Source organism: Muscardinus avellanarius (assembly GCF_963383645.1).
Source record: "Muscardinus avellanarius genome assembly, chromosome: X".
NCBI classification, from domain to species: Eukaryota; Metazoa; Chordata; class Mammalia; order Rodentia; family Gliridae; genus Muscardinus; species Muscardinus avellanarius.
Window position 1 is genome coordinate 102,705,418 of NC_137792.1, and position 72,089 is coordinate 102,777,506.

The 72,089-nt window shown below is 43.8% G+C and overlaps 1 protein-coding gene across 1 annotated transcript; it reads left to right on the forward strand.

Moving 5' to 3' along the window:
- Positions 1 to 1,047: 1,047 nt before the first annotated feature.
- TMLHE (trimethyllysine hydroxylase, epsilon) lies at positions 1,048 to 43,417 on the forward strand (the record flags this gene model as incomplete). The annotated part of the gene is made up of 7 exons (XM_080719407.1): positions 1,048 to 1,228; positions 9,365 to 9,541; positions 17,099 to 17,378; positions 19,396 to 19,515; positions 28,892 to 29,128; positions 42,207 to 42,345; positions 43,286 to 43,417. The coding sequence occupies 7 exons, from the start codon at positions 1,048 to 1,050 to the stop codon at positions 43,415 to 43,417; spliced, it is 1,266 nt and encodes a 421-aa protein (XP_080575533.1).
- Between the last annotated feature and the right edge of the window lie 28,672 nt (positions 43,418 to 72,089).

The following is a 72,089-nucleotide window of genomic DNA, read 5'->3' on the forward strand; positions in this document are numbered from 1 at the left end:
TATGATTGGTTTCATCCCTCATCAGCATGAAATTCAGTCTCTTCATCAGCATGTACACTAAAGAGCATGTATATTAGCATTTTGTGAGTTTAATTACTTAAATATGTATTTGTGGGTCATTGAGAAGGTTCACAAGCCAGGCATGCTGGTGCATGCCTGTCATAGGTTAGAAAATTAAACTAATTATGTCTTAATTATATTAATATATCCAAAGAGTGCTGATTAATATACTATAGGCAAAGGAAGACTTTCTGATGACTTGCCTTGCCTTGACCAAGTCAAAATTTTTATTACTTAGTTTGATGAAGATTTAGGGTAAAATTTGATCAGTTTTAAGGAAGCTATGAAGCTAAAAGAAGACAATTCAATTCCCACAATCATTTCTTGGGAGGCTGAGAAAGGAGGATTGTAGGTTTGAGGGCAGCCTGAACAAGCTAGCAACACCCTGTTTTCAAATAAAAAATAAAAAAGGCTGGGGTGTAGCTTGGTAGTAGAACGTACCTGGGCTCAATCCCCAGTATCACCACCAAAAAAAAAAGTTCACAAAAAACAAAATTAAATTGTAAAAATATAAAATCTACTAATAGCCACAAAAAATAAAGAAGGTTCACATCAAGAGTCAAGAACCACACAAACTTTCTCTAGTTATTCCTTTTTTTTTTTTTGCGGTACTGGGGATGGAACCCAGGGGCTTTCTACCTCTGAGCTACACCCCTGGTCCTATTTTTTAGTCTTTTTTATGTTTTGAAACAGGGTCTCACTGAGTTGTGTAGGGCCTCGCTAAGTAGCTGAGGCTGTCCGTGAACTGCGATCCTCCGGTCTCCTCCTTCCAAATGCTAGGATTATAAGCATGTGCCACCATGCCAGGCTCATATTCCTTTTAAGATATCATGCTTTTGGGGATTTCTTCTTCGTCAAATCCTCTGTAATCAGTACAATTATATACTTATGTGCATAGTTTTATATTTGCACTGTTATTCCTGTGGCCTCATAAAAGTCATTTTGCATTGTTGCTAATACTTTCTTGTTATTATCCAATCTTCTAGGATGTGGTGCCACAGGTTGTCCCACCTACAAAATAGGCTCCAGAACTTGCTGAAGGGGAAAGTCATATGTCAAACACTTCAACAGCCTAATTTCAAAAGCCCATTTCCATTATCCATCCATTGGCACCATACAATCTCCAAGTCTCTGAATTGTGCTTGGCAACAACATGAAGATCATTTTGGTAAGAGATGTGTGGGGACAGATACTTTTCTTTAAAGTATGATTTAAAAGCACATAACATAAAATTTACCATATTAACTATTTAAATGTACAATTCAGTAGCGTTAAGTATATTCATTTTGTTGTGCGACAACAAACACTTTTTGTATGGTCTGAAAAGACTTTTTTGTAGAGTTGAGAGAACCTCTAGCTACTTATTTACAAGATTATCCTGGAAGTTGCAAGAAAGACAAAAAACACACTGAAATCCCGACCCAGCTAAGGAAAGGGAACTTTGTCCTGCTCCAGCCAAACACCATCCCCCTGTATCGCTGAAGAAAAAAGCCCAAATATACTCGCAAAAGTGTTTCAAAGGTATAACCTAGGAATATCATAAGAACAAAAGATAATAGGTGGTAAGAGTAAAGGAACTTTACCCCTGTGTATGAAATGCCTAGGGCTGCTGCAGTAATTTCACAAACTGGGTAGCATAACAGAACAAAAAATTTTCTCTCACACTTCTAGACGATAGAAATGTGAAGTCAAGGTGTTGACAGGCCCACACTCTCTCTAAAGGCCCGAAGAGAGAATTTTTCTTTACCTCTTCTATTTTTTCTTAGTTGCCAGCAATTCTTGACAATACTTTGCTTATGTCAGTATCATTTCAGTCCCTGCCTCCACCTACACATTGTCTCCTCTATGTCTTCAAATCTCTTCTTATAAGGATACCAATCATTAGATTTAAAACCCATCTTAATCTACTGTGATTTATTTTTAACTTGATTACATCTGCAACAACTCCAGAGATGTACCTTAGTTTACAATAGGGTCACACCCTGATAAACCCATCATAAGCTGGATATATCATAAGTTGAAATGTGTCTAATCACTTAACCTACTGTAAACCATAGCCAATATTCGCAGCTGAAAGTGTAGTTTCCATTGAACGCATATGGCTTTTGTACCATCATAAAATCAGAAACTCAGACTGAACCATTATCAGTCATAGACCATCTGTGTTTCCAAATAAGGTCACGTTCAAAGGTCTCAGGGGTTAGGACTTCAACATATCATTTTTGGAATACGGTTTAATCATCAAAACAACCTGTAAGGAAAATGAAAATAATTGTAAAGTCTATACTGCAAAGCACAGGCTCAGTGTACACGCCAAAGACTGAAACTTAATCCAAAGATGATAGAATGCTTTTCCCCCCACAGACTACCACAAACTAATCAGACTCTAGTTGAAATAATATTGGATTACAGCTAGGAGACCAGCAAGAGACTGGCTATATCTCTCAGCTACAGCACAAAGGGAAGGGCTAAGGCAAGCAAGGTAAAGAAAACAGCACCACAACCTGAGTGAAAGGGACCACTTCCTAGAAAGATAGACTAAATTGTGTTTCCAGAAAGTTCATATATTGAAACCAAATCCCCATAATGCTGTAGTGATTAAAATGGGACCTATAAGGAAGTGAATGAGGTCATAAAGGTGGAACCCTGATCTGGCAGAACCTGGTGTCCTATAAAAGAAGAGATGTCAGAAATATTTCTCTGTCTTTGCCATGTGAGGACACAGCCTCCAAACTGTGAAAAAAATATTTTTTGTTAAGCTACTAATTCTAGTAACTTAGACTGTTTCAAAACTAAAAATAAAATAGGGCTGGAGGTATATAGCTCAAAGGTAGAACCCCCCCCCTCGTTCAATTCCCAGTACCCCCCAAAAAGCTACTCAGTCTGTATTTTGTTATGACAGCTCAAAGAGAGTAAGACACATAAAATATCAAAACTTATTCCAGGAGAACTAAATAACTTGAAAAGTTCTATATATTTTTAATTGAATTAGTTAGAATACTCTAGTGATACATGCATACCCATGTTTTTAGCGGCACAAGTCACAATGGCCAATTTATGGAACCAAACTGGATAGTCTTCCACAAATGGAAGAATATAACAGAGTTTTACTCAGCCATGAAGAATAAAGTTATGTCATTTGTAACAAAATGGATGAAACTAGAGAGAACATCATGCTAAGTGAGATCAGCAAGACTCAGAAAATCAAGGACTGTGTAACTTCTCCCATATGTGGAAGCTAGAGAGAAAATAGGAAATAGAAGGGACTCGTGACTCAGACCATTAGAGCAGTGGAAGGAGACAGAGGAAGAGAGGAGGGGAGATGGGAGAAGGAGGCTTGAGGAAGGAAACAGATCAAATAATGTTACTTTCCTATAGGAATGGGAAGGACAAAAGAGGGTGGGATTGGAAGTGTGGAGGGAAATATACCCAGAGATATTGTATGCATATATGACTGCATCACTTTGAATTTCACTGTGATATATAATTACAGTGTACCAATAAAATATTTTAAAATAAATAAAAAATAAAAATGGAATTAGTAATAAAAATACTCCCCAAAATTAAAACAACAGACTCAGATGGTTTCACTGGCAAACTTTACCAAACATATAAGGAAGAAATATCACTTTTATACATTCTCTTTCAGAAAATAAAATATTATGTCATCATTACCATGATATAAAATACAGGCAAAATACAGGCGAAAGAAAAGAAAACAAGCTAGCATTTAATGAACATAGAACAAAAAATCCTTGTCACAATATTAACAAATTTAATCCAATAACATATAAAAGGATTAATACATCAAGACTAGGTGGAGTCCATTTCAGGAATGCAAGGCTTGTTCGGCATTTCTTTTAAAAAGCAACTTGCTGGACGTAGTGGCACACACTTTGTAATCCCAGTACATAGGAGGCTGAGACAGGAGGATTGCAGGTTTGAGGACAGCCTCAATAAGTAGTGAGACTCTCATGAACCTAGGAAGACCATGTTTTAAAATAAAGATAAAATAGTGCTGGGGTACAGGTCCAAGTTAGAATGCCCCTGAGTTCAATCCCCAGTGACACACACACACACACACACACACACACACACACACAGTAGCTTATCTGTGTTGCAAAGAATGGTTCACGCCATATCCACATTTAATTCTTTATCACCCTTAGTGTTTTCTTCAGAATGTGCTGTCTTGTTTTTTGCAATTTGAATAAGCTGAGAATTTTCCAAATCTTTAAGTTCGGGTTCCTCTTTGGTTAACAATTCCTTCTTGCATTTATTTCTATCATATATTTTACTGTAAGCAATCAGAAGGCACCAAGCTGCTTTGCTTAGAAATCTCTACTACGTATCCCATATCATCATTGTGTTCAAGTTCTTCCTTCCACAACAGTTTAGTTAAGATTTCTGCCACTTTACCAAAAGGATCGCTGTGTTTCCATTGTCCAGTGTCATGTTCCTCTTTTCTGAGAACTCATTATAATGGCCTTTGCCGTCCATATTTCTGACAACATTCTGTTCAGGATTACTTATATATTCTCTGAGAAAACAGATCCTGTCCCTTCACATTTTTATTTGACCTCTCACCAGAATAACCTCAGCAATCTTAGCATTTTTTTCCCTGTATCAGAAAGTCATAGTTTTTTTTCCAATCTTGGCATTTCTAGTAAACACCTCCAAAGCCTTCCAGCCTCCAACCATTATCCAGTTTTATTGACACTTCTACATTTTAAGGTATTTGTTATAGCAGCACCCTCAGTGTCAACTTTTATATTGGTTAATATTCTACAGAGAAATAGAACAGAGGCAATTAGGAAATAAACACACCTTGACTCATATATTTATGGAAGTTAAGAAGTACCACAACCTTCCATATACAAATTGAAAAACCAGGAAGGGTAACGGTGTGATTTCAATCTGAAGGCCTGAGAATCAGAACTAATCATGTAAGTTCTAGTCTAAATCTAAAGGCCCTAGATTGGAAGACATTGTATAAGTTTTGTCCAAGATCAGGAAGGGACCAACATCTTGACTCAGACAAAAAAAACAACTATCCATCCCTTCCTTTGCCTTTTTGTGCTCTCAGACCCTGAATGCATTGGATAATGTCCATCCACTTTGGGGAAAGCTATCTGTGTTTTGCTCAGTCTATTGATTCAAATGCTAATCCTTTCCAGAAATACCCTCACAGTCCTACTTAGAATTAGCGTTTGTCCAAATAGCTGAGCACCCCATGGCCCAGTCAGCTTGAAACAAAATGTAACCATTACACACACACAAAATATTGCTTATCATTCTCACCTAGATCCTAGGTCAAGAACTTCAACTTTACAGCACCACCAAAAAATGACCCTATTCATAAGATCATCTGTAGTATCAGATAATTTCAATATCTGGATATTTAAGCATGCAGTTGGTATATAGCTAGAAGGTACAGGTGTTTTTATAAAGTGACTCAAAGGCCAGCTGTTAGCTCCTAACTGAGACATATGCCCCAATTACCTATTCTGTGTCTCATCTGTAAAGCTCAAAGCTGTGTCTATGTGTATCAACTTTTTTTATTGAAAACCTGGATATTTCAGATAATATCTTGTATCAACTGAGTTCTTTTTTTGTGGTACTGGGGTTCTTGGAAGCCCTTCTACCTCTGGGCTACACTCCCAGACCTATTATTACATTTTTATTTGGAAACAGGGTCTCCTAAGCCAGCGCGCGTGGCTGGCTTCGAACCTGCGCAATCCTCCTGTCTCCGCCTCCCAAGCGCGGGGATTACAAGCGTGCGCCACCACGCCCGGCATCAACTGAGTTCTGACCTCCAATGAGGATTGTTGCTTTGTTTTGTATAGTTGTTTATTTGTTTACTGACTTGCTTGGAATGATTCTTTAGTGTGTAAACATTGGTGTCTCTGACCCAGGTTTTATTTTTACATCTTGTTTTTATTTTTTACTGTGACTTCTTCCTAGGAATTGTTCTGAGGTCACCATAGCTCAGTGTTTCTCAACTGGGCATAATTTTCCCCCAGATCCTCCCTACCAGGAACATTTAGTAATGTCTGGAGACATTTTTGGTTGTTACAACCAAAGAGGAAAATGCTACTGACATCTAGTGGATAGAGACCAGGGATGCTGCTATGCTTCCTACGATGCACAGGATAGCACCCTGCAATAAAACACTATTATTTGACCCTGATGCCCATAGTGAAAATGTTGAAAATCCTTTCAGTAGCTTAGTGCCCAGCCAATTACTGCTTAAATGTCATGCTTAAAAACTTTAAGTCATTAATGCCTCTACATTTTGCCAATGGATCTATGTGTTCACTGAGACACAAATTCAAAATTCAGAAAGTTTACTAGTCTGTCCTGTTTTTTACTTTTTGCTCTTCCCATATCACCTTTGTATTTGCACAGAACTTTGTTTTCTTCTATGAACATGTAGATAACCAGGGTCATTTCTAGTCTCTCTTTAGTGTGCACACAGCCCTGTAGGAGTGCACAGCCTTTTAATCTCCAAGTGTACATGGGAACTGTTCAAAGCTTATCATAGGAACTTAATAACAACAAAACATGTAACCCAATTTAAAAATGTGCAAAGGATATTTCCCAAAAATGACAAACAGATGGCCAAGAGGTAAATGAAAAGACGCACAACATCACTAATTATTAGGGAAATGCAAATCAAAACTATGATGAAATACTAATACCCATTAGAATAGCTATTTTAAAAATACTAGAGATAACAAGTGCTGGAGAGGGTGTGGGGAAAGGGGAACACTTGCACACTGTTGGTGGGAATGTATAGCACAGCCATTATGGACAGCACTATGGAGGTTCTTCAAAAAAATCAACAATAGAATAAATGCTACTTAATTTATTGTATGCTTTGGACATTTTCCAAAATCCTAAAATGGTTGTTTTTGATGGTTTGTCCAGTTTTATCATTGCTTTTGGGGAAGAGAATTTGCCAAGCTCCTTTCTCTGCCTTTCCAGAAATCTCATCTCCAGATTCCTAAGGCTATACTTTGAACAACAGGGATGGGGAAGAGAGAGAGAATTAATGAAGGAGACCCTTCCATTGACATTCTGTACATATGTGAGAGTAACAGTGCCAACCTCAATAGCATGTATGGGGAAGGGGAAGGAGTGGGGAGGGACCTCGGGGGAAGCTCACAAAGAGCTGTGCGCATATGTGTCACTGTCATTGTGAACTACATTATCATGTGAGATTGTAATGCACCAATAAAAGTATTTTTTAATTAAAACACTGGTGTAGTAGGATATGAAGTTGAACCAGACTTTGGTTCATGTCCTAGCTCTACCACACAAATATTATATTATTTCACACAAAGTTACTTAACATTGCTTAGCTTTAGCTTTCTTGCCCTTAAAATGAGAATGATAATATAATGAAAGGCCATGTGAGAAGTACAGGTATAATCTATTTTAAGTTGTTGCTTAAGGTCTCATAATGTGGATAAACTTTAGTTTTGCCAGGCGTGGTGGCGCACGCTTGTAATCCCCACGCTTGGGAGGCGGAGACAGGAGGATCGCGCTGGCTCGGAGACAGCCTCGCTGGCTTAAGAGACCCTGTTTCCAAATAAAATAGTTAAAAAATAGGTCTGGGAGTGTAGCCCGTGGAAGTGTATCCCGGAGGTAGAAGGGCTTCCAGAAACCCCAGTACCACCAAAAAAAAAAAAAAAAAAAAAAAACTTTAGTTTATTGAGCTATTCCTCCACTTCCCTCAAAATGGACATTTTGTCCTATTTTTAAATTTTTTATTGTTCTGAACAATAACATTATGAATATTCTCATGTACTCCTCCATGTGTGACATTTTACATAAGAGAAATAACATGAGAGTTGAGTTTCTGGGCCAAGCAAAAAATATGCATATTTTACTTATTTTCATAGAAATTTCTAGGCTGCCACTCAGTGTGACTTTAATTTATACTTCCATAACTAATGTTTGCAAGGATGCATTTCACCACATCCTTGAAAAGACTCATTTTAGTCAAACTTAAAATTTTGTTACTGTTACAGATATAAAGTTGTCTCCTAATTGCATTTAATGCTCATTCCTTTGTTTGCTATTAAGGAAGGCTTCATGTGTTCATCAGCCACTTTTAGCGACTTTCTTATTGATAACTTTCACCCATTTTTGGGGGGGTTAAAATTTTTTGTTTTCTTTTTCTGCTGGGGATGGAATCCAGGCCTCATGAATGCTAAGCAAACACTCTACACACTCTACCTGTTGGATTTTTTGTCTTAATGATCACAGGGATTTATTCTATATGTTGGTTCCAGATATTTTTCCTGTTAGTTATTTGTTAAGTTTGTTTTTATATTATCCTACCTCCAGATTGTCATCATATAATCTTTATATTTTATATTTTAATTTATTAGAAATAGAAATTTACTTTTCTGAATAATATGAATATAGAATTTATTGTTTTGTATTCATTTTTCTAATATCCACTGAGTATTCTATCTTCTACTATTAAAAATGCTACCTTTTTCATATACCATATTTCCTTATATATGTGGATTTGATTTGGGATTCCATTCTAATCTCTTAATCCATTCATTTCTTCTGTATTGATGCCACACTTTTAAGACTCCGGTTTTATAGATGTTTATACAACTGACAATTTATCTATATCTTCTTTGTCAGAAATTGTTCCTCTATCATTTCTCAAGTACATGGGAAGTTATTTCTTAGAACTACATGGAATTTGGGCATTAGCCTGTTGGAGAATTTATCTGTCTTCTCATTACTTAAAGTACCAATCCATGAACATGTTATTTTTCCACTCAGGTTTTCTTCAAGTCCTTCCAGATACTTTTACAGATTTCTCCATTGTACCCCTCCACATTTTTGTTTATTCTCAGATACTTAATAGTTCCTGTTGCTTTTATAAATTTGATTTCATTTTTATTTTTTTTTCTAAATGAGTAATCTGGTACATAAGAAAGACTTTGACTTTTTAAACTCAATTTTGGTATAATTTCAATCTAATAGAAAAGTTGTTAGGACAGTACAAGGACCTCTTTTATAATCTGTATACATTTGGGTATATTTCTGGGCTTTTTATATTTTTCTCTTGTTTTATTTGTCCATTCATATACCAACATTAGACAATTTTTGTCCTAAAAGTTTCATAATATGTTTTAATAATAAAAAATGGGCTATTCCCCCATTGCTTTCATTTGCTTCTTCATAGAAGTCTTTTAGAATAAAATTTTCTAGCTGCTGATTTTCTTTAGTTTTCCTAAATAAATATTTCCAATAAATGTGATCTTTTCCTTAGAACTGCAATACGCTAACACTGTGATGCGCTTTGATTATGTGTGGCTTCGAGACCACTGCCGTTCAGCATCTTGCTACAACTCTAAGACTCACCAACGCAGCCTGGACACTGCCAGTGTGGATTTATGTATCAAGCCGAAGGCCATCCGTCTGGATGAAACCACACTCTTTTTCACTTGTAAGTGGACTTCGTCTTGTTTGGGGTATTCTTCTAAAGAACAATCTAAAGAAATATGAATTTATTTAGATTTGAATCTAAAGGAAATAAGGAATTATTTTGTGGATAAATGGTTTGCTCCTTTCCAAAACAGAATATTCTTTCCATTACTTTCCCCTCCTTGCTGTAAAAGCATTTTGGGGAACCTTTTATTTTTTCTTCATAGCTAACATAAAAAACTTTTTTGAAAATTTTTGAAACAGGGTCTCACCAAGTTGTTGACGACTTTACCCAGTTGCTAAGGTTGGCCTCCAACCTGTGATTTTCCTGTCTCAGCCTCCCAAGTATTGGAATTGCAAGCATGAACTACCATGCCTGGCTCATCATACTTAATATTAAAACTAAATGTTTCCCCTCTAAGGTAAGGAACATGACAATAATGTCTGCCCTTATTACTTTTTTTGGTACTAAGAATTGAACCCAGAGGAATTCTACCTCTGAGCTACATCTCCAGCCCTATTTTATTATTTATTTATTTATTTATTTATTTATTGCGGGTTTGGGGATGGAACCCAGGGGCATTTGGCCTCCGAGATACACCTCCTACCTTATTTTTTTATTATTTTGAAACAGGGTTTCACTAAGTTGCAGAGGGCCTCACTGAGTAGCTGAGGCTGTCTGCAAACCACAATCCTCCTGTCTCAGCCTCCCGAATGCTGGGATTACAAACATGCACCACCACGCCCGGCTTTTATGTTTTATTTTTGAAATAGGGTCTTGCTGAGTTGCCAAGCCTGGTTTCAAACCTGTGGTCTTCCTGTCTCATCCTCCCAAGTCCTGGAATTATAGGCGTTTGCCACCATCCCTGGCTTATTCTCACTACTTTTATTTAACATAGCTCAGAAGTTCTAGTCATTATAATAACATGAGAAAAAAATTTAAGTGTGTACATGTTGGAATGCAAAAATTAAACTATTTACAGACACATAACGGTTGATGTATACTACTTTAAGTAATATACATTAAAAATGCTAGTACCAGTGTGAGTTCATTAAAATCACAGGATACAAGATAAACACAGAAAATTGCATTCCTATATAGCTACAACAAACATCTAGGAACTGAAATAAAAAATGACCTTTTCAATTCTTTCAAAGAAATTCAAATACTTAAGAATGAATTTAATAAGAATGTATAGGATTTATTTGATAAAATTATAAAATGCTAATGAAAGACCTAAGTACTTGGAGAGGCAAACCATGTTCATGAATGGGAAGACTCCACACAATAAAAGATGTCAATTCTTAAATTTATCTATAGTTTGAATGCAACTCAAAATTTTAGCAAGTTGTTTTTATAATTTCAAACAAACTTATTCTAAAATGTTTATTTTTTATTTTTTATTTTTTTTTGTGTGTGTGTTCTTTTTTATTGGTGCAATGTATTCATACATCATAATGGTATAAAGAAAATACTTTTGTAGACATACATGCATACATCGAAATGGAAATGCCAACATGATTTGGGGTTTTGGTATCTTTGTCTCTTTTTAAGTTTTAATTTTAACTGATATATAATTGTACAAATTTTATGGGGTACAATGTGGTTTTAATGTGCAATGATCAAATCAAAGTGATTATTATATCTGTCCCCTCAAACATTTATCATTGTTTTATCTAAAAAACCACCCAAATAATTTCTTCTAGCTATTTTGAGATGTCCAACTAGTTTTGCCCAATGATCACAGCCTTCACATTCCTACTCTCCAGCCTCTGGTAACCATTATTCAACTTTTCACTTTTATGAGAGAGATTTTTAGATATGTTAGGGAATAATGTGGTATTTATCATTCTGCATCTGGTTTACTTCATTCAACATTTCGTCCTCTGGGTTCATCCCTGTTGTAATTAGCAACAGGATTTCATCCTTTTATAGATTAATAGTATTTCATTCATCTGTTGATAGACATTTCAGCTGTTTCCATTTCTTAGCTATTGTGAATAGTACTACAATAGATAGGAATGCAAATATCTCTTTGACATACTGATTTTATTTTCTTTTGATATATATGAGAGATTGCTGGATCATATAGTAGATGTATTTTTTAATTTTTTGAAGAACATCCAGACTTTTCCATAATGGCTATATTAATTTACATTCCCATCAAGAGTATACAAGAGATCCTCTTTCTCCACACTCTTACCATCATTTTTGTCTTTTTGAGCTCTTTATGTTGTTTCTTTTATTGTACAGTAGCTTTTCAGTTGGATGTAATCCCATTTGTCTATTTCTGCTTTTGTTTCCTGTGCTTTGTGGATTTTATAAAAAAAAATCCTTGCCCACTCCAGTGTCCTGAAGCATTTTTTCTATATTTTCTTCTAGAAGTTTCATGTCTTACATTTAAGTTCTTAATCCATTTTATGTGATGTTTATAATTGGTGAGAGATAGGGATCTAGTTTCATTTTTTCTGAGTTGTGGATACTCAATTTCCCTAGTACAGTTGGAATGTTAAGGTATAAACCTTGATTCTTAGTAAGTTGGAACAAATTGCTATTCATTCAAAAGTCATGGGTTATTAAAAATATTTTTGAGCCAGGTGTGATGGCACACACCTGTAATCCCAGTATTTGGGAGGCTGAGACAGAATGGTAGAAGGTTCAAGATAAGCCTCAGCAACTTAGTGAGACTCTCAGCAACCTAATGAGACCCTATTTTAAAACAAAAAAAATTTTAAACAACTATGGGTATAGTTTAGAGGTAGAGTGCCTCTGGATCCAATACCCAGTACCACCAAAACATGTAATGTTTCCTGACACTGAATGCTTAACATTGCTAGTTAGAAAAAAAAATCTTGTTTGGAATTCAAGCATGGAACCTCATCTCAGTGCACTGAATAACAAATAATCTCAGTGCACTGAATAACAAAAACCACATGCCATCTCTCATATGTGGATATTTTAAGTTGATCTGTTTGTATAATAGTGATTATTAGAGGCTACAAAGAGAAGATGGGAGGGGCATAGAAGGAAGCTGTGTAACAGGTAGGAAAGCCAGTAAGTTTTAATGTTCTAAAACAGAGTGGAGTGACTATAGTTCACAATATAGGTTACTAATATATTTTATGAAAACATGTAAGAGAGGAGCTCCAAGGACAAAGAAAGGAGATGGAAACATTAACTGACCTGATTTGATCAGTATACATTATATACATGTACTATACCTCATGTTAATAAAAAATTTTAAAAAATTAAGGCAGTGAAAATGCTAACTACCCTGCTTTTGATCATTATATATACTGTATACATGCATTTAATTATATTGTCCCCCATAAATTTGTATAATTAAAACCAACTTAAGCTGGGCGTGGTGGCGCACGCTTGGAATCCTAGTACTTGAGAGGCTGAGACAGGGGGATCATGGTTCATGAACATCCTCAGCTACTTAGTGAGGCCTTCTGCAACTTAGTGAGACCCTGTTTCAAAAATAAAGAATAAAATCAACTTAAAAAGTACAGTGTTAAAAAATGAAAGTGGTTTTGAAATTACATTGGCTTTGTTCTGTTTGCTCAAGATAGCTTTGGCTATTTGAGGTCTTTATGGTTCTATATGAATTTCAAGATCATTTTTTTCTATTTCTGTGAAAAGTATCATTGATGGAGAGATAGACACATAAATCAATGGAACAGAACAGAGAAACCAGAAACAGTTCTATACAAATACGTTTGACTTTTCTTTGACAAATGTGCAAAAGCTATTCAATGGAGGAAGGAAAATCTTTTCAACAATTGGTACAATTGGACATCCATAGATAAAAAATAACCTCAGTCTAAGTCTTTTACCTTATATAAACTTAATTGAAAATAGATGTTGGACTTAAATGTAAATCATAAAACTTCTAGAAAAGACTATAGGAGAGTACCTTCAGGTTCTAACTGGTTCTACTACTAACTCTCAAATCTTGACATTATGTCACACGCTTTTTTTAATCCTAGTACTTGGGAGGTTGAGACAGGAGGATCTGGGTTCGCAGCCAGCCTCAGCTACTTAGTGAGGCCCTCTGCAACTTAGTGAGACCCTGTTTCAAAAATAAAGAATAAAATAATGGGGCTGGGGATGTATCTCGGAGGCAGAATGCCCCTGGGTTCAATCCTCAGCACCAAAAAAAATTTAATTAATTCATTAAAAATAAAAAATTAAAAACCTTGACATAAAAAACAATCCAATTAGAAAGTCAGTAAAAGATATGCACAGACATTTTACATTTAATAGAATATACAGACAACAGATTAACACATGAAAAGATGGTTCCCATCATGAGCCACTAGGTAAGTAGAAGTTAATATCACAATGAGATTTCACTGCAAATCTATAAGAGTGACTAAAATTAAAAAAAGTGACAATACCAAATGCTAGACAACATGCAGAGAAATTTTTTATCAGTCTGATACCTCTAAAGGGAATGTAAAATGTTTCCTGATGCAGCCATTCAAGCAAACAATTTGGCAATTTTATAGAAAACTAAGTATTGTAACTGCCATACAACCCATAAATCATGTTTCTGGGCATTCTTTCCAATGATTTAAAAACTTGCGTTCACAAAAAACCTGTACATTAAATTTCATATCAGTTTCATTTATAATAGCTGAGAACTAGAAATTACCCGATGGACAAATAGTTAACAACCATTAGAATGATATACAAATCACTAATAAAAAGGAATTAACTGCTAACAAAAATAATAACTTGGAAGAATCTTAATGAAATTATGCTAAAGGAAAAAGTCCAATCTACATGCTGTATTTATGTGTCATTAATAAAATAGCATAACTATAGATATAGAAAAGATATATTTTCCAGCAGTTCTGGGTGGAGGTAGGAGGTGGTGGGTGAATTCAAATTAGCCTTATTAAAAAGCAAATTCACATATTACAAGATAGCATTTTATCAAATTAAAAAACACATGGTTTTTTTTTGTTGGTTTGTTTTGTTTTTTGCAGGTCTGGGGCTGGAACCCAGGGGCATTTGACCTTCGAGCTACAACCCCTGCCCAATTTTTTATTTTGAAACAGGGTCTCACTGAGTTGCGAAGGGCCTCACTAAGTAGCTGAGGCTGTCCGTGAACCATGATCCTCCGGTCTCAGCCTCCCGAATGCTGGGATTACAAGTGTGCGCCACCACGCCCGGCCAAAACACATGTTTTTAAAATACAAATATTTATTTTTTGTGGTACTGGAGATTGAACCCAGGAGTATTTGTTTATTTATTTATTTATTTCGGTACTGGAGATAGAACTCAGGGGCATTTTACCTCCGAGCTACACCCCTAGCCTTATTTTTTAAACATTTTAGTTTATGAAACAGGCCTCAGTAGCTGAGGCTATCTGCGAACCACGAACCATGAACCTCAGGTCTCCACCTCCTGAATGCTGGGATTACAAGCCTGCGCCAACACACCCAGCTCTATTTTATTTTTATTTTGAAAAAGGGTCTCACTAAGTTGATGAGTCTCACTATTTGCTGAGGCTGTCCTTGAACCTGCAATCCTCATGTCTTACCCACCCAAGTACTGGGATTATAGGTGTGAGCCACCATGCTCAGCTAGGAATTTGATGCCCACATATGTATTATTACAAGGAATGAAGATTGGTATACTCTTTCTGAAAGAAGGTAATTGGTTGCATCAAAATACTTAAAGTTTATATCTTTATTGTGATACATATTCCAATGATCAGAAATATAGGATAAAGATGACCACTATTAAATAATAGGATTTTTCCAAAAATCTATATATGCCAAAGAAAGATATTTTTAGGTAAATCTTAATAGACTAGTTTGTAAACTTTCAAAGTTAATTTTTATGAAGATTTAATTTCAAAATGATAAAAAGTATTGCCCAAATATGACATTGACGGTCTACAAAGTTGTGTGTGTATGTGCATATAATTTTGTATTCTCTAGTATACAAAATAAATGGATGCATAGAAAAAACTGGAAGGAATGATGCCAAGCTATTAGTCATCTTGGTGATAAATAAGTACAGGTGATTTTTAGTTTCATTTTATGATATATGCTTTTCAAAATGTTTGCAATAAGTGTAACATTTTTGTTTTGGTAATAGGGATTGAACCTATATCTGACCTACACCTGAGCCCTAATTTTTAAAAATATTTATTTATTTATTTATTTATTTATTTATTTATTGCAGTACTGGGGGTGGAACCCAGGAGTATTCTACCTCTGACCTACACCTTCAGCCCTATTTTTTATTCTTTTATATTTGAGACAGGGTCCCACTGAGTTGCAAGGGGCCTCATTAAGTAGGTGAGGCTGTCTGCGAACCCAAATCCTCCAGTCTCAGCCTCCCAAATACTGAGATTACAAGCATGCACCACAACACCAGATCATTATTTTTTGAAACAGGGTCTCACTAAGTTGTTGAGGGTCTTGCTAATTTGCTGAGGCTGTCTTTGAACCTTTGATCCTCCTGTTTCAGCCTCTGAAGGACTAGGATGTGTAATACTTTTTTTTATAAAAGAGGAAGGGAGAGAGAAAGAGAAGTTTAAAAAAAGAGGGATAAAATGTTTGCCTTTTACTCCCCCTGCTGCCTCTTTTGCTTATCCTGAAAACTTTCCAGTGCATTTGGGGGTTTGATTTCAACTTTTTTTTCTTTTTGCGCAGTAACCAGACTGTTTATGAATCCAGTTTGTCATGTTGTATGATTTCATGTTGTTAGACAGAAATTCAGCTACATTGTTTAGAAGAGGAAGGTAGCATAGAATAGTACTGAACTGTCAAGAAACAAGAAACTGGAGTTTTAGTTCGAAATGTGGTACATGTTAAATATCCTTAATCTGAAAATATAAAACTCGAAATGCTCCCAAATTTGGTAAAGTCTATACATATATTCTAAAATTCTTGTATGTCTGGTACAGGGGACTAAATCCAGGGAGACTCTACCGCTGAGCCTATGCCCTAGCCCTATTTTATTTCTTATTTGGAAACAGGGTCTCACTAGATTGATGAGTCTCACTACTTTCTGAGGCTGCCCTCAAACCTGTGATCCTCTTATCTCAGCCTCTCAAGCACTGAGATTACAGGTGTGTACCAACACTCCCAGATCCCCAAAATTGAAAACACCTCTGGTCCTAAGCATTTCTGATAAAGGATACTCAAGACTAAGAAACATTTTTGCCATCTGTAAAATAAAGATTAGTTCCTTCTAGCTCAAACATTCTGAATTTGTGTGTAGGTGAGAGGTGGGCATTGAAAGCAAGGATAGACAGTGCTGAGTAGACTAAAAACTTACTAGGATTATTTGTAATGTGTGTTCCAGTAGGCCCTTTGCTATGTAGATACAATTTCATAAGCATATTTATCTTCTGTGAAGATTTATTCACTTATTTATTCATGCATACAATTCAACCCATGAGTATTTCTATCTCAAACATTAAAGGCACTTGTTTTACTTTGGTTTTATACACAATAAAGTATTAGGTAATTAGATGCTAAGAATTGACATTTTAACCAGTACTGGCAGTATTTATAATTATTATTTAATGCCTTTTTTTTTTCTAAAAAGGGCCAGATGGTCACGTGACTAGATATGATTTGGATTGGCTGGTGAAAAATAGCTATGAAGGGCAAAAACAAAAGGTTATCCAGCCTAGAATATTATGGAATGCCGAAATCTACCAGCAAGCCCAAGTTCCTTCTGTAGATTTCCAGAGTTTCTTAGAAACCAATGAGGGATTGAAGAAGTTTCTACAAAACTTTCTGCTGTATGGAATTGCATTTGTAGAAAATGTCCCTCCCACTCAAGAACACACAGAGAAGTTGGCAGAAAGGATCAGCTTGATCAGGTAATCAGTTTTCTGAAATCTATAGTAATTAATTTCCAGGGCATGAACAACAGAAAAACTGTAAAAGGTATGGTCACCCTTGTTTTCAATCCAGAATATTCTGTGGCCTGTGTAAGAGGATTTCTACTTTCAGTGCTTTAGTTGAGGCTTAGATTTCTAATGTCTAAATATATCTGTATATTAAATATAATGAAAACTTCAAAAATCATTGATGTATTTTTCTATCTCAGAGGTTATCACAATACACTAGAAAGACCACTTACTGTGAGTAAAGAAAACTGAGTAGTTCTGAGTTCTACCAGCAAGCAGTTGTATGACCTTAGGAAAATCTATTATGTGTGCTCACACACACACACACACGTATACACACACACACACACACACACACTCAGCTCTTCACTGTTCTCTATTTTCCATCTCTTCGGAAGATAATTGAATAATATAATGTCTAATATCATCCAGTTTTGATCTTGCGTGATTCCTAGGGCTTGAGTCAAAGATTGGTGTTAATATTTCCTTAAAATACTCTATAGCATTTAACAAACACATTGACATCCCTTTTGTGTGTGTGTATGTGGGGATTACTGGGAAATGAAGCCGGGGCATTCTGCCTCTGAGGTACACCACCAGCCCTTTTTGATTTCTTGTTTTGAAACAGGGTCTTGCTAGGTTACTGAGAGTCTCACTAAGTTGCTAATGCTAGCGTCAAACGTGCAGTCCTCTTGCCTCAGCTTCCCAAGTATGAGCATTACAGCCATGTACCACCATGCCCAGCTCACATCCATTATTCTATTTTGGTCATTATAGTAATACTGATAATTGTATTTTTAATACCGTGTTTTACTGTTGAGGCATCTGATGCCAAGACATACTTATAGCTGATCCAGAATTGCTCTGATAGTAAGCAGTAGAACTGGTGTTTAAATAGCTCAGGTTTCCTGATCTCAAATAGTGTTCATTTAATTTCCATTTTGCATCTTTTAGTTGGCACAGAGATTGATCTTGATCTTATGTAGTATTAAATGTGAAATAAACCCACTTCATTATAATTAGTACTTCCCTTCTACTTAAGAAGATTCAGATGTAGTTCATTGTTCATAAGAGTATGCTGAGTCATTTGCCTTGTGCTAGTCGAGCACGATCCATAGAATTTGTGAGCCATTTGGTTTCAAACACAGTTTGAGCACTTTCAAGTAAAAGAAACTGTTCAAAAGCAATAAATTGAGAGGATATCAGAATTTTTATTTCAAAAAGTAAAACATCTCCATCTAGGACTTAGAGGATTCCGAGAATAACATTAGCTCTGAAAACTACAAAAATTAAAGTGAACCTTAATCAGATCTGAGCCTACTATCAAAATAATTATGAACTCAAAATTAATGATGCATACCTCAGGTAGAACTGCAACAACAGCAATTTAGGAAGTCTCACTAAATACCTGTAACATAAACTATCCTTTTCTCTTTTCCTTATGCCTCCATGTCCAAAAGATAAGTGAAGATCTACGTTAATCACTTCTATATCATATGAAGAATATGGAAACTCTTCAGTCACACTTGAACATGGGATTATCCAAGATATTAGAAAATTAACACTATTATTAAAAAATAAGAATATTAATAAAAGACAAGTTATAAAATTAACTTTAAAAATCACTTCTAGAAGCAGCTACATCATCTTTTTTCTATGAAAGGAAGGTAAGCACAGGGAATAACCTTGAATGTTAAGGCGATTGAAAGTAGGCATTATAAACAATGGGATGACTCCCTAAGCTTTCAGAATACACTATACATCTACAGTTTCCCCCTCAACTTCCTAGAATATTGATCAGTGACAGAATTGTCAAGACTAGTGTTGTATTTAACTTTCAGTTTCACCTATGGATGGAAGTTTGGAACCAAAAAAAAAAATCTATTGTTATTTGTGAGTTAAATAAATAACGTTTTGGAAACAGATTTGAAAGACAAAAAGAAAAATTTCAAATATCTAATGTATCTTCCTTTATTTCATTTGACAGAGAAACCATCTATGGAAGGATGTGGTACTTCACTTCAGATTTCTCCAGAGGTGACACTGCGTATACCAAACTTGCTCTGGATCGGCACACTGACACTACCTATTTTCAAGAGCCCTGTGGGTAGGTGGATTAGACTTTTATAGAGTATGGTCTTTATATGGGATGGTCTTTAGTAGTTTCTTAATCATTTTACATTATATTTGAAGCAACGTCATATTGGTTGCTATGTCTTTGTATGATTATTTCTTTGTCTTCACCTATAAACATGATCATTTTGAAATACTCTTGTCTTCTTTAAACTGACAGGAATAAAAATTTTGTGGTACCGGGAATTGAACCCAAAGGCATTCTACTCTTATACCTCCAGCTGTACCTCCAGCCTTATTTTATTTTTAAAACAGGGTCTCACTAAGTTGCTGAGAGCCTTGCTAAGTTGCTGAGGCTGGCTGTAAACAGGTGATCCTCCTGTCTCACCCTCTTAAGTACTGGGATTACAGACATGTGCCACTATGCCCGGTTAGGAATAAAATTTCAAGTGACACAAAATACAACTTATTACATAAATGGAGTCTTAATTTTGTTGAATTTACCTTTTTCTCAGAGTAATTAAAATTACAAAAAGAATAATCAGCTAGCCATTATTTGGGGATTTATATAGTTATGTTGCATTTAGTCATTATCATATTGCAAATGGATCAGTCCTGCAAACACTGTGGTTTTGAGTATGGTATTAAAAAGTTTGAACTAATATACAGGAAGTTTAGCTATTGAGACAAAAATGACATATGCCATACTAAACTTTCCTAACATTTGCTACGTATTAGAGTCATGTCTGTGGTTGTTATTTTGTAGTTGGTCTTGCTCCTGCATATAATGAACTTCAGACAGAGATAATACTAAAGTAGGTGAACATACCAATTTATAAAGATGAGAGGGTGATAATATGCAGTTAATTATGCTTACATTGATTTACTCTAATAGTTAGGAACTTTAGAATGTTTAGTTCAGGCAAGGAAGAACAAATCAGCTTTTAGAGATCCTGCTCAATGTTATCAATACATAGAGAGACCATCAGACCTGGATCCTCATTCTAAAAGATGATGAAGGAAGAGGAGATAGAATAAGAAGCAGATGGACAGGAGTTGAAATCCATATACTAACTAGCTATTCTTCCTATGGCCAACACCAGCAACTCTTGTGCATTTAATTTTGCCCTTTCTAGTCAATGGCAAAGATCAAGTAAATTAACACTACAGTAATAGTGGTTCAACCAGGCCTTGATTTGCATTCTAATCTGAATATGTATTATTAGCTTTGTGATCTTGGACAAGTAAGTAGACATTTCCAGATTCCATCCATAAAATGAGACTAGTAATAAAATCTACCCTTTAGTATTGATAAGTTGTTAAATTATATGATATTATTAAAATGTTTAGTATGTTGCCTAACATATATTAATTATTCAGTAAGTATTAGCTATTATCATTGCCATTTGAGTCACTGTCATCATCTTAATTGTTACATGCCTTGTATTTCTAAAGCTACCCTCACTCTGGATGTCATCCTTTCCATTGTGTTTGGGATTTCTTTTTCCTTCAACCTTTCCACATCTATTGATTTCTTCCTATCTCTCAGTTATTCAGATTTTTTTTTGTATTTGGAATTGAACCTGGGGGCATTTTACCTCTGATCTATACCCCAGCCCTATTTTATTTTTATTTGGAGATAAAATCTAAGTTGCTGAAGGTCTGGCTAAATTGCTGAGGGGCTGATCTCAGTCCTACTATCCTCTTATCTTAGCCTCTCAAGTACTGTGATTACAGGTGTGCATCACCACAGCCAGCGGCTTTGTTTATTTTAATTCTCTACCTTTGTGTAATTCCATAGACTATCTATAGCCATATCTTTCTCCTCCCTTTCATGGCTTAGATTTTTATTTTATTTATTTATTTATTTATTTATTTAGCGGGTCTGGGAATGGAATCCGGGAGCATTTGACCTCCGAGCTACACCCCCTGCCCTATTTTTTATTCTTTATTTTGAAACCAGGTCTCACTGAGTTGCAGAGGGCCTCACTAAGTAGCCGAGGCTGTCCGTGAACCGCAATCCTCTGGTCTCGGCCTCCTGAATGCTGGGATTACAAGCATGCACCACCACGCCCGGCATGGTTTAGATTTTTAAAGGAATTATCTACGTTCTGATATTTTTATTCTTACTCCCCATTCACTCCTCAAACCTACAGAATGATGTTTTTCTACCCCACCCCCAGTTGTAACTACTCTCCAAAATCTATGACAACTAACTTATTGTCATATACAATGTGTACCGTCATTTTATTTGTCCCGTAGTGTATACTATTAACCACTAATTCTCCTTAAATAACCCTTTTCTAGTTTTGCTCATATATATCTGACTTTTTTTGCCTCAGCTTCCTTTGCTGGCTTTTTTCCAGTGTCCATACCCTAAATATTATTGTTCTCCAAGGTTTTCTCTTGTCCCTCTTTTCTCAGTTGAAATGATCTCTTCAAATGAATTCTTTCTTGTTCTTGCCTTTAAATATCATGTCCAGACTACACAATCTACCTCACTTTTTTATTTTTTTGTGTTGGATCATTAAGAATTGAAGCCAGGGACATTCTACCTCTAAGCTACACCCCCCAGCCCTATTTTATTTTTATTTTGAAACAGGGTCTTGTTAGGTTGTTAATAGTATTACTAAGTTGCTGAGACTGGTTTTGGACCTGTGATTTTCTGTCTCAGCCTCCCAAGTATTGAGATGATAGGCATATATCACCACTCCCAACTTCTACCTTGCTTTTGAGTCAAACATGTTTAATTGGCTACTAAATAATATTCATGTAGAAATTTCACAGGGAAGCCGGACATGGTGGTGCATGCTTGTAATCCCCGTGCTTGGGAGGCTGAGACAAGAAGATCATGTGGGTTCGAAGGAAGCCTCAGCTGGCTTAAGAGACCCTGTTTCCAAATAAAATATAAAATAGGTCTGGGAGTGTAGCCCGGATGTAGAAAGCCCCTGGGTTCCATCCTCAGTACCACCAAAAAAAAAAAAAAGAAGAAGAAATTTCACAGGAAATTCAACATGTTCTAAATGGGCCTTCCTCATTTTAAATGTGTTTCTGTTATATTTTTCTTTATTATAATTTTTTTTTGCGGTACTGGGGATGGAACCCAGGGGCATTTTACTTCCGAGATACACCCCCAGTCCTATTTCTTTCGTCTTTTTTATTTTTTTTGAAACAGAGTTGCAAAGGGCCTCACTAAGTAGCTGAGGATGTCCATGAATGATGATCCTCCAGTCTCCACTTCCTGAATGCAGAGATTACAAGCATACTCCACCATGCCCAGCATAAAATTATTAAATTTTATAAATATCTTTCTTATGTTTATTTTTATTTTGTGACTTACTTTTCCTTGTTTTACATACTAGATTAAGTTACTATTGATTTTATTTCCTGTTATTAATTCAATAATTTTACTTTTGTTTATAGTCACTTAAGTATTTCCATAAAATCAGAAACAAGACATGGATGTCCCTTTTCCTGTTAAATACTTACATCTACATGATTCAACATGCGTCTAAACTGAACTTCAATCCTTCATACCTTATCATCATATTACACATTTGCCTATGTTCTCTTGGTAAATATTATCACCTTTAAAATTGCTCAAGTAACAAATCTGGAGTCATTCTAGTTTCTTGCTTGTCTTTCATCCTCCAAGTTATTTTCCAAGTTGTTTTGTCAGCTTGTTTCCCACCATCTATTTTTTACACGTACATCACCATAATTAGCTTTTTAAAATGATAATGTAAGCCTAGTGTGGTAGTGCAACTCTGTAATCCCAGTACTTGGGAGGCTGAGACTGAAGGATTGCAGGTTTCAGTACAGACTGAGCAAGTACTGAGATTCTCATTAACCTCATGGGACCTGTTTCAAAATAAATGTAAGCCGGGCATGGTGGTGCATGCTTGTAATCCCCGTGCTTGGGAGGCAGAGACAGGAGGATCGTGCAGGTTGGCAGCCAGCTGCACTGGCTTGAGAGACCCTGTTTCCAAATAAAAAAATATATAAAATAGATCTGGGAGTGTAGCCTGGAGGTAGAAAAGTTTCCAGGAACCTCAGTACCACCAAAAATAAATAAATAAATAAATAAATAAATAAATAAATAAATAAATGTAAAATAGGAAGCCGGTGTGGTGGCCCATGCTTGTAATCCCAGCATTTGGGAGGCTGAGACAGGAGGATCAGCTTGAGCTACTATTTAGTGAGGTCCTATGGAGCTCTGTGAGACCCTGCCACCAAAAAAAAAATAGGGCTGGGGGTGTAGCTCAGAGGTAGAATGTCCCTGGGTTCCAGCTTCACTACAGCAAAAAAAAAAGTAAAATAGAAATTGGGTTGGGGTTATAGCTCAGAGATAGAATGCCCTTGGGTTCAATCCCAAATACTCCCCCAAAATTATCAATATAACCATAGAATTTCACACTTTAAAATCACATTGTGATTTTATATTCTATGCCCACTGATTTTTTTAAAGGTGCAAAAACATATCAGAGAAAAGTCAAGCTATTCAACAAATGGTGCTGGGAAAATTGCATATCCATATGTAGAAGGAGAAAAGAACCCTATCACCCATCCTGCACAAAAGTTAACTCAAAATGGATCAAAAGCAGGGAACGGTGCCATACACCTATAATCTCAGTACTTAGGAGGCTGACAGGAATATTACAGTTTTTTTGGCCAGCCTCAGCAATTTAATTAGACTCCCAACAGCCTAGCAAAACTCTGTTCCAAAGTAAAATAGGGCAGGGAGTGTAGCTTAGAGGTAGAATGTGCATGGGTTCAATCCCCAGTAACAAAATAAATAAAATAAAAGACTAGGAAATATCCACTGTGTTGCTGTATACCTCTAATCTCACTACTTGAGAGGCTGAGGCAGGAAGATTATAGGTTCAAGGAAAGCTTGGGCAATGTCACAAGACTCTTAGCCACCTAGTGAGACCCTGTTTCAAATAAAAAACATAAAAAGATCTAGGGAGCTAGAATGTGCATGGTTTCAATCCCTAGTAAAACACACACACACACACACACACACACACACACACACACACACACATATACACACACACCTTGAAAAAAGCATCTCTTTCCTCTCAAAAATTTTTTATATAATACTCCACAAAAGTAGATTATTTCTTTGTATGGGTTTCATTATATCTTATATACAACTTTATTATATAATCTATCATATTTTATTGGTACAGGCTTCATCTCTTCTTGAAAGACCCTGAGCTTTTTTTTTTCTTTTTTGCTTCTGTGGGCCTATTTATATCATTGTTGCTGGAGCAGGTTGTTAGGTTGAAAATAGAGTTAGGGTTTTAGGAGGGAGGTAAAAACACCAACCAGGTGATCAGAGACCACTGATTCAGACCCAGTCCCTCTGGAGAGTCAGCTGGCCGTGGGGAAAGGGACTGATAAGTCACACATCTGGAGAGTTGCACATAGTCCTGATTGGCCGGCTGAGTCACGTGGTGGATCAGAGGCACCGATGTTTTATAGGCATGCCGATTCTCTTGCGTCATCTGTAGTATCACGATGCTTGGAGTCTCGAGGCACCTGGAGTTTCGCGATATCTCCGCTTCTGGCTTCCAGGGTTCTGCCTCCTGTTCCGCTGTGAGATCATGTGGGGGAGGGACCCAACTTATCATCCCGGCCTTTTGGTGATAATGGGTGAAGACCAAGTCTTAAGCTACTTACTGCTGTCAGGGGCGTTGTAAAGGGGTCCCCTTGGCCGGGAGAGGTTGGGTCCTCCAGAAGTGGGCAGGTGAGAGAATGGCTGCAAAAAGAGTTGGAGGTTACCCTGGACAGCTTGGTAATGTGCATTCGGGGAGACTTTAACAGACGAGGTGCTATTAAAAGAAAAGGCAAATTGTGAGAGTGGGTCCCAGGTTGGGCAGGAGCCCACCAGCTACTAACCCTTGCCTGGAAGGGAAGGAGCCTAGCAGCTGCTGGCCCTTGGAGTCCTTCAAGAAATGAGGTAGATTGTTACTGGATTTATTAATATAGAGTAGCATTTTTCCTGAGAAAGACACATGCCACTCTTTTCAGCAGTGAGTGGGTTTGGGTCAGTCTGGTCAAATGAAAACATGCTATTGGGTCAGGAGTATCAGTAACGGATTTTAAAGGGTTTAATACTTATGGTTGTGTGGCATCCGGAGAACACCGTACTATGTAAACAAGTGGACCTGCTAAAATAAAAACATCAAAGTGAATTATGCCAAGAAAAACGAAGCTTAGTGGGCCCCAACACTGTACAAGAGAATTTGTCATGAGGCTGTTGTAGCAGAGCCCTTTTTAGACTTGGCCTGGGCTTCTGGCAGAGCAATTTTGTCCTGTAAAAGAGGGCCTGTAGTGCGTGAGCAGGAGAGCTTGCTGTCAATCCCCTATACTGGGATTGGAAAAGGAAAATGTAGAATCTGAAAGGATGGAAGGACTGAGCAGGCAACCAAAAAGGAGACTGGCTTATCCGCTACCTGGAGAGTTACCCTGGGCTGGCAAGGAGGATGGAGGTTGAGTGATCCAGGAGCCATCAGTCTTTGGCCAGGCCGAGTAGGGCCAGCAGCAGGACCTGGTTTGGAAAGGTGGCCCCCTGTGTTGAGGCACCTGGGGCTCACTGCTTTTCCAAGGGTTCCAGTGGCCCTCCTGGCCACACACTGGGCACGGTCTGATTGGTGAGCGTGGCCTTGCCGCACTTGAGGCAGGCTCCTGGAGGTAGTCGTCGTTGCTGTCCTCTACCCCTAGGTGGCACTCCACAGGGCTAAGCCACCACTGGCAGCAGCAGGGCAGCTACCAGGGATCTCCCTTTTGATGAAGTTGGAGTGTACACTCCATCTCCGCCTGTTCCTCTCTGGAATTAAAAACTTTTAAATGCCATGTTAACCAAATCTCGGATAGGCGTTTGAGGACCATCCTCAGCCTTTCTTTTTTGAAAAGCCTCCTGAGTTGGTTCCTTAAGGGAGGAAGGCAGGGGGAACAGAGCAGATTAGAGTGGGAGGCTGTCCTGGGATAGGATGGTGACAGGGTGGTGAGGAGAGAACCTATAAATCAGTGTCCGCTGCCAGGCATAGTGGCACACACTTGTAACCCCCGCACTTGGGAGGGTGAGACAGGAGGATTGTGCAGTTTTGAAGCCAGCTTCAGCTACTTAGTGAGGCTCTCAGCAACTTAGTGAGACCCTGTTTCCAAATAAAGTATAAAATAGGTCTGGGAGTATAGCCCAGAGGTAGAAAGCCCCTGGGTTCCACCCTCAGTACCACTTAAAAAAAATCAGTGTCCGCAGAAAGCGGCACCTACAAGCCAGCTGGGTCAGATGCTGGCATCCACATGTCACCACAAGATGGTGACTGTGCCTGTGACTCAGCAAAATTGCATGCTGGCGCAGGCCAAGATGGTGGCTTCGTAACGTCACATGGTCACGACTGTGTAACGTCACAAGATGGCGACCAAGATGGCGACTGTGACATCAGCAGGCAGTGACTACACGCCATCACAAAATGGCAGCTGGAAGGAAAATGACAGCTGATGGGGGAGAGCATTTGGAGGGACAGAACGCAGGGGAAAAAAGCCTGGACATAAAGACTTCCGACCATTTGCCAGACTGCTTACAAAGTTGTTAACTGTTCTTGAACCACTGCAACCCATTACCCAACTCATATCAAGGCCAGACAGGTGCTCAGGGCATAAGTCCTCTGTTAGTTTAGAGGTTCAACTTTCCATAATTCGTTCGCGGGTGAAAATGAAGAACAGGAAACAGGCGTCCCCATTTTCCTGATCAATCGTTTGGAAACGGAGGTTAAGAGATCAGGAAAGATGTCTCCATCCCTTCTCAAAAACTGGAGGATAACCTGGTCATCCGGAGGGTGGTTCCAGTGGACCAGGGGACAGTGGGTCACCAAGCGCTTGGGTTTGGGGGTCCCAGTGGACTGGAAGACCCAAGTCCGGAATCTGCTAACCAAGGGAAGGAGAGGGAGCTTACTGGAGTGAAGTGTTGCCGGCCAGCGCTGGCTGTGGCAGAAGTACTGAGGAGCTGCGGGGGGCGCGGTGGAGCTGGGGCGCGTGGCGCCTGTGCCTGGTGTGGGTGGCACTGGCGGCTGACACAGGCAGAATCAAATGGTGGCGTGCAGGGGATATGGCTTGCCGGGCCTGCGGTGTGGAAACAAAATGGCTTCCAGGTGTGCAGCAGACACTGAGGCTGGGCCACGGGGCACACTGCCCAGCAAGCCTGGCTTTTGGGGGAAGGTGGAATGGAGCGGCGGCAGCGAGTGGAGCTACGCCTGCAAGTCAAGCCTGTCACCGGTGACTGTGGTGTACGCTGAGGCCAGGCTGTGCACCAGAGGTTCTGGCGGCGACCAGAGCCGAGCTGGAATGGTTGCTGTGGGAGATCCAAGCGGGGGCGGAGGTCCTGGCCCGCACAGGTTGAGCAGGTACCAGCGGCCACGGGGCGTGCACCCCCAACAAGCCTGGCTCAGGGCGGGTGCAACTGGAGGCCTGGTGGCCAGCAAAGCCTGCAGTGGCTGCACAGAGCCTGCAAGTGGTGGCGGGACTGGAGCCTGCATGCTGCGGTGGCGGTAGCAGCAGCGGCAGACAGAGCCGGCCCTGCAAGCCAAGCGCCAGTGCAGAACCTTGCAGTCAAGCTGCTGGCGGGCTGGAGAGTCTGGGGCTCAAAAAGAGAGTAAAAGCCGGGCGTGGTGGCGCACGCTTGTAATCCCTGTGCTTGGGACGTGGAGACTGGAGGATCGCGCAGGTTCGAAGCCAGCCGCTAAGGCTTAAGAGACCCTGTTTCCAAATAAAATGTATAAAAATACGTCTGGGAGTGTAGCCCAGAGGTAGAAGGGTTTCCAGGAACCCCAGTACAACCAAAAAAAAAAAAAAGAAAGAAAGAAAGAAAGAAAGAAAGAAAGAAAGAAAGAAAGAAAAGGGGAGGGGATAAAAAGGGAGGGGGTACCCAAAAATCCTCCTGGGGTCAGCACCAGAATGTTAGGTTGAAAATCGAGTTAGGGGTTTTAGGAGGGAGGTAAAAACACTAACCAGGTGATCAGAGACCACTGATTCAGACCTGGCCGCTCCGGAGAGTCAGCTGGCTGTTCGGGAAGGATGGGCCACTCGTCTGGAGAGTTGCGCATAGTCCTGATTGGCCGGCTGAGTCACCCCCGAGCTTCTTAAAAACAGAGACTATATCTTATTTATTACTATATTCCCAGATCCTAGCATATATAGGCTTCAATACTATGTGTGTATATATATATATATATATTATATTTAAATGAAACCTGTAGTATAATTAATATTTCATTTGTTTCTTCATGAAAAGAAAATGACACAGTAGTTTCAGTAATCATTTTTTCCATAATATTCAAGAATTTCATGTGTTCCCTTTTATCCACTGAGCAGAAGAATTGACTTTTTTTTCCCTTCTTTAGCATTCAAGTGTTTCATTGTCTTAAGCATGAAGGAACAGGTGGCAGGACACTGTTAGTTGATGGATTCTATGCAGCAGAACAGGTACTTCAAAAATCACCTGAAGAATTTGAACTCCTCAGCAAAGTGCCATTGAAGCATGAGTATATTGAAAATGTTGGAGAATGTCACAACCACATGATTGGAGTTGGGCCAGTCTTAAATATATATCCATGGAATAAAGAGCTCTATTTGATCAGGTGAGTGCCAAAAAACTATCCTCCAGTGTAATGTATTTATGAAATATCAATCTTCTGTCCAGGCATGGTGGCGCACGCTTGTAATCCCCACGCTTCAGAGGCGGAGACAGGAGGATCGCGCAGGTTTGAAGCCAGCCTCGCTGGCTTAAGAGATCCTGTTTCCAAATAAAAATATAAAAAATAGATCTGGGAGTGTTACCCGGAGGTAGAAGGGTTTCCAGGAACCCCAGTACCACCAAAAAAAAAAAAAAAAAATCAATCTTCTAATGTGATAACTCCTAAGTTTCTTTTGTCTGCCACATTTTTATTTTTCTATTTTATAGCTTTTTATTATAGAAAAATTTACATTCTTATTCTAATTTCCATGAAATATTAAATAGGCCAACAGTCAAGGAATACTACTCTTTGAAATGGACAGACATTGGAGATAGTATTTTAAAAATAAAGCCAGAATGAGTTGGCCATGGCAGTGCACATTTATAATCCCAGCATTCAGGAGGCTGAGACAGGAGGATCATGGTTTGTGGACAGCCTCAGCTACTTAGGCCCTTTACAACTCAGAGAGATATTGTTTCAAAATAAGAAATAAAAATTAGGGCTGGGGGCATAGCTCGGAGGTAGAATGCCCCTTGATTCCATCCTCAGTACTGCAAAAAAAAAAAAAAATGAAGCCAGAAAAGTTGGAGCATGCCTGTTATCCCAGTACTTTAGACTAACACAGGAGGATCACAGGTTAGAGGCCAGCCTTAGCAACTTAAGGAAACCCTGTTTTAAATAAAAAAAGGGCCACAGGGCGTGGTGGCGCACATTCGCTTGGGAGGTGGAGACAGGAGGTAGAAGAGTTTTCCAGGAACCCCAGTACCACCAAAAAAAGAAAAAAGAAAAAAATTTAAAAAAATTTAAAAAGGGTCATGGTTGTAGGTCAGAGGTAGAATGCCTCTGGATTAAATTTCCATTATTGCACAATAATGAAAACATTAATTAAAATTAAAAAACAGTTAATAAATTTTCCTCAGTAACCACATAGGTATTGTACCCTGAGCCATGATAACTTTTATATCTCTAACCCAGATTTATACAAAATTCCTGATGTATATTCAATTGTTTCCTGGATCCCACCACTTAGACACCTTGTTGAATCATAAAACATATCATATTCAAAATTGAATTCATCATCTCTATTCATTCTAAGTCTGCCCCTTATTTCTCCACATTTTTTTGAAGATTTAAAAAAAGTTTATTAAAAGATAGAAATACAGAAAATAGAAATACAGCCCCATGCCAAAATGGCATGAGGGGGTGACTCAAAATGAGTACACCCATTTCTCCACATTTTATTGGTGACTAATCATGTGGAGCACCTTTCCATGTACTTATTGGCCATTCATACAACTTCTTTTTTCTACTGAATTTATCTTATTTTTAATTGACAAAATTGTATATATTGATAACATACAATGTGTTTTGAAATATTTATACATTGTGCAACAGCTAAATTGAGCTGAATAGAAGATGCATTACCGCTATACCTACCATTGTTCTCCAGTATTAGTAATCCACTGCATATGTATGCCACATTTTCTTTATCCATTCACCATTCATGGCATCTAGGTTGATTCTATATCTTAGCCATTGTGAATAATCTAGCAATAAACAATAACATACAGGTACTTCTTTGGATACCTAACCAGAAGAGAAATAGCTAGATCATAATAAGCTAGATCTATTTTTAATTTTTATAGGAACCTCCATACTGTTCTATATAATTGCTATATTGATTTATACCAGTTGACAATGTATAAGAACTCCTTTTTCTCCCTATCATCACCAGAAATTATTATTTTCTATCTTTTTGATAATAGCTGTCTCAATAAAGCAAGATGCTATATTTCTTTTTTTTAACGCCATTTTTACAGCCCAGGGGATTTATTTATTGTTTGTACACCTATTATGCCATGAATTCATAGGGAATAGGTTCCAGCAGCTCAGGCTCCTTTCCATTGGTTCTCACAAAGTGTGCTTCTCTGGGTGGAGCAGGCTGGCGCTTCAGCTGAACCCACGTGCCTTTCTCTTTGGCTTCCTTCTTCTTCTGATCATTTTCTTTCACCCACTTCAGGAAGCTGTCTCGACTCTTAGAGTGCTTAATATGCTCAATACGCATGTTAATTCTCTTAGCAAGAATCTTGCCCTTGACGTGCTTGTTTACCACAGTGCCAACAGCATGCTGGGTAACATTATAGACTCTTCCAGTTTTGCCATGGTAACATTTGTGAGGCATTCCTTTTTGAACAGTACCCATTCCCTTAATGTCTACTATATCACCCTTCTTGTAGATTCGCATGTATGTGGCCAGAGGAAGGTTGATATATTTCAATGTGGTTTTCATTTTCACTTTCCTGATAATTAGTAACATTAAACATTTTTCATATATCTATTGGCCATTTATATGTTCTTTTCAGGAACATCTATTTAGATCTATTGCCGATTATTTAATCAGTTATTTGCTTTTTGCAGTTGAGTTGCTTTAGTTATTTATATATTGTAGATATTAACCCATTGTCAGACATACACTTTGCAAAAATTTTGTCTCATTCTGTAGGTTGTCTCTTCACTCTGATGATTATTTCCTGTGCTATCTAAGCTTATCTGTTATGAGACATTTTATTATTATTTAGTCCAAATACACATTTTTGGTCTATTTGGGTTTTCTATTTCTTCATGATAAATTTTTAATAAGGTGTATGTATCCAGGAGTTAATCAGTTTGTTCTAGATTATCAAATTTTGACATGTAGTTGTTTTCATAATCTTTAATGATCCTTTGTATTTTTTGTGATGTCAGTTATAATGTTTCCTATTTTATCTCTAACTTTATTTCAATTTTCTCTTTTGTCCTAGTCAGTGTAAATAAAGGTTAGTCAATTTTATTTACCTTTCTTAAAGAACCAGCTCTTCATTTTGTCGATCTATTGTATTATTGTGTTGATCTCTATTTCGTGTATTCCTGCTCTGATATTTGTTATTTCTGTCCTTTTACTAATTTTGGGTTTGTTCTATTTCTGTTTTCCTAGTTCTTTGAGGTATATTGATAGGTTATATATTATAAGGTCTTTCTGCTCTTTTGATATAGGTATTGATTGCTATAAACTTTTAGTAATGCTTTTGTCATATCCTATAGATTTTGGTATTTGTGTTTCTATTTTCATATCTTTCAAAATTATTTAAATTTTCTTCTTTTTATTTGTTTATTTTTTGTGGTACTGGAGATGGAACCCAGCATTCTACCTTTGAGCTACACCCTCATCCCTATTTTTATTCTTTATTTTGAAACAGGGTCTCACTGAGTTACAAAGGGCCTAAGTAGCTGAAGCTGTCCATGAACTGCAATCCTCTTGTCTCAGCCTCCCAAATGCTGGGATTACAAGCATGGGCCACCATGCCCAGCTTAATTTTCTTCTTTTTCAAATGTACTTTTATTGGTACACTGTAATTATACATCACAGTGAGGTTTGACATGATACAAATATACATGCACACAGCATTTGATGTTATTCTTTCCAATCCTACCCCACTCCCCACCCTTCCCCAGGCATATTAGTGGGATTGCTAGTGTGATAACTTTATAGATGGACATAGCACTATTTGAATTGTTTCCTTCTTCAAATCTACTTTCCCCTCCCCAACTCCCTCCCATAATCCCTTTCCACTGTTCTTTTGGTCTCTATCTACATATATCTGAAGTCTCTTGTTAAAATTGTTTATTGGTGCATTGTAATCATACATCTTAATGGGGTACAAGATGGTAGAGACATACACATCACTCATTTAGTCCTTACCCAGTTCCCTCCCCCTTCCCTTCTTCTCATGTTCTGCTTAGTGATTGACTTTAATATGTTTATAAATGTACATTAGGGAATTTCCCTCTTTTCCCCACCCATCCCCCTCAGGTCGCCCTATTTGCTCATCTATAGTTTGTCTTTTTTCTAGAGTTCCTTCTGTGATTAATTTTCTCCCTAGCGTTTTCATATTAGGGAGAGCATCCAATTTCTTACTTTTTGTGACTGACCAATCTTACTTAGCATAATGTTCTCCAATTCCATCCTTTTCCCTGTAAATGACATACATTTGTTCTTTATGGCTGAGTAAAATTCCATTGTGTACATATCCCATAGTTTTGTAAGCAATTCATCTGTTGATGGACATCTTGGCTGGTTCCATAGTTTGGCAATGGTGAGTTATGCAACTATGAACATAGACACATATGCATTAGTTTGATAGTTTGGCTTCCTTTCTTTTGGGTAGATACCCAGAAGTAGTATTGATGGGTCATTTGGTTAGTTCCTTTCCATTCTTTTGAGGATACTCTGTATTGTTTTCCAAAGTGGCTGTGCTAATTTGCAATCCCACCAACAATGTATTAGAGTTCCCACTTCTCCGCATCCTCGCCAGCATTTGTTGTTGTTTGTGTTTTGAGTAATTGACATTCTAGTTGGAGTTAGGTGAAATTTCAGGGTAATTTTGATTTGCATCTCCTTGATTGCTAATGATTTTAAGTATTCGTTCATAAATTTATTGGCCGTTTGAATTTTTTCTTTTGTAAAGTGTCTTTAGTTCACTTGCTCATTTTTAATTGGATTATTTGTTTTCTTACTTTTCTTCCATTCTGTTGACTTTCTGTTGAGATTCTTGATAGTTTCCTTTGGTGAACAGAACCTCTTCAGTTTAATGCAGTCCCATGTATTGATCCACTTTTTAGTTTCTTGTGCCTTTGGGGTCTTATTGAAAAAGTTTTCATCTGTTCCTGTGTGTTGCAGTGTTGGACCTATGCCCTCTTCAAGGAACTTCAAGGTCTCTGGTCTAATTTCCAAGTCTTTGATCCATCTTGAATTGACTCTTGTGCAGGGTGAGAAGGTTGGATTTATGTCCATTTTTCTGCATATGGTTAACTAGTTTTGCCAACACCATTTGTTGAATAGGTTATCTTTTTTCTAGTGTATGTTTTTGGCCCCTTTGTCAAAAATCAATTGGCTGTAAGTGTGAATTTTTTGAAGTCCTTTTTGTTTCCTATTTTCTCCCTAGCTCCCACATATGAGAGAAAACATATGACCTGTAACTTCCTGAGACTATCTGATCTGACTTAACATGACATTCATAACTCATTTTCCTGAAAATAATATAATGATATAATTTTGTTCCTCTTTATGTAGAGTCAAATCTCATTGTGTGTATATACCACAATTTCTTTATCCATTCATCGGTTGACAGACACCTAGGTTGATTCCATAATTTGGATATTGTGATTTATGCTGCTATACATATGGATCTGCATGTATAATCATAATATTCAGACTTTAATTCTTTTGGAAAGAAACCAGGGAGTGGTAATGGTTGGGTCATATGGTAGTTTCTAGTCATTTGAGGAACCTCCATACTGATATCCATGGTATTGTACTAATTTATACTCCCATCAACAGTGTAAATGAGTTTCTATTTCCCCACATCATAACTAATATCAAGAATAAACAAACAACTTTAAAACAACCTTAAAAAATGTAACCCAATAAAAAATGGGCAATTGAACTGAATATATACTTCTCAAAGAGGAATAAGAATATCCAATAAATATATGAAAAAATGTTAAACATCATTAACAATCAGGGAAGTGCAAATTAAATTTTCTTCTTAATTTCTTCATTAATCCTTTATTTTTCAGAATTAAATTGTTTAAATAATTTTTATGTGTTTATATAGTTTCTAAAGTCTTTATTTTCATTTGTAATTTTGTTGCATTGTGATCAGAAAAGATGCTTAATAGGATTTCAGTTTTTAAAAAATTTGTTGAGATTTGTTTGTTGGTCTATCTTCTGATCTATCCTGGAGAACATGGCGATGAGAAAAATATGTATACTGCAGTTGTTGAATGGTCTGTAGATTCCTTTTGTGTCAATTTGGTCTCAGGAGCTATTTAAATTTAATGTTTATTGTTGACTTTTGGTCTGGAAGTTATAACCATTACTAATATTGGAGTATTGAAGTCTTCAACATTTAATGTATTGCAGTCTAACTCTTCCTTATATCTATTAATTCTTGCTTTCTTGCTGTATATATTAGAGTGCTCCAATATTAAGTACATATATATATATATATATATATATATATATATTTAGAATTTTTATTTCCTTTTGATTAATTAACTCCTTTACCATCATATAATGACCTTTCTTGTCTCTTTTTACTGCTTTTGATTATTTAGGATATGTTTTATCTGATATTAGTACGACTATTTGTGCTCTTTTTTGATTTTCTTGTGCATGGAATATCTTACTACAGCCTTTCAAATTTAGTCTATATAATTCCTTAGAAGTGAAATGAATTTTTTGTAAGCATCTTATAGTTCACTCTTGCTTTTTTATCCATTTAGTCTATCTTTTAACTGGAGAATTTGATCCATTTTTATTTTAGGTAATTAACAACCTCTTTATCCTTAATTTTTTTTTTTTTTTGGTGGTACTGGGTTCCTGGAAGCCATTCTACCTCCGGGCTACACTCACAGACCTTATTTTATATTTTTATTTGGAAACAGGGTCTCTTAAGCCAAACCTACGCAATCCTCCTGTCTCCGTCTCCCAAGCGCAGGGATTACAAGCATGCGCCACCACGCCCGGTTATCCTTAACTTTTGAGATCTTGATTATAATTTGTCTTGAGTTAGACTTAGTTAAGCGGTAGCTGACTGGCAGTCTTTCATTTCTTATACTTGGATGTTTTTATCCTTCTATAGATTTGGGCGTTTTTCTGTTATTATCTATTTGAGTAATCATTCTACCAATTTGAACATTGCCAAGTCCTTCTTGAACCTCAATAACTTGACTATTTACTCTTTTAATGCCATCCCAGTGTCCCCATAAGCTCTGTTCATTCCTTTGTTCTTTCATTTCTTTTTTTTTAATTTCATCTATCTTTTAATCACTTTACATGTAATCTTTGAATTCAATACATAACACTTTGCTTTCTAAAATCAATGTAAGAGATTAGAATAGGCTTCCCCAAAATACACTTCTGTTATTTGAATTTTTGAATTTTTTTTATTGGTGCACTGTATTCATACATCTTCCTCCAACTGGGTATTTCCAAATAGCCTATTTTTAGGTTCATTAATTCTTTCTTTTTTAGATCTATTTTGCTATTGATGTCATCTATCACATTTTAATTTCACCCAATATACTTTTCAGTCTAAGGATTTCTTTTGAAGTTTTTTTAAATTACTTTAATCTCTCTGTTAAGTTTCTCTGACATATCTCTGCATTGTCTTGACATTCACTGAGTTTCCTTAGAAACAGCTATTTGAATTTTTATTTAAGAGTTTGCAGTTTTCAGTTCCTGGTACCTTATTTCGTTTTAGGAGTGAGGTGATGATTCTATGAATTTTTTTATGATTCTTGATATATGATATCATCTATATATTGAAGTAATTTTGAATAGGTAGTTATTACAGTCTTTGTGAATGCCTGTCCTTCCAAAAATTCTGAGCAATGTGCATATTTCCTCTGAGTTTGTGGAAACTTGCACTATTTTGCTAGACAGCATTCTAAATGCAGCTTTGCCGTGAGTTCACTGTTGGTGTGTTGTCACTGTTTCAGTAGTATAGGTTATCCCAAGCCCAAGTTTGTCACAAGGCCATGGTTTTTCCATTATGAACTTGGGAGAGTGCCTAAAAAATAGCCTGAATCTACCAGCTTCCACTTGTAGTCACAGTAAGCCCAGATGCCTCATCTACACTTACTGGACAGTGTTCAGGATTCATGGGCTTCTCCTTGCTTTTGGACTTCACTGTGAAGTGAAAAGAAACAGAATCCTATGTCAAAACTTGGCATCTAGTTCGGCATAGCAGTGCATGCCTCTGTAATCCCAGTTCTTGGGAGGCTGAGACACAATTAGCAGATTCAAGGACAGCCTCAGCGATGTAGTGAGAATCTCAGCAACCTAGTGAAATGCTGTTTCAAAACAAATAATAAGCACTGGGGTATAGCTCAGAGGTAGAACTCCCCTAGATTCTTCCTTTCAGCAGACAATTTACACTCTTTATCTTGTGCTGCCTGGGGTTGGGGGAAGAATAGGTACGCAGTCCTGCAGCCATGAACACTACAATGCTGGGTCACGCCTGGAGCTCACAGCCTACAGAGACCAGCCCAACACTGGGTAAAACCAAAACCCACTCTGCCGTGGGCTTATCACTGCTGTGTTCCAAGACCATTGCAACTAGCCACAGGTGATGCTTGCCAGAATGGTCTGATCAATAGGCTGTGTATTTCCTGACACCAAGGTGGGTCCAGAGACTCTCTTTTCAAATGTGTCCTGGAAGTAGAGGTTGTTAGGGCATTCCCAATGTCAGGTTTCATCAGCCTGGTACTGAGTTCTCAGACACAGTCGCATGCTCACTTTCTTCCCTTATCCCCCCATAGGAAGGGTTTTGCTTCTCACTCTGCTGCCCACTTAAACATGAGTTTGTCCAGCGGAGACACAGGTCTCCATCTGAGGCAGTGCCAGGCTGGTCTAAACATTCATCTGCAAGCTCCAGCCTGTGTGTAAGGACTTTTTTTTCTTCCTGGTGCTGGATCTCTCCATGGTGGGCCAGGTCTTGTGCTAACTTTTCTATCCTTCTCCCTAGCAGGTGTGGTCTTGTTTCCATTCCTGCTGCATAAGGTTGGAAGAAGAGGAGTGAGGGCAATCTCTTGGCTTCCTGGCTGAAGAAATTGCAACAGTTCAATTTGTTGAGGAATAGCCTGGGGTTAGGAATCATGGGGTTCTGCCAGGTATTTGGTTTCACTGTGGCAAGCCTGGAACTGGGTTTCCAGTCTAAAGCTTGTACTTAAATCCCTTTCCTCCTCCAAGTGAAGGCTTCTTTCCCCATGCTGCTAAGAATTTGGGGAAGAGCCGGGCATGGTGGCACATGCTTGTAATCCCAGAATATGAGAGGTAGAGACTGAAAGATCGCAGTTCACAGACAGTCTCAGCTACCTAGTGAGGCCCTTCCCAACTCAGTGAGACCCTGTTTCAAAAAAAATTAAAAGAGACTGAAAAATAGGACTGGGGGTGTAACTCAGGTAGAATGCCCATGGGTTCCATCCCCAGTACCGCAAAATAAACAAACAAACAAACAAACAAACAAAAATGGGGAAGAGTGATGTGGACAATTATTTCCTTCTTTCTTTCTTTCTCCTTCCTTCCTTGCTTCCTTCCTTCCTTCATGCCATCCTTTTCTTACTAAAACCTGGCATGACGGTGCCTCAACTGGCTTCCTTAGCTCTTGCAAATGTATTGTGGTGTATGAATAACAACTGGAATGGGCTTCTGGTTTGCCATGTCAAGAGCGCTTTAAACAGGTTATCACCAAGAAAAGGCTGAAAGGTTACATACATAGGGACCAAGTTCTGGCCTAGAAGCTGAAGTTGATTTAACCAGATATCTTCACATCCACCCTAAAGAGCCCTCGTCAGGGCCAGAAAGAGTAGAAAAAACATTTTCTCTTTCAGTGTCCCTCAGTACCCTCTTCGGAGAAAGCTTGACATTGTGCTTATTATAAAGGAGAAATGCTTAAAGAGATTCATGGGGGTGGTACTAGGTCTTGAAAACATACTTGTGCGCTATACCTCTAGCCCTTTGAATCGAGGTCTCACAAAGTTGTGGAGGGCCTCACTAAGTTGAAATTACTGAGGCTGGCCTTTGAACCTGCAGTCTCCTGTCTCAGCCTTCCAAGTACTGGGATTACAAGTGTACACCACCATGCCTGGTTTATATTCTCCTTAAATAGTAATGATAATATGATTACAATGTCCACTACCCTTTGCTTACATCATAATACTGAAATTCTAAGGATGGAGTTTCCTTCTAGGGAAAGTTTTGGATATTAAATTCAATGTTTTTCATATATAGAGAGGTAGTAAAATTTTCCGTTTTACTTTAGTTAGTGGTTCATTCAAGAGACTTTTACATGTTATTTAAGTTGTCAAATTTGTAGTCATAAAGTGGTCCATAACATTTTCTTATGATTTTCAGGTCTGTACAGTAGATTCTATAGTAATATCAGATTTTTTTGGTACTTGGGATTGAACTCAGAGACATTCTACCTCTGAGCTACACCCCAGCACTATTTTATTTTTGTATTTTGAAACAGGTTCTCTCTAATTTCCTGAGGCTGGCCTTGTACCTGCAATGCTCCTGACCTAATCTCCAAAGTACTGGGATTACAGATGTGCACCATCATGCCTAGCTTCAGATTTTTTATATTTGTATCTACTCTCTTTTTTTCTATTCAGTATAGCTAAAAGTTTATCCGTTTTCTGGTTATGTAAAAGATCCATTTTTATGCTCAGATTCATCAAGTACATTTTCCTTTCAATTTGAAAAAAAATCTTTGTCAACTAGAATGGGGATAGGTTTGGTAAACCTTCCTAGTTTTTCTTATGAGATAAGTTTCTGATTCATTTGATTTCCCTTATTTCCAGGTTTTTCTTGCTTTATATTAAAGCAAAACAAAAGGAAAAAACTTACACAATAATATGATGACATTACTTTTTGCAAAGGCCCATAAATATCCTTATTCCAATAAAAAAAAGAGTACTGCATGATCATTTTGCTAGTAGTAGACTCTACTGGCTACTTCCTGTTGTTGGCCTTAGAAAACAACATCATCAAATATAAAAAGTCAATACTGGATGCCATGTAGCCTTGGGCAAATCACAGGGCTTTCTCTTTATTTTTCTTATCTATAAAGTAAGATAATTATAGTTGTATTAGTTACATTATAGGATTATAAGATAAAGAGACTATAATATACAATAGACAAAAGCATTTGTAAACTGTAAATCTTTATTTGAAGTCAAAAGGTTATAGTTGTAATATGTAAAATAAATTGACCATACACAGGAGTTTGATGATTTTTCTATTCTATTTTGTGGTATAAACAATGAGTAAAAGTATTAAGAAATTATTTTTAAAACTATCTGCTACTTATATAATTTATGGCAAGTTAAATACAAGTTTCAGTTGCCTAACATGTAAAATAAGGTTAATAGCACCTTCCTTTCTGGAATGATGAAAGGATTAAATTAAATAATATTTGTACAAGTGCCCAACAGAGCACTGGAGGTTTCTGGAAATAAACATGTTTGTTAAGACCCTCATGGGCATTATGCTTCCTCACCCTGTTCTCCCTCTGGGTATGGCTCCTCAAAGCCTATGAGAACCTCCAAATAGATCTTATCGTACTCATTTTATATATGACAAAATATAATAAAATAAGGTATAATAAAATAAGAATATTGGCTTTGATTGTACAATGTACTAAAATACTGTCTGAGGTCCAAGAAGGGTACCATTAGATGTTTACTTTTCTTTGAAAATAATATATTTGGCAATGTCTATTAAAGCTGAGCATACACATAACTTATGACCCAGAAATTCCATTCTGAACTATATATCAAACAGAAATGAATAATGAATATAGATATTCCCCAAAAGGCATATAATAGAATGTTTATAGCAGCCATATTCATAATTGTTTTAAACTGGAAACTACTCAGATGTTCATCAACAGAACTGCTAAATCATGCTGTGGTCACATAATTAAATTCTCTACAACACCAAGGATAAATAAACTACTGCAGAACAGTGTTGGATCTTCTAAATATAATATTAAACATGAATCCAGACACAAAACAATAGATACTAATTTTTGGTTTTGAAATTAGGATCATAGTTACTCTTGGGCAGAGGGAGGGGTATAACTGGAAAGGGGCACAAGGGAAGGTTCTAGGACACTGGTACTAATGTATTAATTTATCTGGATGCTAGTGATATAGATGTGACCCCTTCATAAAAATTCATCAAGATTTATTTGTGTGCTTTTCTGGAAGTATGCTATACTTCAATAAATAGTTAACTTGTCTTAGCCAAAATGAAAGTTTATTATTTTAGCCAAGGCTTTTCTGTGGCTTCTCACAGTACTCAGAAAAATATCCTAAGTCCTTGTCATAGCCTGCATGGCTACATATGCTCTTCCCCCTGGCAACTTTCTTTACATCATTTCTTCCACCATATTCCTCTTTCTTACACATGGCCATCTTGCTGTACTGCACACAAAATAAAATGCCTTTCTACCCCAAGATGTTGTACTAGTTGTTCCTTCTTCTTGGAACCCTCTTCCTTCAGCTTGTCACATTGCTGGTTTCTGATCATACAGATACCAGCTCCAATATCACCTCTTTTCTCAGTCATTTTAAATCACATAACACTATTTTTCTTCATACTCTCTGTAATTAGATGAAATTATCCTATTTGTATATTTATTACTAGTTTATTATCTGTTTTCCTCAATAGAATATAAACCATCCAAAAGTTAAGAACATGTCTGCTATGTTCATCATTATATGTTTTTTTTTTGTGGTACTGGGGTTCCTGGAAGCCCTTCTATCTCCGGACTACACTCCCAGACCTATTTTTACATTTTTATTTGGAAACAGGGTCTCCTAAGCCAGCGCGCTCGCGGCTGGCTTCGAACCTGTCTCTGCCTCCCAAGCGCGGGGATTACAAGCATGCGCCACCACGCCCGGCATCATTATATGTTTAATGTCTGATACACTGCCTACCACAGAGCAGGCACTCATATGCATGTTAGTATTGAGAGAATTAAGATCCTTGGATGAACTTTCCACTAGGATATAGATGAAATTTCCAGCTTTGCTATTACAACATATCTTGCCCATCTCAGCTTGATGGGGGTCAAGCTCATCTCTTTCCCCAGTGCTTCCATGAACTTTGATCTATAATGTCTTACCCCATGAAATATGCTTTACATAAACCATTATATCCTAAGGTAGAATAAATCAGCCAGAACTTCTATCCCCTACCCCAAATTCTCTAGAAAAAAACCCCACAAACTATGATCAGCAGGCAGTAGAACTCCTTTCTCCAGTCTTGTATACCTAAGAGAATATTGATTTGTCAGTGAAATAGCTCAATAAGCAAAAGATGTTTTCATCATGTGCTTGGGACATTTCTTTCTCATTGATTCCATCCTAGGTACAACAACTATGACCGAGCTGTCATCAATACTGTGCCTTATGATGTCGTTCATCGTTGGTATACAGCACACCGGACTCTAACAATTGAGTTGAGAAGACCTGAGAATGAGCTTTGGGTCAAACTAAAGCCTGGAAGGGTGGGTCCTAAGTTCTAAAGATGTCAACTAAGCTTGTTGTACAAAAGCAGTGAAGAAAAGTACTTGTTCAATATGTCACCATGTTGCAAAAGAAAGGGAAGAAGAGGGTTCCTAGCTGTTGGTCCTGGCCCTGCCACTCACTCACTTGAATGACATTTCAGCAGGCCTCACCCCATCTCCAGTCATCAGTGACTTTTTAAATAATGAGCAAATTTAACTAGATTTAAGAGTCCTTACAGCCCCATGATTCCATTTTTTAAAACTTGATATTTCCTCTAGATGAAGAATATCTTCAGCTTAGCCTAAAACATAATGAAATAGTTTAAACTTGATTGCCTTGGTAGCTTCCATTTAGCCTGCTATGGAGTTATACACATCTTAATTTTCAAAAGTTATGTTTAATTTTAAAAAATAATCTCATTGAATGTAATCAAAGTTCAACCTAAAGAATTTTTTTCTGGGCATGATGGTGGATGCTTGTAATTCCAATTTTTGGGAGGCTGAGACAGGAGGATCCCAGGCTTGAGCCCAGCCTCAACATCATAGCCAGGCAACCCAGTGAGACCCTGATTCAAAAAATAATAGGCTGGGCATGGTGGCGCACGCTTGTAATCCCTGCGCTTCGGAGGTGGAGACAGGAGGATCACGCAGGTTCGAAGCCAGCCGCTCTGGCTTGAGACCCTGTTTCCAAATTTTTAAAAAAGTATTAAAGTAGGTCTGGGAATTTAGCCTGGAGGTACAAGGGTTTCTAGGAACCCCAGTACCACCAAAAATAATAATAGAATATAAAAAGGGCTGAGAGTGTAATTTGGAGGTAAAATAACTCTGGGTTTAATTTTCAGTATCAAAAAGGGGAAAAATATGATCTTTTGTGATTTAATGTCTTCTGATCTTTGCCTTGTTCTGATGGTGTTTTCTACCCCTTTTTATTCCTTCACAGGTCCTATTTATAGACAACTGGCGAGTCCTACATGGCAGGGAATCCTTCACTGGCTACCGCCAACTCTGCGGATGCTATTTAACAAGAGATGATGTATTAAACACTGCTCGTCTCTTGGGGCTTCAGGCTTAAAGTTGACAGCTTTGAATACACCTGGCATCTTGGCTACCTACATTTCATATGGACAGAACAGTATTGTGTCAAAATCTACTTCATATTGTCTCCTTACCCCATCCTCCAAAACAGAAGCTTCCTCCTTCTCTAGTTTGGGAACCCATTAGAGGGAGAGGGCTTCAAGTTATATGATGTCAGCCATCTAGTGGGGTACATCTCTCCCCTAAGTTATAACATGAGCCCACTTGTTTCTAAAGCTTTTGAGATAATTATGATCACTTTACTTCAGAAATATAGTCTCCATATTGAAAGCAAATCAGTGATACTGGGTTAATATTTCTTCTGACTAGATCATTTAAAATGAAACACATTATATAAATGATGAAATATTGATAAATCAGCAATTCACAAAATTGTTGGTCTTAGCATTCATGTATAAGTGAGAACACATGGTACTTTTCCTTCTGTGTGTGATTTATTTCACTTAACATAGTGTCCTCTAATTGTATTTTTCTGCAAATTATATGAAATCACTTTTATGACTGAATAGTATTCTGTTGTGTATAGGTATCACTTTTTCTTTATCCATTCATCTATTCATGGGCATATAGTTTTATTTCATATCTAAGCTATTGTAAATAATGCAGCAATAAACAAGAACATGCAGGTACCCATTTGGTGTACTGATATCATTTCCTTGGGATATATGCTCAGAAATGGAAAACTCAATCATATAGTAGACCTTCATTTAATGTTATGAGACTCCTCCATACCTAACTACTGTACTAATATATATTTCCACTAACAGTATATAAGAATTCCTTTTTCTTCACACCCTCACCAACCTTTTTTTTATTTTGTCTTTTTTATAACCATCCTAAATGAAAGGCAGCTATGCTAACCACTATACCACCAACGCTTACTAACCATTCTAAATGGGGTCACATGATGTCTCATTATAGTTTTGATTGGCATTTATCTAATGATTAGTGAGTTTCAGCATTTTTTATGTACCTGTTGGCCATCTGTATGTTTACTTTTGAGTCACATTGACCTAGGTAAATTCCCAATTTTTAAATCAAGAGTTCTAGTGTTATATCTGTTGATAACAATTATATTGGATATTAGTAGTGAGAACTATTTTAAGATCAAGAACACAGAAGCACATATTCCTTAGCTATCAGGGATTGCATTATGTGACCTGTAGCCTCTCAAAAATAGCATCTTAGCTTTATTATTAAAAATAGTTTAATTCCACAGACCCACTAAAAAAGCCTCAGTGGTGTGTGTGTGTGTGTGTGTGTGTGTGTGTGTGTGTGTGTGTGTTTTACTGGGGATTGAACCCAGGAGTATTGTACCTCTGAGTTATATCCCCATCCCGTTTTTATGTTTTAGTTTGAAACAGGGTCTCACTAGGTTGCTGAGAATCTTGCTACATTGCTGAAACTGTTGTCAAACTAAATACTAGGATTACAGGCATGTGCTACCATACCTATCTAGACCATACTAGAACCATTGGGCTAAAGGATTTGTTCCTTGGGACAGAAGTGTACAATAATCACATTGATCACTGGAGAATGATTGTACCCAGAGGTGTTCTTCTACTGAGCTATAACTGTAGCACTTTTTAAAAAATTCTTTTCTGAAACAGGGTCTCACTAAGTTACCCTGCTGAACACTAAGTTGTGATCTTCTTGCCTCAGGCTCCCAAGTCACGGGTATTACAGGTGTGTGGCACCACACTTAGCAACAATAGCTAACTCTTATATTGTGCTTTCTATGTGCTGGATACTGTTCTGATGCTTTAAGTTCCCACAAAAACCCTCTCGTCACTTTAAAAATGAAAAAAGTCAAGACAAGCAGAGCTTAAGCAGGTTATCTAAGGTCATGAAGCTAAATAAGTGTCAAAGTTTGGATTAGAACCATGAAAACCTAGCCCCAGACACAATTACTTTAGCTATCTTGCTCAGGAAATGCCAACTCCCTCACCTTTTCCACACTTAGTCTAGCCAACCATTCATAGGCAATAGTCATCATTTCCACTTTCATAGTTCATCTAGTAAGCTCTTAAAAGAATAATAAGAATATCTATATTAGGTTTTCACATAATTTGCAAACTTAATAAAAAAGGAAAATATTTTCTAGAAAGTGTTTTACAATTGTTTTAATTTTGCCTCTTCCAAAGGTAGAAGCTTGATAGAGGGGAATCAACATATTCAGCATTTTTTGTTCTTACTGAACTCCTGCAAAATACTAGTCAGTTGTTAGGATCAAAACCCTTTTATAGGACATACCATTGCCACCGGCCTCAAGGTGCTCTTGAACATTTGGAGATCCATTCATATACCTGGCTGCTGGCTGAGCTCACCTCCTAGTTGTGAGGCCATAGTATGTCTGTGTCCTCATTGCCATAAGCCTTAGATCATTAGAGCCAAAGTTTCTGGCAGAGTTTGAAGACAGTTACATAAAGTGGGACTAATAAATGCCATCTCCCTGAAAAAAAAAAAAGCTGTGATGAAAGAATGAAAAGTGTCCATGTGTTTTAAGTGTCTACTAGAGTTAGCATAATAAACATATCTGGCTACCACAGTTTGTTTGGAGACCAGCAAGCCTACCAGTTCAATATGGAGCCAGTTATCTGGTATTGTGTGTTTGCTTGCTTGCTTGTTTGGTTTTATCTTGGACATCCCTCTTTTAGTTTACCTGTATGTGGGAGGGGGGATACTGGATACTGGGGATTGAACCCAGGAATATTCTACCTCTGAGCTATACCCCCAGCTCTATTTTCTAAGTTTGAAGCAGGATGTTACTGATTTGCTAAGGGACTCACCAGGTTGCTGAGGCTGGTCTTGAGCCTGTGATCCTACTATCTCAGCCTCCCAATCACTTAGATTATAGGTAGGTGCCTCTGCTCGGTTGGAATTTACCTTTTAATACTTTGCCCATTATCACCATGTGTTACATAGCATAAACTCACTGTACCATCTTGAAAGGTGGAAATCTTCCCTATGTGGATTTTAGTATTCCCTGATTTCCTAAATTGGGCTTGCAAAATTGAACTGCACACTGTCTTAATTATTCAGGCTTATTATGACTATATTTGTTCTAGACTATACAGCCGTATAAAAGTCTTTTCTTGGTTAATGGAATCCAAGTTTCCTTTCTGGAAAAAATCAGGGATCTTATATTTATGACAAGTCATCTTAAAAATTATGTTGGTCTGAGCTGGGCATGGTGGTGGAATCCCAGCCATTGGGAGGCTGAGACAGGAGGATCACACAGGTTCGAAGCCAGCCTCAGCTACTTAGTGAGGCTCTCAGCAACTCAGTGAGACCCTGTTTCCAATAAAATATAAAAAGGTCTGGGAGTATAGCCTGGAGGTAAAAAGCCTCTGAGTTCCACCCCCAGTACCAATCACACACACACACACACACACACACACACACACACACACACACAACATGTTGGTCTGTAGAAAGCATACTAATTAATAGTGGTACCATTAACTGACTTTCTGTATGGGAAGATAAGCATGCTACTTTATCTCATGCAAAACTGAAGATCAACAAGGGTTAAATGTTGTGCAAACCTGTGAATTTAGTGAAGCCTCTTTTTAGTCCCAAGGTTTTCTACGATCTACCAATTGATGGTAGACACTCCCTCAAATTCTGTGACTCCATCTCCATTTGCATTTTGCTCTCTAGCTTTCTCTTTCTCTCATGCCCTCACTGAGGTAACATCATATCATAGCATATGAAGCACAGACACCTGGCACGGTGGCACACACCTGTAATCCCAGTACTTGGGAAGCTGAGACAGAAGGACTGCACGTTCAAGGATATAGTGCAGTAACTTAGACTCTCAGCAACTTAGTGAGACCTTATTTCAAAAGGGGAGGATGTAGCTCAGAGATAAAACACCCCTGGGTTGAATCTCTAGTACCACCACCACCAGAAAAAAATTCAGACAGGATAGCCTAGGCTTAAACTTAACCTCTGCCTCATATCAGCCTTGCAAATTTTGGAAAGCTGCATTCTTTCATTGAGCCCTGTTCCTCCTTAACAGAGTGGGGCTAACAAATGCTATCTACTTGAGGAAAGCTGTGATGAAGAAAGAAATTATATCATGTGTTTAAATTGTCTACCATAGTAAGCATCACATAATAAATAATCATCAGGTAGTAGTTTTCATTGTTGACAATTTCATTATTTGAGAGAAGTGGAGGTTCAAAACTAACCTGTCTGTTGATATCAACAGACTTCTTAGAAGGAACGAAGTTATGGGAGTCCAAATTGGAAAGGGATGAAGACATGCCAGGAGTTGTGAACAAGAGATTTTTCTTTGCAAATATATAGAAGTACAAATGACCTTTGTGTACTGATTTTGTGTTAGGCGGTGGCACTGCTGAATGGAATTATTAGTTCTTGTAGCCTATCTTTGTGCCTGTGTGTAGGGAGCAATGGGGGAGTGACTGCTTAACAGGCAGCAGATTTGTCTTTGGGATGGTGAAAGTAAGTGCATAGGTGAATGTACTTGATGCCACCGAGTCCCACCCATCCTCCCCCAATCGGCTCTTGCTTCTCTCCCAGAAATAGATGGGCACAGTTCCCGCCAAAAGAAGAGGGTCCAGTGAGGAGGCCAGGAGGCCCAGCCTCCTAGGCACAGGCCTGCTCCAGGCTGCCCCGCTGCTGTGCGCCAGCCACAGCTTGGACAGCTTCGATAGCTTCGACGACTACGACAACGAGAAGATGTCACCGCCGAGGCGCGTGTGCTAGCGGGCCTGAGTGCACACGCGCTGGCGGGGGGCGCGGGGGAGCATCAGAGGCCACAGCGGGCCAATGAGCATCCGGCCAGGGGTTGCTAGGATACAGAGTACTGGTCCAGGTAACTCGAGGCCCAACTGCCTCCAGGTGCCGGGAAGGCAGCCAAACAAAATGGAGAGAGAAGAGGGTAGCAGCCACCAAGGGGCGCCGCAGCAGCAGCAACGCAGCCGCCGCCGCCGCCGCCGCCGCCGCCACCGCCGCTCTCGCACTGCTCGAGCTGGGTTGACCTTCTCCATCAGCCTTGTGGAGCGCCACCTACGAGAAGACCACTATGCCCAGCACCTGTCGGAGGCAGCTCTGGTGTTTCTGACAGCTGTTCTGGAGTACCTGACGGCCACAGTGCTGAGGCTGGCTGGCAACGAGGCCCGCTACTCCGTCCGGAGGCGCATCACACCGGAACACCTGGATATGGCCATTCACAACAACTCCTTGGTCAGCGCCTTCTTCGGAGACACCACCATCTCCCAAGTGGCCCCATTCAGGCGCTAGGTGTTCTCACCTGGCTCAATCTCCAAACCCCTCCCAAGCCCCGACCATCTTCCAACCCCTCAATCCACCCACCCGAAACTCAGAACCCCCTCCCCAGATTGCCTGGGGACTTCTTTGACTTTGTCATTCAATAAAAGTGTTTAAAGAAACTTGCTTCATTCACTTTGCTGTGGGAAAGGGGTGAGGGTGGTGAGGGATGCAGAGTTGGGCCTACTGACAGACGGTGGAGGGGGAGGTGGTGGTGGAGGTGGTGATGGGTGAGGATGAGGGGAGAGGGCCTGGGAGGTGATGGTGGGTGAGGATGAGGAAAAGGGGCCTGGGAGGTGATGGTGGGTGAAGATGAGGGGAGGGGGGCTAGGAGATGATGGTGGATGAGGATGAGGGGAGTGTGGTCATGGGAGGTGGTGGTGAATGAGGATGAGGGGAGGGGGCCTGGGAGGTGGTGGTGAGTGAGGATGAGGGATGGGGCCCTGGGATATGTAGGTGGATGAGGATGAGAGAATGGGGGACTGGGAGGTGATGGTGGGTGAGGATAGGTGATGGCACCTGGAAGGTGGTGTGAGGATGAGGGGAGCAGAAAGGGAGTTGGTGGTGAGTGAGAATGAGGGGATGGGGTCCTGGCTGGTGGTGGTGGGTAAGGATGAGGAGATTCGGTCCTGGCAGGTGGTGGTGGGTGATGATGAGGGAATAGAGGCCTGGGAGGTGGTGGTGGGTGAGGATGAGAGGTTGGGGAACAGGGAAGTGGTGGTGGGTGAGGATGAGGAGATGGGGCCCTGGGAGGTATGGTGGTGGGTGAGGATGAGAGGAGAGGGCCTGGGAGGTGAAGGTGGGTTAAGCTGAAAGGATGGGGTCCTGGTAGGTAGTGGTGGATAAGGATGAGGGGAGGGGGCCCTGGGAGGTAATGGTGGGTGAGGATTAGGGGATAGGGCCTGGGAGGTGGTGGTGGGTGAGGATGAGGGGATGGGGGCCTGAAGGTGTTTGTGGGTGAGGATGAGGGGAGGGGCCTGGCAAGTGGTGGTGGGTGAGGATGAGGGGATGGGGCCTGGGAGGTGGTTGTGGGTGAGGATGAGAGGAGGGTGTCAGGGAGGGGTTGGTCGCAGAGGATGAGGGGAAGGGGTTCTGGGAGGTAGTGGAGACTGAGGATGAGGGGATAGGGGCCTGGGAGATGGTGGTTGGTGAGGATGAGAGGATGGGGGCTGGGAGGTGGTGGTGGGTGAGGATGAGGGGATGCGGGATTGTGAGGTGGTGGTAGTTAAGGATGAGGAAGGGGAGGGTGCCTGGGAGGTGGTGCTGGGTGAGCATAAGGGATGGAGGCCTGAGAGGTGGTGCTGGGTGAGGATGAGGGGAGGAGGAGCTGGGAAGGGGGTGGTTGATGATGAGAGGTTGGGGGACAGGGAAGTGGTGGTTGGTGAGGATGAGGAGATGGGGCTCTGGGAGGTGTGTTGGTGGGGGAGGATGAGGGGAGGGGGCCTGGGAGGTGTGTTGGTGGGTAAGGATGAGGGGAGGGGGCCCTGGGAAGTGTGTTGATGGGTGAGGATGAGGGGAGCAGACCTGGGAGGTGAAGGTGGGTGAGGATGAAGGGAGGGGGCCCTAGGGGGTAGTGGTGGGTGAGGATGAGGGAAGGGGGCCTGGGAGGTGGTGTAAGTTGAGTATGAGGAATGGGAAGGGGCCTGGGAGTTGGTGCTGGGTGAGCATAAGGGAAAGGGGGCCTGAGATGTGGTGGTGGTTGAGGATGAGGGGATTGGGGCCTGGGAGGTGGTGGTGGGTGAAGATGAGGGATGGGTGCCTGAAAAGTCATTGTGGGTGAGGATGAGGGGAGGAGGCCTGGGAGGTGAGGATGTCGGCATGCAGTCCTGGTAAGTGGTGCTTGGTGAGGATGAGGGAAGGGGACCTGGCAGTTGATAGTGGGTGAGGTTGAGGGACGGGTCCTGGGAGGTTGTGATACGTGAGGATAAGGGGATGGGTTCCAGGGCAGTGGTGCATGAGGATGAGGGATGGGGCCTTTGGAGGTGGTGGTGGTTGAAGATGAAACGAGGGGGCCTTGGAGGTGGTGGTTGGTGAAGATGATGGTATGGGGTTCTGGGAGGTGGTGGTGAATGAGGATGAGGGGAGCAGGGCTGGGAGTTGGTGGTGGGTGAGGATTATGGGATGTGGTCCTGGTAGGTGGTGGTTGGTGAGGATGAGGGGATGGGGTTCTGGAGGTGGTGGTGGGTGCGGATGATGGGATGCGGGACCGTGAGGTGGTGGTAGATGAGGGTGAGGAAAGGGAGGGTGCCTGGGAGGTGGTACTAGGTGAGCATAAGAGGAGGGGGCCTGAAAGGTGGTGCTGGGTGAGGATGAGGGGAGGAGGAGCTGGGAGGGGGGGTTGATGATGTGAGTTTTAGGGGACAGGGAAGTGGTGGTTGGTGAGGATGAGGAGATGAGGCCATGGGAGGTGTGCTGGTGGGCAAGGATGAGGGGAGGGGCCCTGGGAGGTGTGTTGGTGGATGAGGATGAGGGGAGGGGGCCCTTGGAAGTGTGTGATGAGTGAGGATGAGGGGAGCTGGCCTGGAGGTGAAGGTGGGTGAGGATTATAGGATGTGGTCCTGGTAGGTGTTTGTGGGTGAGAATGAGGGGAGGGGGCCTTGGGGAGTGGTGGTGGGTGAGGATGAGGGAAGGGGGCCTGGGAGGTGGTGTTAGTTGAGGATGAGGAATGGGAAGGAGCCTGGGAGATGGTTCTGGGTGAGGATAAGGGAAGGAGGCCTGAGATGTGGTGGTGGTTGAGGATGAGGGGATGAGGGCCTGGGAGGGGTGATTGTTGAGGATGAGAGGTTTGGGGTAGGGGAGTGGTGGTGGGTAAGGATAAGGGGAGGGGGCCTGGGAGGTTATGGTGGGTGAGGATGAGAGGATGGGGGCCTGGCAGTGCACGTGGGTGAGGATGAGGGGAATGGGGCCTGGGAGGTGGTTGTGGGTGATGATGAGGGATGGGTGCCTGAAATTCGTTGTGGGTGAAGATGAGCGGAGGAGGCCTGGGATGTGGTTTTTCTTGAGGATGAGCGGAGGGGGCCTGGGAGTTGGTGGTGGGTGAAAATGAGGGGATGGGGTTCTGGGAGGTGGTGGTGAGTGAATATGAGGGAATGTGGCCCTTGAAAGGTGGTGTTGTGTGAGGATGTGGTGATGCTGTACTGGCAGGTGGTGGTGGGTGAGGTTGAGAGGAGGGGTCCTGGGAGGTAGTTGTGCGTGAGTATAAGGGGTTGGGTCCAGGGCTGTGGCAGGTGAGGATGAGGGGATGGGGCCTTGGAAGGTGGTGGTGGTTGAAGATGAAGGGAGGGGACCTTGTAGGTGTGGTGGGTGAAGATGAGGGGATGGGGTTCTGGGAGGTTGTCGTGGGTAAGGATGAGGGGAGTGTGTTCCTGGAAGGTGGTGGTGAGTGAGGATGAGGGGAGGGGTTCTGGAGGTGGTGGTGGGTGAGGATGAGGAAAGGGGGCTGGGAGGTGGTGGTGGGTGAGGTTGATGGGATGGGGTTCTGGGAGGTGGTGGTGGGTGAGGATGAGGGGATGCAGGCTGGGAGATGGTGGTCTTTAGATTGAGGAAAGGGGGTCCTGGCAGGTGGCGGTGCGTGATGATGAGAGGAGGGGGCCTGGAAGGTGGTGGTGAGTGAGGATGAGGGAATGGGGTCCTGGGAGGTGTTGGTTTGTGAGGATGTCGGTGTGTTGTCCTGGTAAGTGTTGGTTGTTGAGGATGAGGGAGGGAGCCTGGCAGTTAATGGTGGGTGAGGATGAGGGAAGGGGTCCTGGGAGGTTGTGATGTGTGGATATATGGGGATGGGGTCCAGGGCAGTGGTGGTGAGGATGAGGGATGGGGCCTTGGGAGGTGGTGGTGATTGAGGATGAGGGGATAGGGGCCTGGGAGATGGTGGTGGGTGAGGATGAGGGGATGGGGGCTGGGAGGTGGTGGTGGGTGAAGATGAGGGGATGTGGGACTGGGAGGTGGTGGTAGTTGCGGATGAGGAAGGGGAAGGTGCCTGGGAGGTTGTGCTGGGTGAGGATAGGTGAAGGGGGCCTGAGAGGTGGTGCTGGGTGAGGATGAGTGGAGGAGGGGCTGGAGGGGGTACTGGTTGATGATGAGAGGTTGGGGGACAGGGAAGTGGTGGTTGGTGAGGATGAGGAGATGGGGCCCTGGGAGGTGTGCTGGTGGGTGAGGATGAGGGGAGGGGGCCCTGGGAGGTGTGCTGGTGGGTGAGGATGAGGGGAGGGGGCCCTGGGAGGTGTGTTGATGGGTGAGGATGAGGGGAGCGGGCCTGGGAGGTGAAGATGGGTGAGGATTATGGGATGTGGTCCTGGTAGGTGGTGGTAGGTGAGGATGAGGGGAGGGGCCCTAGGGGTGGTGGTGGGTGAGGATGAGGGAAGGGGGCCTGGGAGGTGGTGTTAGTTGAGGATGAGGAACGGGAAGGGGCCTGGGAGGTGGTGCTGGGTGAGGATAAGGGAAGGAGGCCTGAGATGTGGTGGTGGAGGATGAGGGGATGGGGGCCTGGGAGGGGTGGTTGTTGAGGATGAGAGGTTTGGGGACAGGGGAGTGGTGGTGGGTGAGGATAAAGAGAGAGGGGCCTGGGAGGTTGTGGTGGGTGAGGATGAGGGAGGGGGGCCTGGCAGTGCAGGTGGGTGAGGATGAGGGGATTGGGGCCTGGGTGGTGATGGTGGGTGATGATGAGGGATGGGTGCCTGTACAGTCGTTGTGGGTGAGGATGAGGGGAAGAGGCCTGGGAGGTGGTTTCTGTTGAGGATGAGGGGAGGGGGCCTGGGAGGTGGTGGTGGGTGAGGATTATGGAACAGCGCGCCTGGGAGGTGGTGGTGGGTGAGGATGTGGGGATGGGGTTCAGGGAGAAGGTGGTGGGTGAATATGAGGAAATGTGGGCCTTGAGAGGTGGTGGTGTGTGAGGATGTGATGATGCTGTACTGGCAGGTGGTGGTGGGTGAGGTTGAGGGGAGGGGTCCTGGGAGGTAGTTGTGCGTGAGGATGATGGCTTGGGTCCAGGGCGGTGGTGGGTGAGGATGAGGGGATGGGGCCTTGGGAGGTGGTGGTGGTTGAAGATGAGGGGAGCGGGCCTTGTAGGTGTGGTGGGTGAAGATGAGGGAATGGGGTTCTGAGAGGTTGTGGTGGGTGAGGATGAGGGGAGTGTGGTCCTGGTAGGTGGTGGTGGGTGAGGATGATGGTGTGAGGTTCTGGGAGGTGGTAGTGGGTGAGGATGAGGGGAGTGTGGTCCTGGGAGGTGGTGGTGAGAAAGGATGAGGGGAAGGTGCCTGGGAGGTGGTCTTGGGTGAGGATTATGGGATGAGGTCTGGTAGTTGGTGGTGGGTGAGGATGAGGGGATGGGGTTCTGGGAGGTGGTGGTGGGTGAGGATGAGGGGATGCAGGCTGTGATGTGGTGGTGGATAGGATGAGGAGAGGGGGGCCTGGTAGGTGGTGGTGGGTGGGGATGAGAGGAGGGGTCCTGGGAGGTGTTGGTTTGTGAGGATGTCGGCATGAAGTCCTGGTAAGTGGTGATTGGTGAGGATGAGGGAAGGCGTCCTGGCAGTTGATAGTGGGTGAGGTTGAGAGAAGGGGTCCTGGGAGGTTGTGATGTGTGAGGATAAGGGGATGGGGTCCAGGGCAGTGGTGGGTGAGGATGGTGGTTGTGGCATTGGGAGTTGGTGGTGGTTGAAGATGAAATGAAGGGGCCTTGGAGATGGTTTTTGTTGAGGATGAGGGGAAGGGGCCTGGGAGGTGGTGGTGGGTGAAGACTATGGGACAGGGGGCCTGGGAGTTGGTGGTGTGTGAGGATGATGGATGGGGTTCTGGGAGGTGGTGGTGGGTGAATATGAGGGAATGTGGGTCTTGAGAGTTGGTGGTGTTTGAGGATGTGGTGATGCTGTACTGGCAGGTGGTGGTGGGTGAGGTTGAGGGGAGGGGTCCGGAGGTAGTTGTGCGTGAGGATGATGGGTTGGGTCCAGGGGGCTGGTGGGTAAGGATGAGGGGATGGGGCCTTGGGAGGTGGTGGTGTTTGAAGATGAGAGAAGGGGGCCTTGTATGTAGGGTGGGTGAAGATGAGGGAATGGTGTTCTGGAAGGTTGTGGTGGGTGAGGATAAGGGGAGTTTGTTCCTGGGAGGTGGTTTTTGTTGAGGATGAGGGGAGGAGGCCTGGGAGGTTGTGGTGGGTGAGGTTTATAGGATGTGGTTCTGGCATTTGGTGGTGGGTGAGGATTATGGGATGTGGTCCTGGTAGTTGGTGGTGTGTGAGAATGAGGGGATGGGGTTCTGGGAGGTGGTGGTGGGTGAGGATGAGGGGATGCGGGCTGGGAGATGGTGGTGGTTAGGATGAGGGGAGTGGGGCCTGGCAGGTGGTGGTGGGTGAGGATGAGAGGAGAGCGCTTGGGAGGTGGTGGTGATTGAGGATGAGAAAATGGGGTCCTGAGTGGTGATGGTTTGTGAGGATGTTGGCATGCAGTCCTGGTAAGAGGTGGTTGGTGAGGATGAGGGAAGGGGGCCTGGCAGTTGATAGTGGGTGAGGTTGAGGGAAGGGGTCCTGGGAGGTTGTGATGCATGAGGATAAGGGGATGGGGTCCAGGGCAGTGGTGGGTTAGGATGAGGGATGGGGCCTTGGGAGGTGGTGGTGGTTGAAGATGAAAGGAAGGGGCTTTGGAGGTGGTGGTTGGTGAAGATGAGGGGATGGGGTTCTGGGAGGTGGTGGTGAGGGAGGATGAGGGAAGGGGGCCTGGGAGGTGGTGGTGGGTGAGTATTACAGGATAGGGGCCTTGTAGTTGGTAGTGGGTGAGGATGAGGGGATAGGCTTCTGGGAGGTGGTGGTGGGTGTGGATGAGGGAATGGGGCCTTGGGAGTTGGTGATGGGTGAGGTTGAGGGGATAAGGTCCTGAGAGGTGGTGGTAGTTTAGGATGAGGAAGGGGAGGGGGCTTGGCAGGTGGTGCTGGGTGAGGATAAGGGGAGGGAGCCTGAGAAGTAGTGTTGGGTGATGATGAGGGGTGGGGACCTGAATGGTGGTTGTTGATGAAGATAAAGGGAGCCAGCCTGGGAGGTAGTGGTGGGTGAGGATGAAGGGATGGGGCCCTGGAGGTGGTATTGGGTGAGGATTAGGGTAGGGGCCTGGGAGTTGGTGGTGGGTGAGGACAAGTGGAGGGGCCTGGGAGTATTGTAGGGTGAAGATGAGGGGATGGGGCCTATGAGGTTGTTGTGGGTGAGGATTAGTGGAGGATTCCAGGGAGGTGGTGGTGGCTGAGTATGAGGGGAGGGGGTTCTGAAAGGTAGTGGTGAGTGAGGATGAGGGAATTGGTACTGGGAGGTGGTGTGTGAGCATGAGGGGAGGTGGCCTGGGTGTTGGTGGTGGTTGAGGATGAGAGGTTGGGGGACAGGGGAGTGGTGGTGGGTGAGGATAAGGGGAGGGAGCCTGGGAGGTTGTGGTGGGTGAGGATGAGGGGATTGGTGCCTTGGAGGTGGTGGTGGATGATGATGAAGGGTGGGGGCCTGAACTGTGGTGGTGGGTGAGGTTGAGTGGAGGGGTCTGGGAGGTTGTGGTGGTGGGTGAGAATGAGGGGAGTGGGCCTGGGAGGTGGTAGTGGGTGAGGATGAGTGGAGGGACCTGCGAGGTTGTGTTGGGTGAAGATGAGGGGATGGGGGCCTGACAGTGCAGGTGAGTGAGGATGAGGGGATTCGGGCCCGGGAGGTGGTGGTGGGTGAGGATGAGGGGAGTGGGCCTGAGAGGTGGTGGTGGATGAGGATGAGTGGAGGGGCCTGGGAAGTGGTGGTGGGTGAAGATGAGGGGAAGGGCCTGGGAGGTGGTGGTGAGTGAGGATGAGGGGAGGGGGCCTAGGAGGTGGTGGTGGGTGAGGATGAGGGGAGGGGTTTTTGGAAGGTGGTGGTGGGTCAGGAATTGGGGATGGATCCCAGGGAGGTGGTGGTGGCTGAGGATGAGTGGAGAGGTCCTGGGAGGTGGTGGTGGGTGAGTATGAGTGGATGTGGGCCTGGGAAGTGGTAGTGAGTGAGGATGAGGTGAGGGGACCTGAGAGGTGGTGGTGGGTGTGGATGAGGGGATGGGGACCTGGGAGTGGACAGTGGTTGAGGATGATGGGTTTGGGGACTGGGAAGTGGTGGGTGAAATGAGGAGATGGGGCCTGAGATGTGGTGGTGGGTGAGGATGAGGGGATGGGTCTCTGGGAGGTGATGGTGGGTGAGGATGAGTGGAGAGGTCCTGAGAGGTGGTGTTGTGTGAGCATGAGGGGATGGGGCCTGGGAGATAGTGGTGGGTAAGGATGAGGGGAGGGTTTCCTGGGAGATGGTGTGGTTGATGATGCAGGTAGGGGGCTTGGGAGGTTGTGGTGGGTGAGGATGAGGAGATGTGGGCTTGGAGGTTGGTGGTGGGTGAGGATGAGGAAAAGGGGCCTGGGAATTGGTAGTGGGTGAATATTATGGGATGTGGTCCTGGTAGTTGGTGGTGGGTGAGGATGAGGTAATGTGGTTCTGGGAGGTGGTGGTGGGTGAGGATGAGGGGATGCAGGCTGGGAGATGGTGGTGGTTAGGATGAGGGGAGTGGGGCCTGGGAGGTGGTGTTGAGTGAGAATGAGGAATTGGGGTCCTGGGAGGTGTTGGTTTGTGAGGATGTCGGTGTGCTGTCCTAGTAAGTGGTGGTTTGTGAGGATGAGGGAAGGGGGCCTGGCAGTTGATAGTGGGTGAGGTTGAGGGAAGGGGTCCTGGGAGGTTGTGATGCGTGAGGATAAGGGGATGGGGTCCAGGGCAGTGGTGGGTGAGGATGAGGGATGGGGTCTTGGGAGGTGGTGGTGGGTGAGGATGAGGGGATGCGGGCTGGGAGATGGTGGTGGTTAGGTTGAGGGGAGGGAGGCCTGGCAGGTGGTGGTACGTGAGGATGAGAGGAGGGTGCCTGGGTGGTGGTGGTGAGTGAGGATGAGGAATGGGGTCCTGGGAGGTGTTGGTTTGTGAGAATAAGGGATGGGGTCCAGGGCAGTGGTGCGTGAGGATGAGATATGGGGCCTTGGGAGGTGGTGGTGGTTGAACATGAAACGAGGGGGCCTTGGAGGTGGTGGTTGGTGAAGATAAGGGGATGGGGTTCTGGGAGGTGGTGTTGGGTGAGGATTATTGGACAGTGGGCCTGGGAGGTGGTGGTGGGTGAGGATGATGGATGGGGTTCTGGGAGGTGGTGGTGGGTGAGGATGATGGGATAGGTTTCTGGGAGGTGGTGGTGGGTGAGGTAGAGGTGATGGGGTCATGGGAGGTGTAGGTTTGTGAGGTTATCTGTATGCGTTCCTGGTAATTTGTGGTTGGTAGGGATGAGGGAAGGGGGCCTGGCAGTTGATAGTGGGTGAGGTAGAGGGAAGGAATCCTGGGAAATTGTGATGCGGGAGGATAAGGTGATGGGGTCCAGGGCAGTGGTGGGTGAGGATGAGGGATGGGGCCTTGGGAGGTGGTGGTGGTTGAAGATGAAACGAGGGGGCCTTGGAGGTGGTGGTTGGTGAAGATGAGGGGATAGGGTTCTAGGAGGTGGTGGTGAGTGAGGATGAAGGAAGGGGATCTGGGAGGTGGTTGTGGGTGAGGATTATGGAATGTGGTCTGGAAGTTGGTGGTGAGTGAGGATGATGGAATGGGGTTCTGGGAGGTGGTGGTGGGTGAGGATGAGGGGATGTGGGCTGGGAGATGTTGGTACTTAGGATGAGGGGTTGGGGGCCTGGCAGGTGGTGGTGGGTGAGGATAAGAGGAGGGGTCCTGGGAGGTGTTGGTTTGTGGGGATGTCGGCATGCAGTCCTGGTAAGTGGTGGTTGGTGAGGATGAGAGAAGGGGTCCTGGCAGTTGGTAGTGGTTGAGGTGAGGGAAGGGGTCCTGGGAGGTTGTTATGTGTGAGGATAATGGGATGGGGTCAAGGGCAGTGGTGGGTGAGGATGAAAGATGCGGCCTTGGGAGGTGGTGGTGGTTGAAGATGAAACTAGTGGGCCTTGGAGGTGGTTTTTGTTGAGGATGAGGGGAGAGGGCCTGGAAGGTGGTGGTGGGTGAGGATTATGGGACAAGGGGCCTGGGAGTTGGTGGTGGGTGAGGATGAGAGGATGGGGTTCTGGGAGGTGGTGGTGGGTGAAGATGAGGGGATGGGGTTCTGGGAGGTTCTGGTGAGTGAGGATGAGGGAAGGGGGCCTAGGAGGTGGTGGTGGGTGAGGATGAGGGGATGGGGTTCTGGGAGGTGGTGGTGGGTGAATATGAGGGAATGTGGGCCTTGAGAGGTGGTGGTGTGTGAGGATGTGGTGATGCTGTACTGGCAGGTGGTGGTGGGTGAAGTTGAGGGGAGGGGTCCGGGGGATAGTTGTGCGTGAGGATGAGGGGTTGGGTCCAGGGCAGTGGTGGGTGAGGATGAGGGGATGGGGCCTTGGGAGGTGGTGGTGGTAGAAGATGAGTGGAGGGGGCCTTGTATGTGTGGTTGGTGAAGATGAGGGGATGGGGTTCTGGAAGGTGTGGTGGGTGAGGATGAGGGGAGTGTGTTCCTGGGAGGTGGTGGTGAGTGAGGATGAGGGAGGGGACCTGGGAGGTGGTGGTGGGTGAGGATTATAGGATGTGGTCCTGGTAGTTTTTCTTGGGTGAGGATTATGGGATGTGGTCCTGGTAGTTGGTGGTGGGTGAGGCTGAGGGGATGTGGTTCATGGGAGGTGGTGGTGGGTGAGAAGGAGGGGATGCGGCTGGAAGATGGTGGTGGTTAGGATGAGGGGAGTGGGCCCTGGCAGGTGGTGATGGGTGAGGATGAGAGGAGGGGGCCTGGGAGATGGTGGTGAGTGAGGATGAGGGAATGGGGTCCTGGGAGGTGTTGGTTTGTGAGGATGTTGGCATGCAGTCCTGGTAAGAGGTGGTTGGTGAGGATGAGGGAAGGGGGCCTGGCAGTTGATAGTGGGTGAGGTTGAGGGAAGGAGTCCTGGGAGGTTGTGATGTGTGAGGATAAAGGGATGGGGTCCAGGGCAGTGGTGGGTGAGGATAAGGGATGGGGACTTGGGAGGTGGTGGTGGTTGAAGATGATACGAGGTGGCCTTGGAGGTGGTGGTTGGTGAAGATGAGGGGATGGGGTTCTGGGAGGTGATGGTGAGTGAGGATGAGAGAAGGGGGCCTGCGAGGTGGTGGTGGGTGTGGATTACAGGATAGGGGCCTGGTAGTTGGTAGTGGGTGAGGATGAGGGGATTGGTTTCTGGGTGGTGGTGTTGGGTGTGGATGAGGGGATGGGAGCCTGGGAGTTGGTGATGGGTGAGGATGAGGGGATAGGGTCCTGAGAGGTGGTGGTAGTTTAGAATGAGGAAGGGGAGTTGGCTTGGCAGGTGGTGCTGGGTGAGGATAAAAGAAGGGGACCTGAGAGGTGGTGGTGGGTGATGATGAGGGGTGGGGGCCTGAATGGTGGTGGTTGGTGAGGATGAGGGGACCGAGCCTGGGAGGTAGTGGTGGGTGAGGATGAGGGAATGGGGCCCTGGAGGTGGTATTGGGTGAGGATTAGGGTAGGGGCCTGGGAGTTGGTGGTGGGTGAGGATGAGGGGATGCGCCTGGGAGGTATTGTTGGGTCAGGATGAGGGGATGGGGCCTGGGAGGTTGTTGTGGGTGAGGATTAGTGGAGGGTTCCAGGGAGGGGGTGGTGGCTGAGTATGAGGGGATGAGGTTCTGGGAGGTGGTGATGACTGAGGATGAAGGGATATGGTACTAGGAGGTGGTGTGTGAGCATGAGGGGTGGTTATCTGGGAGTTGGTGGTGGTTGAGGATGAGAGATTGGGGGACAGGGAAGTGGTAGTGGGTGAGGATAAGGGGAGGGAGCCTGGGAGGTTGTGGTGGGTGAGGATGAGGGAAGGGGGGCCTGGCGGTGCAGGTGGGTGAGGATGAGGGGATTGGCGCCTTGGAGGTGTTGGTAGATGATAATGAAGGGTGGGGGCCTGAACTGTGGTGGTGGGTGAGGTTGAGTGGAGGGGTCTGGGAGGTTGTGGTGGTGGGTGAGGATGAGGGGAGAGGGCCTGGGAAGTGGTAGTGAGTGAGGATGAGTGGAGGGGCCTGGAAGGTTGTGGTGGGTGAAGATGAGGGGATGGGAGCTTGGGAGGTGGTGGTGGGTGAGGATGAGGGGAGTAGGCCTGAGAGGTGGTGGTGGGTGAAGATGAGTGGAGGGGCCTGGGAGGTGGTCGTGGGTGAAGATGAGTGGAGGGGCCTGGGAGGTGGTCATGGGTGAAGATTAGGGGAGGGGGCCTGGGAGGTGGTGGTGAGTGAGGATGAGGGGAGGGGGCCTGGGAGTTGGTGATGGGTGAGAATGAGGGGAGGGGTTCCTGTAAGGTGGTGGTGGGTAAGGAATTGGGGATGGATCCCAGGGAGGTAGTGGTGGGTGAGGATGAGTGGAGAGGTCCTGGGAGGTGGTGGTGGGTGAGTATGAGGGAATGTTGGCTTGGGAAATGGTGGTGAGTGAGGATGAGATTAGGGGAACTGAGTGGTGGTGGTGGGTGTGAATGAGGGGATGGGGACCTGGGAGTGGACAGTGGTTGAGGATGATGGGTTTGGGGAGTGGGAAGTGGTGGTGGGTGAAGATGAAGAGATGGGGCCTGGGATATGGTGGTGGGTGAGGATGAGGGGATGGGTCTCTGGGAGGTGATGGTGGGTGAGGATGAGTGGAGAGGTCCTGAGAGGTGGTGTTGTGTGAGGATGAGGGGATGGGGCCTGGGAGATGGTGGTGGGTGAGGATGAGGGGAGGGTTTCCTGGGAGATGGTGGTGGTTGATGATGCAGGGAGGGGGCTTGGGAGGTTGTGGTGGGTGAGGATGAGGGGATGTCGCCTTGGGAGTTGGTGTTTGGTGAGGATGAGGAAAAGGGGCCTGGGAATTGGTAGTGGGTGAGTATTATGGAATGTGGTCCTGGTAGTTGGTGGTGGGTGAGGATGAGGGGATGTGTGTTTGGGAGTTGGTGGTTGGTGAGGATGAGGTGATGCGGTCCTGGGTGGAGGTGGTGGCTGAGGATGAGTGAAGGGGGTCTTGGGAGATGGTTGTGTGTGAGGATGAGGAGTAGGGCCTTGGGACGTGGTGGTGGGTGAGGATGAGGGGAGTAGGCCTGGGTTGTGGTGGTGTGTGCGGATGAGGGAAGGGCATCCTAGGAGGTGGTGGTGGGTCAAGCAGTGGAGTTGGGTCCCTGGGAGGTGATGGTGTGTTTGGATGAGTGGAGAGGTCCTGGTAGGTGGTGGGTGAGGATGAGGGGAGAGGGCTTAGGAGGTAGTGTTGGGTGAGGATGAAGGTTGTTGTCCTAGGAGGAGTTGGTGAGCATGAAGGGATCGTGGCCAGGGAGGTAGTGGTCGGTGAAGATGTGGGGATGCAGTACAGGCAGGTGGTGGTGGGTGAGAATGATGGGAGTGGGCTTGGGAGGTGGTGGTGGGTGAGAATGAGGGGTGTGTAGTCCTGGGAGGTGATGCTGGCTGAGGATGAGTGGACGGGCCTGGAGGTTGTGGTGGGTGAGGATGAGGGTATGGGGTCCTGGGAGATGGTGGTGGGTGATGTTGAGGGGATGGAGTCCTGAAGGTGGTGGTGGGTGATAATGAGGGGAGGGGGCCTGGGAGTTGATAGTGGGTGAGGATGAGAGGGCATTGGGGGTCGTGGTGGGTGAGGATGTGGGGATGTTGTCCTGGGAGTTGGTGGTGGGTGAAGATGAGGGGATGTGGTCCTGGGATTTGGTGGTAGTTGAGGATGAGGGTAGGGGGCCTGGGAGGTGATGGTGGGTGAGGATGAGGGGAGGGGGCCTGGGAGGTGATGGTGGGTGAGGATGAGGGAATGGGCCCTGGGAAGGGGTGGTGGGTATAGATGAGGGGAGGGTGCTAGGAAGATGGCGGTGGGTGAGGTTGAGGTGAGGGGGTTCTGGGAGGTGGTGGTGGCTGAGGATGAATTAATAGAGTTCTGGGAGGTGATGGTGGATGAAGATGAGGGGATGGGGGCCTGGGAAGTGGTGGTGGGTGAGGATGAGGGGATGGGGGCCTGGGAGGTGGTGGTGGGTGAGGATGAGCAGATGGGGTTCTGGGAGGTGGTGGTGGGTGGGGATGAGTGGATGGGGTCCTGGGAGGTGGTGGTGGGTGAGCATGAGGGGATGGGGGCCTGGGAGATGGTAGTAGGTATGTATGTGGGAATGCGGTACTGGCAGGTGGTGGTGGTTGAGGATGATGCGAGGGGGCTTGGGAGGTGGTGGTGGGTGAGAATGAATGGAGGGTGCCTGGAGGTGGTGGTGGGTGAGCATCCGGAATGGTGTTCTGTGAGATGGTGGTGGGTGATGGTGAGGTGATGGGGTCCTGGAGGTGGTGTTGGGTGAGGATGAGGGAATGGGGTCCTGCGAGTTGTGGTGGGTGAGGATGAGGGGAGGGGGGCCTGGAAGGTGATGGTGGGTGAAGATAGGTGATGGGACCTGGAAGGTAGTGGTGGGTGAGTATGAGGGGATGGGGGAATGCAAGGTGGTGGTAGGTGAGGATGAGGTTAGGGGCCCTGGGATGTGGTGATGTGTAGGGATGAGGGGAGTGGGCCTGGGAGGTGGTGGTGAGTGAGGATGAGTGGATGGGTGCCTGAGAGGTTATGGTGGGTGAGGATGAGGGGATAGGTTTCTGGGAGTTTGTGGTGGGTGAGGATGAGGGGATGGGGGCCTGGGAGTTGGTGATGGGTGAGGATGAGGTGATAGGGTCCTGAGAGGTAGTGGTAGTTTAGGATGAGGACGGGGAGGGGCTTGGCATGTGGTGCTGGGTGAGGATAATGGGAGGGGGCCTGAGAGGTGGTGGTGGGTGATGATGAGGGGTGGGGGCCTGACTTGTGGTGGTTGGTGAGGATGAGTGGACCGAGCCTGGGAGGTAGTGGTGGGTGAGGATGAGGGAATGGGGCCCTTGAGGTGGTATTGGGTGAGGATTAGGGTAGGGGCCTGGGAGTTGGTTGTGGGTGAGGATGAGGGGAGGGGCCTGGGAGGTATTATTGGGTGAGGATGAGGGGATGGGGCCTGGGAGATTGTTGTGGGTGAGGATTAGTGGAGGGTTCCAGGGAGGGGGTGGTGGCTTAGTATGAGTGGAGGGGTTCTGGGAGGTGGTGGTGAGTGAGGATGAAGGGATATGGTACTGGGAGTTGGTGTGTGAGCATGAGGGGAGGTGGCCTGGGTGTTGGTGGTGGTTGAGGATGAGAGGTTGGGGAAAAGGGAAGTAAGTGGTGGTGGGTGAGGATAAGGGGAGGGAGCCTGGGAGGTTGTGGTGGGTGAGGATGAGGGGACTGGGGCCTGGGAGGTGGTGGTGGATGATGATGAAGGGTGGGGGCCTGAATTGTGGTGGTGGGTGAGGTTGAGTGGAGGGGTCTTGGAGGTTGTGGTGGTGGGTGGGGATGAAGGGAGTGGGCCTGGGAGGTGGTAGTGGGTGAGGATGAGTGGAGGGGCCTGGGAGGCTGTGGTAGGTGAAGATGAGGGGATGGGGGCCTGACAGTGCAGGTGAGTGAGGATGAGGGGATTGGGGCCTGAGAGATGGTGGTGGGTGAGGATGAGTGGAGGGGCCTGGGAGGTGGTGGTGGGTGAGGATGAGTGGAGGGGCCTGGGAGGTGGTGGTGGGTAAAGATGAGGGGAGGGTGCCTGGGAGGTGGTGGTGAGTGAGGATGAGGGGAGGGTCCTGGGAGGTGGTAGTGAGTGAGGATGAGGGGAGGGGTTCCTAGAATGTGGTGGTGGGTCAGGAATTGGGGATGGATCCCTGAGAATTGGTGGTGGCTGAAGATGAATGGAAAGGTCCTGGGAGTTGGTGGTGGCTGAGGATGACTGGAGAGGTCCTGGGAGGTGGTGGTGGGTGAGGATGAGTGGAGATGTCCTGGGAGATGGTGGTGGGTGAGTATGAGGTGATGTGGGCCTGGGAAGTGGTGGTGAGTGAGGATGAGGTGAGGGGACCTGAGAGGTGGTGGTGGTTGTGGATGAAGGGATAGGAACCTAGGCGGGGACAGTGGTTGAAGATGATGGGTTTGGGGAGTGGGAAGTGGTGGTGGGTGAAGATGAGGAGATGGGGCCTGGGATGTGGTGGTGGGTGAGAATGAGGGAATGGGTCTCTGGGAGGTGATGGTGGGTGAGGATGAGTGGAGAGGTCCTGAGAGGTGGTTTTGTGTGAGGATGAGGGGATGGGGCCTGGGAGATGGTGGTGGGTGAGGATGAGGGGAGGGTTTCCTGGGAGATGGTGGTGGTTGATGATGCAGGGAGGGGGCTTGGGAGGTTGTGGTGGGTGAGGATGAGGGGATGTGTGTTTGGAAGTTGGTGGTGGGTGAGGATGAGGTGATGCGGTCCTGGGAGGAGGTGGTGGCTGAGGATGAGTGAAGGGGTTCCTGGGAGATGGTTGTGTGTGAGGATGAGGGGTGGGGCCTTTGGAAGTGATGGTGGTTGAAGATGAGGGGAGTGGGCCTGGGTTGTGGTGGTGGGTGCGCATGAGGGAAGGGCATCCTGGGAGGTGGTGGTGGGTCAAGCAGTGGAGTTGGGTCCCTGGGAGGTGATTGTGTGTTTGGATGAGTGGAGAGGTCCTGGGAGGTGGTGGGTGAGGATATGGGGAGAGGGCTTAGGAGGTAGTGTTGGGTGAGGATGAAGGTTGGTGTCCTAGGAGGAGTTGGTGAGCATGAAGGGATCGTGGCCAGGGAGGTAGTGGACGGTGAAGATGTGGGGATGCAGTACTGGCCGGTGGTGGTGGGTGAGAATGAGGGGTGTGTAGTCCTGGGAGGTGATGCTGGCTGTGGATGAGTGGACGGGGCCTGGAGGTTGTGGTGGGTGAGGATGAGGGTATGGGGTCCTGGGAGATGGTGGTGGGTGATGTTGAGGGGATGGAGTCCTGAAGGTGGTGGTGGATGAGGATGAGGGGATGGGGCCTGGGAAGGGGTGGTGGGTATAGATGAGGGGAGGGTGCTAGGAAGATGGTGGTGGGTGAGGATGAGTTGAGGGGGTTCTGGGAGGTGGTGGTGGCTGAGGATGAGTTAATAGAGTTCTGGGAGGTGATGGTGGATGAAGATGAGGGGATGGGGGCCTGGGAAGTGGTGGTGGGTGAGGATGAGGGGATGGGGGCCTGGGAGGTGGTGGTGGGTGAGGATGAGCAGATGGGGTCCTGGGAGGTGGTGGTGGGTGGGGATGAGCGGATGGGGTCCTGGGAGGTGGTGGTGGGTGAGCATGAGGGGATGGGGGCCTGGGAGATGGTAGTAGGTGTGTATGTGGGAATGCGGTACTGGCAGGTGGTGGTGGTTGAGGATGATGCGAGGGGACTTGGGAGGTGGTGGTGGGTGAGAATGAATGGAGGGTGCCTGGAGGTGGTGGTGGGTGAGCATCCGGAATGGTGTTCTGTGAGATGGTGGTGGGTGATGGTGAGGTGATGGGGTCCTGGAGGTGGTGTTGGGTGAGGATGAGGGAATGGGGTCCTGCGAGTTGTGGTGGTGTGTAGGGATGAGGGGAGCGGGCCTGGGAGGTGGTGGTGAGTGAGGATGAGTGGATGGGTGCCTGGGAGGTTATGGTGGGTGAGGATGAGGGGATGGGGTCCTGGGAGGTGTTGATGGGTGAGGATGAAGGGATGGAGTTCTGGGATTTGGTGGTGGGCGAGGATGAGGGGATGGGGCCTGGATGTAGTGGTGGGTCAGGATGAGGTGTGGGGCATGTGAAGTGGTGGTGGGTGAAGATGTGGGTATGGGGTTCTGGGAGGTGGTGGCTGGTTTGGATGAGGGTATGGGGTCCTGGGAGGTGGTGATAGTTGATGATGACGGAAGGGGAGTGGCCCTCGGAGGTGGTGGTGGGTGAGAATGAAGGGAGGGGCCCTGGTGGGTGTTGGTGCGTGAAATTGAGGGAATGGAGTCCTGGGAGGTGGTGGTGGGTAAGGATGAGGCAATCAGGCCTGGGAGGTGGTGGTGCATGAGGATGAGGGGATGGGGTCCTGGGAGGTGTTGGTGTGTGAGGATGTGTGGATGAGGTCCTGCAGGTGGTGGTACATGAGAATGAGGGGATGGGGTCCTGGGAGGTGGTGGGTGAGGATGAGGTGAGGGGTCCTGGGAGGTGGTGGTGTGTGAGGATGTCGGGATTAGGTCCTGGAAGCTGGTGGTAGGTGAGAATGAGGGGAGGGGGCCTGGCGGTGGTGGGTGAGGATGACAGGATGGGGTCTTGGTGGTGGTGGTGGTTGAACATGAGGGGAGGGGGCCTGTGAGATGGTGGTGTGTGAGGATGAGGGGATGGGGGTCTGGTGGTGGTGGTGGGTGATGGTAGTGGATGGGGTTTTGGGAGGTGGTGGTGGGTGAGGATGGGAGGTTGCGGTCCTGGGTGGTGATGGTGGGTGAGGATGAGGGAATGGGTTCCTGGGAGGTGATGGTGGGTGAGGATGAGGAGAGGGCCTGGGAGGTGGCGATAGGTGAGGATGAGGAGAGGGGGCCTGGGAAGTGGTGGTCGGTGAGGATGAGGGGAGTGTGGTCCTGGGAGGTGGTGGTGGGTGAGGATGAGAGGAGGGATCCTGGGAGTTTGTGGTGGGTGAGGATGAGGAGATGAGGTCCTGGGAGGTGGTGGTGGGTGAGGATGAGGGGAGAGGTCCTGGGAGGTGGTGGTGAGTGAGGATGAGTGAATGGGGCCTGGAGGTGTTTGGGGGTGAGGATGAGGGGTCAGGGCCTTGGGGAGATTGGAGGCACAGGTCTCCTGGTGACTACAATGGTGTCTGGGGCTAGGAGTGGCGGACGAGCTTGAGGTTACACAAAATGCCCCTCCCTGGGCTCTGAGTAAGGAGTCACAGCTGGCCTGCCAACAAGCCTGCTTGTCTACTGTCATGTCAGAATGAGGCATCCATCACACAAGACTGGGTTGGCGGAGGACCCATGTCTATTAGGCAACCAGTGTGGCCATGGACAGGTGGACATAGTGGTGGGCCTGGGCGTCAGTGGAGCAGGGGCTTCGAAGGGGCAATGGAGGCATGATACGGGGAATGATGAGCCAGAAGAATGCAAGCATGAAACCGGGGTGGATCAGGGTCATGAGTTTACTTTTGGTCCTGTTCAGATGGAGATGCTACACTGAGGCGCCTTTAGCAACCTAGCTCCCAAAAGCTGTAACTTAGCAACAGCTGGCACCTCTCCAGTTCAAGCCAGCCTAGGATTCTGATTTGATAAGGACCCCTACACACCCTCCCTGACCACTGCCCAGACCCCACCCAGAAACCAACATTTGCTTATGCTGCTCACTACTTTTTTCCAATTACCTTGATAGGTATAAGGACCGTTTAAGTGGGGTTTTGCAGCAGGTCATACATATTTGACTGCATTTCCAATATAGTATAGACATGTGGTATTTTATAGCCAAGGAGCAGAGTGGGGGTCAGTAAGATAGAAACTTATCAAACACAAACATCAGGGATAGAAATGATTCCATCTAAACCATCTTAATAATAGTCTTGTTGAATACATCCCTAGGATATTTTACCTAGGGATGGGGTGGGTGAGGAAGAACCTGATCAGATACGGAGTGTGATCAAACATGAAGGTGATTCCTGCTAAATTTTTCAAGGTTTTTTGTTAAAACTAGATTTTCAAGGAAGTACGCATATGGGCCTAGGAGAAAGTTCAAAATTCTGACTAAACTGCCAAGCAAAGAATCTGTCAAAATCATCAAGGAAATGGCAACTTAAGTTTGGAAAGTCAGAGTTTAACTTGATTGAGAAGCCCAAGTCTTTAATTTCTCTGTGCCTGCATACCTTGAATTTGATAGAAATTTTATGCCTACCTCTTCTCTTCCAGGGCTAATCTCTTATTGAAATTTTTTTGTAATGAGGTACAACACTTGTTCTTGAACTTCAGAAGAGAAACTTGAAGGTTTAAAGAGAAGTTATACATAAATTTACATATAAAATATATTAAATTGTATAGGTATTCATAATATAATTTTAAATATACAAAATATAGCTGATCTAAATAAAAAATATATTACCTTGATCTATTATGTCTAATAACAGTGCATTATTAGTCTTTGCACTGTTAGTCTTTGATAAATTTACCAAGGAATTCACTGAATATCCGTGATAGTGCTATTTATGAACTCAGGTTCTTAAATCCATAGTTGTAGAAATTTAAGCTGGACCCAGAAAGAATTTAAGCACAGGCAAGTCTTTATTTACAGACTTCCGCTGTAGCCAGGAGGGAGTCATAACACTGATTAAGTTTGTCAGGTTGACTCCAGGGGAGAACAAAGGAGAATAGCTTTTAAGGAATCTACGAAGTAGATAAGAACTCAGTCTCTTAATGTTATCACATGAAGTAGTGAGACTCTATACTCCTTCATGAGTCCTATGTTTCACCATCATCTTAAGTCTCCACTTAAGGATGTACTTTCTGCTATGCACAATTACTTCAGTGAATTACTTCAGAGACTACTCTATGCATATGTTTGCTTCTTACCACCTGGAGTTGCCCCTTATTGATATATGGCACAGAAATGGCCCAAGTTTTTATATAAAGAGAAATATACTGGCAGTCACCCCCTCCCCCTGCAGCTCAGATTAAAACTGTGAGATAACTGCACCTGGTTCCTGGGCAAGAAAGACAAAGTTATGAGTGAATTATTTTATGGTCTTTGGGAAGATAAAGGCATGAGTTAATGATTGTATGATTTGGGGAAAGACAACCTTATCTGGATGTACAATCTGTTAAAATGAGGCAAACTGGTTTCTTTTGTAAGTTTTGCCCACCGGCGCCAACGAGCCCTGTGAACATTCCAGATGATCTGCCATTTGGGGCTATAAAACCTGCTCCCTCTGGTAGCTAGGCACTGCATTCGGAAAGTTCAGACCCTCAGTGTAGCCCTGGTGCACCAGAGTTCCTCCCTGTGAAATAAAATAACTTTACATCGTCTGAGTCGGTGGTCTCTTTTGCTCGATATCTGGAACCCATATCATCTGAGAACGTCTTTGACATTGTTTTCATAATAGTGCAGCCCAGCTTTGTTTGGCCTTAATTGGCATTTCTGCTGACTACATAGTCTCATAAGACTGAACTGACTTTCCCAGCCTCACATTTCCTGGAGTGTCATCTCATTCCCTTTTAACTCCTAATTTTCTAGTATGGATGCTACTCCCCTAAGATTGAAAGCTAGCTTATTGTTTTATTTCTCTTGAAAGAAATAAGGAGAAATAAGAATTCCTAAGGAGCTCTGTTTTTCTTGAGGGGGGAGGGTTGACTATGTTGCCATTGTATTTTTATTGGAAAAAGGCCTCAGCCTTAAGGGCATCTCATAAGTCCTTAAAGCTGCCCCTCTCATCACAGTCCTATACAAAGCTTTCCAGGGCACAATTATTTCAAATAAAGGCCCCAGGGCCACTATGGGATTTTGCTCTCTGTTTTCCAGCAAAGTGCTTTTTCAGTATTTACATCCATGGTTTAAGTAAGCCAAAGAACAACTCACGCCTATGGTAGACCTTGGCACACACACAGTCTAATTATGCAGGTGCTCAGAATGCAAGTGTTATATAGTCATGGTGGATCCCACCAAGATTTCCAAGGAAAGCCTGAGAGATCAGGAATAAGTTTGTTACAGGGTCAGAATCTAATGGAGTAATGCCTCGTTAAGCCATGGGAGCAGAGCTACGACAGAACTTAAAGGAAACAGCAGATTGAAACCTTGCTTGGGAGAGCTACTGGCCTAATACCAGTAAAGCAATGGAGATGGGGCTGCCCAAGGCCTTGGGGCTCCACCCATTATCATAGTGTGCACAGGAGGCCACCCACTTGAAGCTTTAAGATTTAATGTGTGCCCTGCTAGGTTTTGGTCTTCCTTTGGACCAATTATTTCTTTCTACTTGCCTATATCCCCTCTTTAGAAAAGAAACGTTTACCCTGTGTCTGTCCCACCATTGTATCTTGAAAGTAGATAACTTGTGTTTTATTTCACAGGGACCCACAGCTGAAAGAATTTGCCTTGACATTCAGATAAGACTTTGAACTTGGACTTTTGATAAATGCTGGAACAAATTAAGATTTTGACGCTATGGGGATAGAACGCATGCTGTTTGCATTGTGTGATGAACAAAAACACTGGGAGCTGGAATTGGAATGTAATGGTTTGGATGTGTGGTTTGACCCCAAGATAGTCATGGTGTGAGTACAAGATCTTTTGTGTTAAAGCATAGCCACCAGTGCGATATTGAAAAGAGGCAGTGAAACCTTTAGAAAATGAAACTTAGTGAGACGTCATTTGAGTCACTACCCTTTGAAGCGATTAAGGTAGTCCTTGTGGGACTCTGAAATAGTTATGACAAAGGTGATGTTATAAAAGAAAATGACACTACCCATTCTTTTGACTTCCTTTCTGGCAATGTGATCTTTAATTTCTACCAACAATTCCACCATTATGATAGCTACCATGAGGTGCTCACCAGAGCTAAGCTGATACCAACATCATGCTCTTGAACCTCCAGAACTGTGAACTAAATAAATATTTTATAGAGTTACCTAGCTTCAGGTATTCCATTATAGTAGCAGGAAATAAACATATGCAACCCTGGTAGAGATGGAATGCGTGACGATGGGATACTCTCATGAGCTGGTCATCATCTGATCCACTGAATCATAAAGGAGGACACACACAGTGGCCTTTCATCATAAAATTGAAGTGGTATAAACAAAACTGGATCTAGGTAGGTGTCAAAGTCATATATGAACTATTGAACTGGTAGGAGTCTTAGACCATGCTATCTTCTTCTACCATTTCACTGCCTCTAACTCTACCATAGGTATGGGTTCAAGGAAACTTCTCTGTAACCAGTGTAAACAGTTAACAGAGGAAGAAAAAGCTCTATAGATCAATCTGTTCAGTCTGCCAGTACCACCATTGCAGTAAAGACAGATATTGTGCCATAAGCCTTCTATATGAGCCTGAAAACAGTGGTTAGGGAGATCATCCCAGTAGACAGCGTTCAGCTAATAATATATCTGGTTGTTCTCTTAATATGGAAGTAGAGATGGCCTGAGGAACAGAGCTACACCAAGTTATGGCCAATGGTAATATGTTGGCTGATTAGCCAGAATTTTGGCAAGAATGAAAAGAAGGTCTAGGGGAGAGATATGTAGTTATAAGTTTTTGGAATGAGAACCAAGTATAAACATCTTTGTGTCCTATGCAAATTTCCAAAGTGGAGTTCCATAATGTAAGAGTCTCTCTGTGACCAGATGAATAAAATGACTTGCCATTACAGTGCTTACTCAATATACTTATCAATAAAGTAATTGCAGTGGCAGGATGGAGGTTATGTGTGGGCACAATAACTTCCACACGCCAAAGCTAATGTTTTTCCTAATGTTCATCACCTAAGTAACTTGCTAACAGAATAGGTGAACACCAACCCCTGACAGAACTATTGTCTTCTTCAGAGAAGCCAACTA